General features: G+C 39.7%; 3 protein-coding genes across 7 annotated transcripts in view; 2 read left to right on the top strand and 1 right to left on the bottom strand.

Annotated features, from left to right (window-relative positions):
* The window catches only part of LOC133655292 (natural resistance-associated macrophage protein 2-like), a 48,446-nt gene extending 35,650 nt beyond the window's left edge, over positions 1-12,796 (top strand). For all 5 annotated transcript variants that reach the window (XM_062055313.1, XM_062055330.1, XM_062055322.1 and 2 more), the window contains 3 exons: positions 4,456-4,609; positions 5,343-5,396; positions 11,727-12,796. In XM_062055313.1, the coding sequence (XP_061911297.1) occupies positions 4,456-4,609; positions 5,343-5,396; positions 11,727-11,798 (280 nt within the window). In that variant the 3' untranslated portion in view covers positions 11,799-12,796. The remainder of the gene's footprint in view (positions 1-4,455; positions 4,610-5,342; positions 5,397-11,726) is intronic.
* A 6,822-nt stretch (positions 12,797-19,618) lies between these two features.
* On the top strand, positions 19,619-51,602 carry cnpy2 (canopy FGF signaling regulator 2). Its single transcript, XM_062055292.1, has 6 exons — positions 19,619-19,753; positions 19,925-20,031; positions 31,428-31,543; positions 39,469-39,666; positions 40,098-40,194; positions 51,030-51,602. The coding sequence occupies exons 2-6, from the start codon at positions 19,932-19,934 to the stop codon at positions 51,071-51,073; spliced, it is 555 nt and encodes a 184-aa protein (XP_061911276.1). The 5' UTR covers positions 19,619-19,753; positions 19,925-19,931; the 3' UTR covers positions 51,074-51,602.
* A 199-nt stretch (positions 51,603-51,801) lies between these two features.
* LOC133655279 (uncharacterized) lies at positions 51,802-57,269 on the bottom strand. The gene is made up of 2 exons (XM_062055279.1): positions 57,071-57,269; positions 51,802-55,436 (listed from the first exon to the last, which is right to left on the bottom strand). Exons 1-2 carry the CDS (start codon positions 57,151-57,153, stop codon positions 52,358-52,360), a joined length of 3,162 nt encoding a protein of 1,053 aa, XP_061911263.1. The 5' UTR covers positions 57,154-57,269; the 3' UTR covers positions 51,802-52,357.
* Between the last annotated feature and the right edge of the window lie 7,731 nt (positions 57,270-65,000).

The following is a 65,000-nucleotide window of genomic DNA, read 5'->3' as shown; positions in this document are numbered from 1 at the left end:
GTAAAAGTAAAAAGTATGTTGTGAAAAAACTACTCAAGTACTGAGTAACTGATGAGTAACCTGTTCGTTTAATGATGACAACAAATAATGCACAAAAACATAAAAATAGCAATGAGCAAATTCAGAGCCAGGAATATCTCTTAAGCAACTAAAACTTAGACTTAGACTTAGACTTCCTTTTTATTGTCATTCAAATTTGAACTTTACAGTCAATAAGAACGACATTTCGTTGCATTAGCTCATGGTAGTGCAGGATAAAAAAGCAATAAGGTGCAGATATAAATAAATAAATAGGTTACTGTACAGATAAATATATTGCAATTTTTCATATGCATCCACGTTTATGGATGTATGTTATATTGTCTTTTTTATTCCAGCGAGTTAATCCATTTTGGGGGGAGTTGAGGGGATAATTATGATGCGTTCAAGAGCAAACAATAATATATATTAAATAATAATACATTAACATACAAAAATATAAGGCAAATCGAGCCACAATAATTTAACAGCACCATAGGCTCAGTAGGCAGAGATTACAAAGGAAAATAAAAAGTTAGCCTTTACGCAAACCATAAACTGATAGGTCTGTCTGACAAACCAAAACAAACAAAGCGTGCATTAAAGGCCTACTGAAACCCACTACTACCGACCTAGCAGTCTGATAGTTTATATATCAATGATGAAATCTTAACATTGCAACACATGCCAATACGGCCGGGTTAACTTATAAAGTGCAATTTTAAATTTCCCGGGAAACTTCCACTTGAAAACGTCTAGGTATGATGACGTTTGCGCGTGATGTCAATGGTTGAACCGGAAGTATTGGGACACATTGTATCTCAATACAAACAGCTCGGTTTTCATCGCAAAATTCCACAGTATTCTGGACATGTGTGTTGGTGAATCTTTTGCAATTTTTTTAATGAACAATGAAGACTGCAAAGAAGAAAGCTGTAGGTGGGATCGGTGTATTAGCGGCTGGCTGCAGCAACACAACCAGGAGGACTTTGAGTTGGATAGCAGACGCGCTATCCGACGCTAGCTGCCGACCGCATCGATGATCGGGTGAAGTCCTTCGTCGCGCCGTCGATCGCTGGAACGCAGGTGAGCACGGGTGTTGATGAGCAGATGAGGGCTGGCGTAGGTGGAGCGCTAATTTTTTTATCATAGCTCTGACGAGGTCCCGTAGCTAAGTTAGCTTCAATGGCGTCGTTAGCAACAGCATTGCTAGGCTTCGACAGGCGGCACAACATTAACCGTGTGGATACAGGTCCAGTGTTTGGTTCGGTGTCTCCTGATAGTAGTATTGTTGATCTTCTGTCTATCCTTCCAGTCAGGGGCTTATTTCTTTTGTTTCTATCTGCATTTAAGCACGATGCTGTCACGTTAGCTCCGTAGCGAAAGTGCTTCACCGATGTATTGTCGTGGAGATAAAAGTCACTGTGAATGTCCATTTCGCGTTCTCGACTCTCATTTTCAAGAGGATATAGTATCCGAGGTGGTTTAAAATACAAATCCGTGATCCACAATAGAAAAAGGGAGAAAGTGTGGAATCCAATGAACCCTTGTACCTAAGTTAGGGTCAGAGCGAAAAAAGATACGTCCTGCACTGCACTCTAGTCCTTCACTCTCACGTACCTCATCCACGAATCTTTCATCCTCGCTCAAATTAATGGGGTAATTGTCGCTTTCTTTGTCCGAATCGCTCTCGCTGCTGGTGTAAACAATGGGGAAATGTGAGGAGCCCTTTAACCTGCGACGTCACGCTACTTCCGGTACAGGCAAGGCTTTTTTTTATCAGCGACCAAAAGTTGCAAACTTTATCGTCGATGTTCTCTACTAAATCCTTTCAGCAAAAATATGGCAATATCGCGAAATGATCACGTATGACACACAGAATGGATCTGCTATCCCCGTTTAAATAAAAACAATTCATAGCGAGCTGAATGTAGATAAATGGAGCGGAGTAAAAGTAGCGTTTCTTCCCTATAAATATACTCAAGTAAAAGTATGTTGCATTAAAACTACTCTTAGAAGTACAATTTATCCCAAAAGTTACTCAAGTAGATGTAATGGAGTAAATGTAGCGCGTTACTACCCACCTCTGCAAATGACCCTGATCAAAAGTTTACATACCCCAGTGACTTTGATCTGATAACATGCACAAAAGTTGACACAAACACGTTTGAATGGCTAATCAAGGTTGCAGCCCATTTTTCTTCAAGTGCCTCCTTATTGTGTATCTTGAAACAGCCACACCACAATTTTTCAGAGAGTCCTGTATTTCAGCTGAAGTTATTTGTGGATTTTTCTTAGCACCTCGAACAATTTTCCTGGCAGTTGTGGCTGAAATCTTTGCTGGTCTACCTGAATCCCTCATTTTCTACTTCTTAATCAGCGTTTGAACACTGCTGATTGGCATTATCAATTCCTTGGATATCTTTTTATACTCCTTTCCTGTTTTATGCAGTTCAATTACGTTTTCTCGCAGATCCTTTGACAATTATTTTGCCTTCCCCATGACTCAGAATCCAGAAACATCCGTGCAGCACTGGATGAAAGATGCAATGGTCTGTCAGGAGCCCAGAAACTCACTGACCTTTTATACACACACATTAATTACAAACAAACATGTCACAGGTGAGGATTGGAACCTTGATTAGCCATTCAAACCTGTTTGTGTCAACTTTTGTGCATGTTATCAGATCAAAGTCACTGGGGTATGTAAACTTTTGATCAGGGTCATTTGGGTACTTTCTTTTGTCATTTGGATTTAAAAAGAGTAAACACAGTTGTTTGCCAATAAATAGCTTCACACAGCCATTAAGCATGCGTGGAAGAAAGGTTTTTGTGTTCTCATTCATATTCTCTGAAGAATGGCCAAGAAATCATAAATTCTCCCAGGGTATGTAAACTTATGAGCACAACTGTATATATATATATATATATATATATATGTATATATATATATATATATATATATATATATATATATATATATATATATATATATATATATATATATATATATATATATATGTATATATATATATATATATATATATATATATGTATATATATATGTATATATATATGTATATATATATGTATATATATATATGTATATATATATATATATATATATATGTATATATATATATCGCGACCCCGGAGGGAATAAGCGGTAGAAAATGGATGGATGGATATATATATATATATATATATATATATATATATATATATGTATATATATATATATATATATATATATGTATATATATATATATATGTATATATATATGTATATATATATATATATATATATATATATATATATGTGTATATATACACATATATATATATATATATATATATATATATATATATATATATATATATATATATATATATATATATATATATATATATATATATATATATATATATATATATATATATATATATATATATATATATATATATATATATATATATATATATATATATATATATATATATATATATATATATATGTATATATGCATGCATGCACATCACATCTTGGAGGTGTGCAGAGCGACTGCTTTAGTGATTGTTTGCCACTGAGCTTCTTTCTGGTCATACGTGGTATCGTCATACGTGGTATCGTCATACATACCTTGTGTAAATGAATCCGCCACAGCTGCTTTTTAGCCGGAGTTTGTTTGTTGTTTGCATCTTGTTGGCCTGGTAAAGAGTTGTATTTCAACACCGGACTGGAGACTTTAGTTTCAGACGCTGGAATAAGTTTGTTGTGCTGTTAACTTTTTGAAACAAACTTTGCAGAGTGCACTCATTTGTTCCATGCCTGTTGCTGCAAAACTAAACCACTGACAACACTTTTCTTTTCTTTGGAACAAACATCTCACTCTCCTGAGCGTTCGCATTAGCCATATTTTACTAAGTGTGGCGATAAGGGAAGGGTGTTAGCTATGGAAGCTCCTGGGGGCAAAAAGTATGCCCAGGCCTATTGTGAATTACAATTACGTCATTTTTTATTTTATTATGTAATTGAGAAAAGCAATACATGCTTCCACGTTAGTTTCCTAGAATCTCCAGTAAGACTCGATTTGTTGCTAGTCGTTTTTCTGAAATGGAGAATCTAGAAGGGTCGACACCGATTCTTCCTGCTGCATCTTCTTATTCTTTGGCAGACCAGGGGCATACCAGATGATTTAAGAGGCAATGTTACTCTGCTGTACAGAGTCGTAAAGACAAGCTGCATTCACAGAGTTCATTATGTGTTTATGCTGTGGCCGTGGTCCAAATATATTTGTGCTGTGAAATGATTACATGGAATCAATGAATTACAAATGATTATTGATTTTGTTGGACACATTTACAGAAGACCCTTTCTCCTCCATACAGTTTGTCAATATTTGGTACTAACTGATAGTGTCCTCCTGTTTCCTCCAGGGTGTGGAAGATCTGTGGTGGTGTCCTGGTCTTGGTGGTGTGTGCCATCAACATGTACTTTGTGGGGGTTTACGTCACCTCCCTACACAGTGTGGCGCTCTACGTGCTGGTGGCGCTTCTCTCCGTGGCCTATCTGTGCTTTGTTTGCTACCTGGTGAGTCTGCGTAATCAAATATATCAGTGGTCCCCAACCTTTTTGTAGCTGCGGACCGGTCAACGCTTGAAAATTTGTCCCACGGACCGGGGGGGTGCTTACGGACTGTATCCCTGCAGACTGTATTGATCTATATTGATATATAATGTATATATTGTGTTTTTTATGTTGATTTAATAAAAAAATAAAAAAAATATTTATTTATATATTTTTTTATTTCTTGTGCGGCCCGGTACCAATCAAAAACTTTAAATTGCCGGATACATCTGAAGTGGATTTAGAGACTTAAGCGTAGAACGTAAAAATAATAATTATATCTATGAGTGGGAACCTTTTGGATCCTTAAGAAACCAAACTTGAGGGGAGCCCTAAAATTTAGAAAAATATATATTTTGCATTAGATTTGAAAATGAAAAATATCAAAATTGCCCCTGCATGCTTTGGTTTTTCAGTGTGCGGGCCTAGGTGGAAGAAGTTTGGACACCCCTGCCTTAGGGTGTCGTGTTGGTACAGAATTAATTTTTTTCACATTTTTATTGTTCTCCTATTAATAAACAATCTTCAAATCAGTAAGTTCTGGTTTATATTAGGATTATGTAAGATGTTATATGTCATTCACTCATGAAAGTCCAAGAAACATGTCTTTTAAAAAAAAAAAAAAGACAGTGACCATCTCCCAGGGTCAAAGTGTGGTCTTTGTCTTGACTTTTGCTTTGTCTTGTCTTGTCTGCAGGTGTGGCACTGTTTGGTCGCCCTGGGGGTCTCCTGTCTGGACTTTGGCAGCAGGGTAAGCAATCGACCTGCTGTGTTGATAGAGGAACAGTCTGAGTTCGACTCCTAGGGATGAGCAGCACAGTAACCTGCAGCATTCCTCTTTCCTCGGAAGACTCTGACCCCTGTACTGTACACTACCAGGACTCCGCAAGTTCACCTCGAAACCTATTCCTCCTTCAATGTTTTTTTTCTTGCGCTCATGAACAGATTTGACATTTCCACAACGCGATGCTTGAAAAAACAAATCTCCAGTGCATCCTCCAAGGTCCTTTGTTGCATTTCAGGGCAAATGTTCTGTTGGCACAGAAGGGAAGAGCCAAACAAGTTAGTCCTTTGACTCCTTGAAACGTTTGTGCAAATTCGAGGCCTATTTTATTCTCTCTGACAATGATTTTACTAATAAAACACCTTCAGTGTGTATTTGAAATCCATAAACAGACTTTTGCTGCAGTCACAATAACACCTCACCGTGAAAACTCTACTAGCATTAAATTAGCTTAGTTTACTACAAAAAATAATTTTAGATAAGTTCCTCACCAAATCCAAATGACTTTAAATACAGACTTTGTTTGGGTATCTTTTAAAATCTGCAGCAAAGTTCTTGGTCATCCTATCTGGGCCTGCTACAGTTTTGTTGCTGGATTTCTGCATCCATTGTTATTTAGTCGAGCATGATAAGTTTCTTGTGCCGTGTAACCCTTGACCCCTGCTAGGCTCCACACACGTTCCATGTTCTTAAAGAGATCATTCGACAATTTTGCTTGTACATCGTTGACATTGCTTTACTTTCAACCTCAAATCTAAATCCGTTCCAGAAATATAAACGTGTGGAAATAAGGAAAAGTGGACTGTGCCTTTTTGGAAGGGGAAATAATATTCAGTGTATGTATGATTAAATAATGCTGCGCTCTGCTGACTTTTCTCAGTAAACCGTAAAGACTGTCAACAAAACATTTCATCACAATAGAGTCCTAAACTACCGGTAAAAGCATAAATGATGATCAATCGCGTGGGTAGATGGAGACCTCAAATGCATCATAATGTGAATATATCTTTTGTTTGATTTCATTTGTTCATGAAAACGCTGCTTTCATGAGATAAGTTGTTTCTTGGGAATGCCCCATAATAGAACAATAAGAAGACATTTCACTTCAATTATTGCTGCTGTCAGGGAAACATTTGGAATATGTTCTCTTTTTGTTCCCCACACACGCAATCTACTTTAAAACGGCTTATTTTATATGAATATGTGACTATTAATATTTATTTTTGAGTATGTAGTTGATAGAAAAGCGCTATATAAATTTAATCCAATATTATTTTTATTATTATTATTATTAATTATTTGAATAACGTTGCACAGAGGCTGATGTCACATCCTTCTTGAGAGAGCCAACTAGTTGACTGAAACAACAGCGCCTCTAGTGGCTTCAACCAGGAAGTGCACCCAATTTGGTCTTACTTGCTTCAAGACCTAAACAATAAGTCAGATTTGTTCATTAATCTGTTAGCTTGATATGAATAAAGGCCAAATTCCTCCAAATCAGAAGTCTTCCTAAGTAAAGGTACCATTTTTTTATGGCTGAAACCTTGTTTTAAAGTTGGTCCTATAGAGAATCACTTTTTTTTTTTTTTTTTAAAGGAACTTTCCAAGAAGTAAACACATGCTTTTGGTTTGTTATTCAGTTACCGCCTGTGCTGTGGACACTGGTCCTGTCAAAACTATTTTCACTTCCACTCCTGGCCGCACATGATTTTCTACCGCCAGTGCTCTAATTCAGACCTAGGCAATGTAAGGCCCTTGTTAAGCTTTTCAATCTGGCCCGCCGGACATTCCCAAATAATTTTTTTAGATCTTTAAGATGGAAAGTGTAGCTGCCTTTATGATGTGCAGTGATGTTTTCTAATGACCGTAAGTCTTGAACTATACAAAGTATTTTCATGGTTGGAATCTGAGCTTTTGCATGATTTACTAGTTACTATGGTAATCTAATTAGTTACTATGGTAATCTAATTAGTTAGTATGGTAATCTACGTCACAGCAGCTCAGACGAGGCACCAAGCAGTGTGGGCGTGGTTTGTTTCCACGGAGTTTCCAGAGCGGGTAGCCTGAAATGCGGGTGTCAGGGACAGACGCGGAAGGAGATTTTTACAACAAAGTTTTGATATCAGATGTATCAGTTTCTAGTTTTTTTTTGTTTTTTTTACCCTTCGCGTTCATATTTCGCTGTTTTTGTTGCATTTTTGTTGCGTTTCGCTTGATTGTAGAATATGTCGATCGAGAGGGGGTGTGACGATCATTGGAATTGGGGGTTAAATCACCAAAAATGATTCCCGGGCGCGGCCACCGCTGCTGCTCACTGCTCCCCCATTGGTACTTTAACTTTAACTTAATATGTTGTCAATATTCAGTGTTTTATCCTTCATAGTTAATATTGTAAATCCCACATTCTTTATTTTCATGTACATTCTGGGTGTCTCATTCAGTAAAAAAATTTAAAATTCCATTCCGTTTTTTCAAGCAGTCTGTCATAACGTTTTTAGCATTCAATCAAACATTACTGTGAGGTTTTGTATTAGTGTTACTAAAAATAGATATACCGGCCGCCAGACACATTTTTTTTCTCTAAATTTGGCCCCCCGAGTCAAAATAATTGCGCAGGCCTGCTCTAATTGATTGGAGAGCGGCAGTTATTTGTCAAATGTAGAAAAGCTTGTTTAGATATAACGCCGCATCTTTTCATCTATAATAATGCTTTGAAGGCCAGGAGAAAGTGGAAAGCTGTCGTTGGTCAGCGTGTATTGCGCAACACGGCGGCAACAGGACCAATGTTGTAATACCAGCAAACAACCAACATCACACCAACATTTTAAAGCGCATGCAGAGTTGCATGTTGGATGCGGAACACTTGTGATACAAAACATTCATCAGGAGGTTGCCTACAGCCATAGCAGGAAATGTTAGTTATTATATAGGAAAGTTACTGGTGAATCAAATTCAAGCTTTAATGGAGTTTTTAGGGTAAATGGCCTTTAAGAGCAGACCAAGTAAAGACCTGGTAAAAGCAAATATTCACTTCTCCCTCTACTCCTGCTGGAACACAGATGTCAAACTCAAGTTCCGGGTGCCAGATCTGGCCAGCCACTTCATTTTATATGGCCCACAAATGATATGTGTCAATAAACAACCTTATATTTTTTTTTTACGTTTTGACAGAAAAATAATGTATGCACTACATGAAATTACATACATTTTCAACTTTGATAGTATCCAATATTGCAACACATTTTTTGTGTAAATAAAAATAAATATTTCTATATCTGCTTGACTTCTGAGTACAAAGCAAGTTATCCATGGAATTGTACACTGTAACAATCAAAATAGATTCTACAGTATAATTTACGGTGGTCTTTACAGCATATTACTGGAAATTGGAAAGAAAAACAACATTTTTTACGGACAAAAGTCTGTCGTTTGAGCTGTAAGTTTTTGTTGTTGTTTTTAAGGTGTATTACAGCAAATGAAAAACAAAAAATTACGGTAAAAATCTGGCAGCTCAAATAGCAGAATTTGAAAAGTGTTACTGTATTTCCATTGACCGTAATACATTGTTAAAACATCTGTATATTTCACAGTAACATTCTGGTGAATGAGTTGCCTTTTTTTCCGCCTGTGAAATCTACAGATGTTTATTTTTTTATAGTGTACATAAAAAATATTTTCAATAATCAAATGCATAATTCATAATATTTGCTGTTTCAAGCGACCTCTTTGATGGAAGCCATCACTGCGATATGGCCCTCAATGAAAACCAGTTTGACACGGCTGTGCTAGAGGGTTAAATATGAAAGGCTTAGACTTCTTTTGCTTATTAAAAGTGTTTATTTTTTTAACATACTTGACAGTTTGACTCGTGTTTTTCTGTAGAAAAGTTTTTATGCTCTGATTTAAAGCCGCTCTTTGTGCACTGAATGTGTTTTGTTTTTGTATTTAATGTGAAAATATGACATTATTCCATCCTAATCGCTTTTAACTCATCAAGGTAAAGTGTGTTGACACGCAATCACCATATTGTAACCCTTTTTCTGTTTTGTTGACATCATTTGGGATGTGAACATTGTACATTTATTGTCTTATTCCTGCTGTCTTTTGCTCGCGGCAGAGACGCATCATTTGTCCAAAAATAAATAGGAAATGATGCATACATGGACATTTGTTGGTGTCTTATGTTTTGAATGCTGAAAGAAGAAAATCATTTGAAATAAAAACGGAAAATTAGCCTAATTTGAAGCAATTTTGTCCTTCATTACTCAAATGCAGATCCGGGCAAAATACGGCCCATTACGATGTTCAATCTACATCATTTTTTAGACCTTTAACATCAAAACTGTCGCCGCCATTATGATGTGCAGTGGTGTTTTTAAATGACCGTAAGTCTTGAACTATAGAACATTTTTAAATGGTTGAAATCTGCGCTTTTGAGTGTTATAGGAGATTTTACGGTAATCTACGTCACAGCAGCTCAGACCAGGAACAAAGAAGAGTGGGCGGGGTTTGTTTTGAGAGCAGCCAGCCCGAAACAAGTGTCAGGAACAGATGCAGAAGCAAATTTCTGCATAAAAGTGATAATATATCATGTTGAAGGTGTTTATTACACTTGTTTGTGTGTTACATTTTTGTTGCTTGATTACAAAAGATGTCTATCGAGGAGCTGGTCTGAGAATTAAAAGAGGAGCGACTTTCATAGGTTGTTAATATTCACTGTTTTATTGTTCATTGTTAATATTGTAAATCCCACTTTCTTTATTTTCATGTACATTTTTGGTGTCCCATTCAGTAAAAAAAAAACTTAAAATTCCATTCCTTTTTTTTGAGGTGGTCTGTCATAACATTGTGACTTTTGGTATTAGTGTTCCTGAAAAAAAGGGACCCAAATACACTTACTGTACAGCATAATTTTACAGCTAAATGTGTATATATCATTTATACACACATACACATTGACCCTCCCAGATACATTTTCTCTCTCAATGTGGCCCCCGAGTCAAAATATTTGCCCAGCTCTGGTTTAATGGGTGAAGCATACAGTTTGATAACACTTTAACAGGCTATCTATACATCTGTGAGGTAATACAGTGCATCCGGAAAGTGTTTTTACAATAACAAAACAAAAAAGCCTTTTTGTCCCCAAAATTCTCCACACAATACCCCATAATGACAATGTGATTTTTTTTTTTTAGAAATGTTGCAAATTTATTGTAAAAAAAAAAACTGAGAAATGACATGTACATAAGTAAAACTGAAAATTAGTCTAATTTGAAGCAATTCTGTCCATTAGTCTAATGGGTGAAGCGTCCAGTTTGATAACACTCTAACGGGCTATTTATAAGTCTGTGAGGTATTACGGTGCATCCGGAAAGTGTTTTTACAGCCACATTTTATGCAAAAAATAAAAATAAAGCCTTGTCCCCAAAATTCTCCACACAATACCCCATAATGACAATGTGAATTTTTTTTTAGAAATGTTTCAAATTTATTGTAAAAAAAACAACTAAGAAATGACATGTACAGAAGTAAAACTGAAAATTAGTCTAATTTGAAGCAATTATGTCCATTAGTCTAATGGGTGAAGCGTCCAGTTTGATAAACACTCTTAACAGGCTATTCATAAGTCTGTGAGGTAATACAGTGCATCCGGAAAGTGTTTTTACAGCCACATTTTATGCAAAAAAATAAATAAATAAATGCCTTTTTGTTATCAAAATTCTCCACACAATACCCCTTAATGACAATGTAAAAGTGTTTTTTTTTTTTTTTTAGAAATGTTGCACATTTATTGTAAATAAAAAAAAAAACAACCTAAGAATTGACATGTACATAAGTATTCAGAGTCTTTGCCATGAAGCTCCAAAGTGAGCTCAGATGCATGATCCTTGAGATGTTCCCTCAGCTTCATTGGAGCGCTGTGAACACTTTGAGGATGCACTGCATGTCCACACAACACCAGACTTCAGGAGAAGCCGGTCTCACACGGCGGTCGGCGACACCTTCTGTTCACAGTGAGAGTAGTGGTGTGTGCCGTGCAAAATGCCCTTTTGCAGGACTTTCCGTGGTTTAATAAGAAACATTTGATCCGAGGTGAGAGATTTCCACTCCCTAATTCAAATGGTTCAAATTGACGGGGACTCGATCAAAGTCACCTGACCTACTTTTCCAAAAACTCCTAATAAGTGTGTGTGTGTTTGCCTGCTCGCATGTTGTGTGTTCCATCTCACGAGTGCCTCTTTTCTTTGTTAATGGTGAACCATGTTCTCCTCACTCTGTCCTTCCTGTCCTCTGCAGATGGGGCTGAGCCGCCACACGGACATTTACTTACTGACCGACATGAACGTGGACAGTTTTTACGAGAGATAGAAGAACGCTGACGGGCACCACTGGAGAATGGCCAGTATATGTTTGCATCTTCACCTCCGGGTGCTTTCTGTTTCCAAGTGTCCTTAAAGGGTCTCGTGCTCTTGTTGTTTTTCCAACAAAGTGCCTCTGCAGGACCGTCTCTTGTCTTTCAAACGACACAAAAACCCAGCTCAGAGATTAGTATCAAGTCGTACCGAGAAGCGCGTGCAACAAGTTCATTAAAGACATACACGGATGAAAAGCAAAAACTTGTTTTATTACGTAGTTAATGTTTGAAAAACATGAAAAATATATGGAAAATGATAAACATCTCAATTTATTTATGTATGTAACGTTTTTTGGGTACTTTCTAACGCCAGTTTACGTATAATTCCAGTTCATGCTTGTGAGAATTTACTGTGGAAAGCAGCTCTACATAATTTTTGAGCATTGCACCTTGGTAATATATTCATTAATTTATGCTCTTAGTGCACTTATTTATGACTGTATGTCCATATTTTTTGTAGTGCCGTGCTGAAAAACGTGTGTGATGACTATGAGAAAACTAAGTTTGGCATTATTACATTAATTAATATGCTGCTGTACACCCATCAATTATATTCCTTGCCTTACGTTGCACCGTGAAGGACCAGGTCTTGACTTTACAATGTCATAATATGGATGTGACATGGCAATAAACACAATCACATCCATGCATATATTATGAAGCTATATTTAGCGGCTAATAATCAGCTGCATGTACATTACATCATGTTTTCTACTTCTAGTGCCGCTGGTGTTCACCTATTTGCCTCTAATATTGATAAAGCATAAAAACAGAAAAAAACATTGTGCTGCTTTCACTTCTGAACCAAATTGTTGACATTTGTCTTGTTGATTTTTTTTTAATGTGTTTTTGTTTCTTCCCTGTTTGCTGGAAAAGTTTTTTTCATTGTATGTCTTTATATATATACACACACATATATATGTGTGTATGTGTATATATTGAATACTATATATATTTATGTGTATATATTGAATATTATATATGTGTGTATATGTATGTATGTATGTGTGTATATATATATATATATATGTATATATATATATATATATATTTATGTGTATATATTGAATATTATATATGTGTGTATATGTATGTATGTATGTGTATATATATATATATATATATGTATATATATATATATATATATATATATATATATGTATATATATATATGTATATGTATGTATATATGTATGTATATATGTGTGTATATACATATACATATACATACAGTATATGTATATATATATACATTATGTTATGTGTATATATACGTTGTGTATGTATGTGTGTGTGTGTATGTATAAATACACATATACTGTACATATATATATATATATATATACATATATATACAGTATATACATACAAACATACATATAACATAATGTGTATGTATATATACTGTGTGTGTGTGTATATATATATATATATATATATATATATATACACATATACATACAGACATACATACATATAACATAACGTGTGTGTATATATATATATATACACAGTATGTGTGTATAAATATGTATATATATATATATGTATGTGTGTATATATATATATATGTATGTATATAGTGTATATGTATGTATGTATATAGTGTATATATATATATATATATATATATATATATACACATACATTTATATACATAAATATATACACATATATATATATATATATATATATATATATATATATATATATATATATATATATATATATATATATAATTTTTTTATTTTTTTTTTTCAGACCAAAAAAATTGTTTAAGAATCATTTTTTGAGCACTTGCATGCCAAAATGTGTGGCTGTGACCATAGGATGATGACGATCACGTTGTACGAGTCATATGCTGTATATACGGAGAAGTAACTGACATTTTCAAATGTTATAGTTTTATATGACCATATTCAGACATTACTGTGATTAGCATGTTTTTTAAAATGTTCTACCATGTGTTTTTGACAGTTTTGTAATTTAATAAACAATTGTGCAAGAAAAGTGACCAAAGATGTGGCTATACTCTGATTCACATTCACAATGGAGGCATGTAAACAGATTGCTGTAAAATACTGTTTTAAAAAAAATTAAGGAAAATAAAATAATCAATGAGTATATACAGGATATGTCAAGAAAAAAACTACTCAGGTCAATAATGCATTGAATGTAAAAAAACTGTTTTTTAATGTTTTTGTAATTTAATGACCAACAATTGGGCACGAAAATAACAAAAATGTGAATTATGTCATTCAACCGTGGTGCGAATAATTAAATAGATACAGTAAAATAGTGAATCCAAAAATTATTTACCGTATTTTTCGGACTATAAGTCGCAGTTTTTTTTCATAGTTTGGCCGGGGGTGCGACTTATACTCAGGAGCGACTTATGTGTGAAATTATTAACACATTACCGTAAAATATCAAATAATATTATTTAGCTCATTCACGTAAGAGACTAGACGTATAAGATTTTATCGGATTTAGCGATTAGGAGTGACAAATTGTTTGGTAAACGTATATCATGTTCTATATGTTATACTTATTTGAATGACTCTTACCATAATATGTTACGTTTACATACCAGGCACGTTCTCAGTTGGTTATTTATGCGTCATATAACGTACACTTATTCAGCCTGGTAACCTCGTAACCTCGCGGATACAAGCGGCCAAAATGAGTTTCCTCAGAAGGGTGGCTGGCATCTCCCTTAGAGTGAAAAGTTCAGTCACCCGAGAGAGACTCGGAGTAGAGCCGCTGCTCCTTCCTTGGAAAGGAGCCAGCTTAGGTGGTTCGGGCATCTCGTGCGGATGCCTCACGAGCGTCTCCCTAGGGAGGTCCTCGTTGCACGTCCCACTGGGAGGAGACCCCGCGGCAGGCCAAGGACCAGATGGGGGGATTACATCTGCTCTCTGGCCTGGGAACGCTTCGGGATTCCCCAGGAGGAAGTCGATAATGTTGCTCTGGAGAGGGAAGTCTGGGGGTCTCTGCTGGAGCTGTTGTCCCCGCGACCCGATTCCGGATAAGCGGTTTAGATGGATGGATGGATGGATGGATGGATTATTCAGCCTGTTGTTTACTATTCTTTATTTATTTTAAATTGCCTTTCAAATGTCTATTCTTGGTGTTGGATTTTATCAAATAAATTTCCCCCAAAAATGTGACTTGTACTACAGTGCGACTTATATGTTTTTTTCCTTCTTTATTATGCATTTTCGGCCGATGCAACTTATACCCCGGAGCGATTTATACTCCGAAAAATACGGTAAGTCATTTTTGATTTAAGTTTATGTCAAGATTAGCAGCCGGCCTCCGTAACTCCCACTCCTCATTTGCAAGTTTTGTTGATTCTATGTAACATGTTTATGTGTGCTATGGCTATGAGGTTGTTTTTCCTTGGCCTCAGTCTGGACCCCATATTTTTTTACTCTCCCCCCCAATATTCACCTGTTTCACACCTTTTTAAGGGGCGTCGTAAGTGGCTGACCCGTCAGCGGTCCTGTCTTGTCTCCCTGTAATGCAGGGGTCCCCAAACTTGCACTTTGCCGATGATTTCACGTTATCGATGGGAAAATTCATTTTTAGACAATAAGATTTGCCTGAGCGGCTAGGAGACACCGAGAGTAACAAGCGGTAAAAAATTAATTAGAAAGGACAGATTTGAAAAAATTATAATTAGAAAAAAACATTTAAAAACTTTTTTTTTTTTAAACTTGGGACTTCCCGCGGGCTGGATTGTGGACGCCGGCGGGCTGTATCGGCCCGCGGGCCATAGTTTGGGGACCCCTGCTGTAATGTATGTCTGCTCTTAGTGGGACTGTGCTGAAAATGTAATTTCAGTTCTTATGTCTTGCACATATGAAGAATGGACAATAATAAAGCAACTTGAACTTGAATAATGTCTATTTTCTGCTGGATTTACTCTCTATTTTATGCTGCAGCTGCAGCTGTTACATATACTGTAATATTGTACATGGTAATTGTTATATATTGTATATATGATATAAACAATTGTTATATATTGTATATATGATATAAACACTCCTCTCTGAGCTGCCACCTTACCGTGGTAGAGGAGTTTGCGTGTCCCAATGATCCTAGGAGCTATGTTGTCCGGGGCCTTTCATGCCCCCTGGTAGGGTCTCCCAAGACAAACAGGTCCTAGGTGAGGGATCAGACAAAGAGCAGCTCGAAGACTTCTATGGGAATGAAACAACAAAGACTCAGATTTCCCTCGCCCGGACGCGGGTCACCGGGGACCCCTCTGGAGCCAGGCCCGGAGTTGGGGCACGATGGCGAGCGCCTGGTGGCCGGGCCTGTCCCCATGCCCGAAGAGGCAACGTGGGTCACCCCTCCAATGGGTTCACCACTCATGGGAGGGGCCGTAGAGGTCGGGTGCATTGTGAGCTGGGCGGCAGCCGAAGGCAGGGCACTTGGCGGTCCGATCCTCGGCTACAGAAGCTAGCTCTTGGGACGTGGAACGTCACCTCGCTGGGGGGGAAAGGAGCCTGAGCTAGTGCGCGAGGTAGAGAAGTTCCGGCTAGATATAGTCGGACTCACCTCAACGCACAGCAAGGGCTCTGGAACCAGTTCTCTCGAGAGGGGCTGGACTCTCTTCTACACTGGCGTTGCACGCAGTGAGAGGCGACGAGCTGGGGTGGCAATTCTTGTTTCCCCCCGGCTCAAAGCCTGCACGTTGGAGTTCAACCCGGTGGACGAGAGGGTAGCCTCCCTCCGCCTTCGGGTGGGGGGACGGGTCCTGACTGTTGTTTGTGCTTATGCACCAAACGGCAGTTCAGAGTACCCACCCTTTTTGGATGCGCTCGAGGGAGTACTGGAAAGTGCTCCCCCGGGTGATTCCCTTGTCCTACTGGGTGACTTCAATGCTCATGTTGGCAACGACAGTGAAACCTGGAGAGGCGTGATTGGGAAGAATGGCCGCCCGGATCTGAACCCGAGTGGTGTTTTGTTATTGGACTTTTGTGCTCGTCACAGATTGTCCATAACGAACACCATGTTCAAACTTAAGGGTGTCCATATGTGCACTTGGCACCAGGACACCCTAGGCCGCAGTTCCATGATCGACTTTGTAGTTGTGTCATCGGATTTGCGGCCTGGGTGAAGAGAGGGGCGGAGCTTTCTACCGATCACCACCTGGTGGTGAGTTGGCTGCGATGGTGGGGGAGGATGCCGGACAGACCCGGCAAGCCCAAACGCATTGTGAGGGTCTGCTGGGAACGTCTGGCAGAGTCTCCTGTCAGAGAGAGTTTCAATTCCCACCTCCGGAAGAACTTTGAACATGTCACGAGGGAGGTGCTGGACATTGAGTCCGAGTGGACCATGTTCCGCGCCTCTAATGTCGAGGCGGCTGATTGGAGCTGTGGCCGCAAGGTAGTTGGTGCCTGTCGTGGCGGTAATCCTAGAACCCGTTGGTGGACACCGGCGGTGAGGGATGCCGTCAAGCTGAAGGAGTCCTATCGGGTTCTTTTGGCTCATAGGACTCAGCGGCAGCGGACAGGTACCGACAGGCCAAGCCTTGTGCGGCTTCGGCGGTCGCGGAGGCAAAAACTCGGACATGGGAGGAGTTTGGAGAAGCCATGGAAAACGACTTCCGGACGGCTTCGAAGCGATTCTGGACCACCATCCGCCGCCTCAGGAGGGTGAAGCAGTGCACTGTCAACACCGTGTATGGTGCGGATGGTGTTCTGCTGACCTCGACTGCGGATGTTGTGGATCGGTGGAGGGAATACTTCGAAGACCTCCTCAATCCCACCAACACGTCTTCCTATGAGGAAGCAGTGCCTGGGGAATCTGTGGTGGGCTCTCCTATTTCTGGGGCTGAGGTTGCTGAGGTAGTTAAAAAGCTCCTCGGTGGCAAGGCCCCGGGGGTGTATGAGATCCGCCCGGAGTTCCTTAAGGCTCTGGATGCTGTGGGGCTGTCTTGGTTGACAAGACTCTGCAGCATCGCGTGGACATCGGGGGCGGTACCTCTGGATTGGCAGACCGGGGTGGTGGTTCCTCTCTTTAAGAAGGGGAACCGGAGGGTGTGTTCCAACTATCGTGGGATCACACTCCTCAGCCTTCCCGGTAAGGTTTATCCGGGTGTACTGGAGAGGAGGCTACGCCGGATAGTCGAACCTCGGATTCAGGAGGAACAGTGTGGTTTTAGTCCTGGTCGTGGAACTGTGGACCAGCTCTATACTCTCAGCAGGATCCTTGAGGGTGCATGGGAGTTTGCCCAACCAGTCTACATGTGCTTTGTGGACTTGGAGAAGGCATTCGACCGTGTCCTTCGGGAGGTCCTGTGGGGAGTGCTCAGAGAGTATGGGGTATCGGACTGTCTGATTGTGGCGGTCCGCTCCCTGTACGATCAGTGTCAGAGCTTGGTCCGCATTGCCGGCAGTAAGTCGGACACGTTTCCAGTGAGGGTTGGACTCCGCCAAGGCTGCCCTTTGTCACCGATTCTGTTCATAACTTTTATGGACAGAATTTCTAGGCGCAGTCAAGGCGTTGAGGGGATCCGGTTTGGTGGCTGCAGGATTAGGTCTCTGCTTTTTGCGGATGATGTGGTCCTGATGGCTTCATCCGGCCAGGATCTTCAGCTCTCGCTGGATCGGTTCGCAGCCGAGTGTGAAGCGACTGGGATGAGAATCAGCACCTCCAAGTCAGAGTCCATGGTTCTCGCCCGGAAAAGGGTGGAGTGCCATCTCCGAGTTGGGGAGGAGACTCTGCCCCAAGTGGAGGAGTTCAAGTACCTAGGAGTCTTGTTCACGAGTGGGGGAAGAGTGGATCGTGAGATCGACAGGCGGATTGGTGCGGCGTCTTCGGTAATGCGGACGCTGTATCGATCCGTTGTGGTGAAGAAGGAGCTGAGCCGGAAGGCAAAGCTCTCAATTTACCGGTCGATCTACGTTCCCATCCTCACCTATGGTCATGAGCTTTGAGTTATGACCGAAAGGACAAGATCACGGGTACAGGCGGCCGAAATGAGTTTCCTCCGCCGGGTGGCGGGGCTCTCCCTTAGAGACAGGGTGAGAAGCTCTGCCATCCGGGGGGAGCTCAAAGTAAAGCCACTGCTCCTCCACATCGAGAGGAGCCAGATGAGGTGGTTCGGGCATCCGGTCAGGATGCCACCCGAACGCCTCCCTAGGGAGGTGTTTAGGGCACGTCCAACCGGTAGGAGGCCACGGGGAAGACCCAGGACACGTTGGGAAGACTATGTCTCCCGGCTGGCCTGGGAACGCCTCGGGATCCCCTGGGAGGAGCTGGACGAAGTGGCTGGGGAGAGGAAAGTCTGGGCTTCCCTGCTTAGGCTGCTGCCCCCGTGACCCGACCTCGGATAAGCGGAAGAAGATGGATGGATGGATGATATAAACATATAATATTAATATATCTTATACTGTACATATATTATGTAAATATAACATATATGTTATATTTTATATTGCTACTATGGTACATTTTTAGTCTATTTTATACCTGCATTTTCCTTTCCATCCTTACACTTTCCATCCTTTGTAACTGCGCTACTGTGTGGAACAATTTCCCTTGTGTATCATTAAAGTTTGTCTAAGTCTAAGAACTTGATTAGAACCATTATGAATATTGGATGACATCATAGCTTATGTGTACACACACATCAAATAAGACTTTATTAAACTCTTTCAAATGTTATCTCATCAACTAATATAGTGTGGGTTTTAGAATATATTTTTATTACGTCATTAATATTTGGCATCAACCAATTTTTCCATTTTTTTTTACACAGCTTGGTCGGGGTCCTCCCGGCCATACGGGGGGGCTGTCGCCGTCTTGAGTCGCTCCTCTGCAGGCGCTACGTCACCACTTTTCGCCGAACGAGATGACCGTCTGGCTCTTGAAGATCCCGGCTATTGACTGACTGGTGAGTTCAATGAAAACTTCTTCCTTCTATTTAGCTCAAACTGGTGTCTTTTTTCCCTGCCCTTTGGGTGAACGTTCATCTCAAGACTAACTGTTGCCTAAACGAAGGGGGTTTAAAGCCCCACGACCGCGTCACAGTAGTCCCCTTGTCTCCCAATTTTTCCCCCCCCAGACGCAACATGAAGGAAGTGGTTCTCCTGCTTACAGCTTGTGTGCTTTTCCTCCTCCTGCCGAGCTCCTGTCAGGCGGCGAGACAAGGACAGGATATCCGATGTGGAGGTTGGTATTCTGCGCCTTAGGCTTCGAGGTCTTCTCCCTTCACTATTATTTTATTTTGAAAATCCCCATCCTCTGTTGTGGATAGGGATGGGTACCGGTCACATTTGAACCAATACGGTACCGATTCGATACCAATACGCAACGGTACCATTTTTCGCTGTTTTTGTGTGTTTTGATAAATATTAACAGTTTTCGATAATAAAAATCATTTTTTAATTGCAACATTTAAACATGAGCTGATTATGATGACTGCTGTCCAGTTATTATACAGTGAAACCTTTCTATAGTGGCCGCTGTAGACAGGTGGCTATTGTTTATTATGGGCCTGCTGCAATGCAGCAGTAAATGGGCGCTGGCAGTGCAAGCAGCCCATATTAATACACAATTAATGCACAATATAACATACATCCATAAACGTGGATGCATATGCAAAAGTGCAATATATTTATCTGTACATTAGTCTATTTTTTTATATCAGCACCTTATTGCTATTTTATCCCGCACTACCATGAGCTAATGCAACAAAATTTTGTTCTTATCTGTACTGTAAAGTTCAAATTTGAATGACAATAAAAAGGAAATCTAAGTCTATTATTTTTGCTCATACTTCAAACTTTATTATTCTTGTTTCGCACGTTTCTCTTACACTCAATACGAGATGAACCGGCCCACGAACCCCCACATATACTATACTGTCGAAAAGGGGCTGTCCGCGCCGATGGCGGTACTATAAATTGGGACCATTTCGTGTTACCGTGGAAATGCTATTCACAAATAAACGAAAAAAATGGGCCACTAGAATGGGTAAGCACCTTTTATAATGGAGGATATTTCCAGCCGAACGCTCCAAAAAGGCACGATTACCTCCTTTTGTAGCTCAGCCATACTTTCACGAAGCACTCTGTGTGACACTTGTTAACTGTTAGCATGTTAACGTTAGCATGATAGCATGTTACATTAGCTTGCTACATTTTTGAGCTACTTTCGCTACTGTTTAGCCCAGAGTCATATAACTTGGTATGTGACACTTGTTAACTGTTAGCATGCAAATGATAACATGCTAGCAAGCTAACTTAGGCTTGCTAACTTTTTCATCTATTTTTGCACTTTTTTTTTCTATTTCCGCAGCCATACACCTTTGAGTCGTATAACTTTTAAAGTTAGACTTAGATAAACTTTAAACTTTTAAAGTTTAACGTTTGTCTAAGTTAGGCTGACCATACGTCCTCTTTTCCCCGGACATGTCCTCTTTTGCGGGGTTTCTTAAATGCCTCAAATGTCCGGCATTTTGAATTAGGGTTGCGTGTATTTTCAATGTACGTCCAGGGTTAAGTTAAGAAGGGGTTAAAAAAAAACTGAAGGTGTGCGCACTAGCAACATTCGTGAGGGAGGGGCAGAGACACAGAGCGAGAGAGCTAGTGAGTGGAGAGAGACATGAGAACAAGAAATGCCGAAACGTAAATGCAACTTCACGGATGATTTGCGGGAAAAGTATTCGTGTTTTGGTCCTGGCCGTGACACATGGGAAGCAGAATGCACTGTGTGCAAAGCAGCAACGTATGTATCTGTGGTAAATAAAGGGGCCAAAGATCTACAAGCCCATATCGACACTACAAAGCACAAAACAGCTGTGCATGGCGAGAGCTCGTCTGCTGTTTTTTGTTTAAATTTCATTAACTTGTTTTGAGGCATTATTTATGTTTAGATTATATACAAGAGGTTATTTTGAATATTTCTACCTGTGCACTTTTTATTCCAAAACTGTGAATGTTACAGAATATAAGTGTGACTTATTTTGTTATACTGTCAACCAGTGTTGGCGTTAACGCACTTTTTGTGTTTTTTAAAACATTTTTTTACCATTTGTTGCCCACAGCTAATGTTTTAAAGGCCCACGGCACATTCTAAAAATACTATTAAAATAAACAAAAACATAACAAAAGTGAAATAAAAAAGCTTAAAGGTGAAATGTAATTTAGAAAAAGTTGCAATGTTGACTAATAAAACAAAGCTGTTTTTTTTCTTCTTTCAAACGGTCATTGCTCAAAACATAATATTGAATCAAAAGCAATGTTATTATGAATTATTGACCTATCAAAGGTTCCCATTACTTCACATCAAATATTCCACTTTGAAAAATATTTTTGGTGGAAGATTTTGCATATTTTGTGTGTTTGCCATAAAAAACATAGTTTTGTTTGACAAAAAAGGGCGGAAAACAAACAAACAAAAAAAACAACATAAAAAAAACTAAAACATTTTGAAATGAGGAATTGATCTGAAGTTGATGTAGACTCCAGAGATTTAAGCATTAAATATAAAATGTATGTATGCCCTGGCACACCAATATCATCATTTCATGACCCAAGCAAAACACTTTTTACACTTTTATACTGAAATAAATACACCTACAACTTATTAAATAAAAACATAGAAAAAACTACCAGCAGCGGTAAAGTTTAGATCCATGAAGGAAAGAAGAAAGTGAATGAATGTTTATAACTGAATACATTTAAATGTGTATACACATTTGTTTTCTTTTGTATTATCTTTTTTAATGAATTAAGTAAAGTTTATGACAACCTTTTTCCAAAACACAATATAGAATGTGAGATATAACAGGATAATGCATACATTTGTCATTTGTTTTCAAAACGCTTACAAAAAAGTGGGACCCCAAAAATTTGCTGTGGGACCCCATTTTTATGACTTGATGGGGTCCCTGGGACCCCATTTTGAAAATTCCCAGCGCCAACATTGCTGTCAACAGAGGAGAAAAATGCTTTATTTAAATAAATATATTATTTATAAAGCAAGTTTGAGTATCATTGGCAAATGTTTACCTAGTCCCGGCCTTGGCGTGCTGCCCGCCTTGGCACGCATATATGTGTCCTCTTTTTGGGATTTCATAATATGGTCAGCCTATCTAAGTCTAACTTGGTATATGAAACATGCAGACTGTTATCATGCTATCTGTGCGGTATAGCTCGGTTGGTAGAGTGGCCGTGCCAGCAACTTGAGGGTTACAGGTTCGATCCCCGCTTCCGCCATCCTAATCACTGCAGTTGTGTCCAACATCTAATAAGTACGGCGACCCCCGGCCAGAGGTCCAGGGCACAGATAGCAGGCCCATCAACATTTCCGCAATTTTATAGTTGTTTATTGTTTATTGAGGATCCCCATCAGCCGAGGCACAAACGCCAGGCTAGTCTTCTTGGGGTCCTTTTCAAAAGTTCAAAGTAAAATAATAATACACAGATCCAGTTACAAATAAAAGAAAGGAAAAAGGAAAAGAAAAAGAAAATTCTCAAAATAATAAAATAAAATAACAGTACACAGATACAGTTACAGAACATACACAGATCCAGTTACAATAAAAGAAAGGAAAATAAAAATAAAATTCTCAAAATAATAATTAAAAAAAAGTACACATACAATACAGAACATACGCAAATCCAATTACAGTAAAAGAAAGGAAAAAGGGAAAGAGAAAAAAAAGTTCTCAAACAGATAACATGAAAGATGAACTCTTAAGTCTAAAAAGTGACTTTATATGTTTCTTAAATGCTTTTTTACTAGTTATAGTCCTAATATTTAAATGAAGAGTATTCCATAATGATACTATGATGCTATTACACGCCGGTTGGCCGCCATTTAGAATTTCCATACATGTGGATCGTTAAACAATTACGTATACATGTATCTGGAATTGTAAAGCGTTGCTAAGCTTATTGAATTTGAGCCGGTTCACGTGAATAGGATGCAGTTTTCCTTTCATGCCAGACTTTTGGGGATTAACCAACTGCGCAAAGCTTAGGGGAGCTTCGATAAGACTTGCAGAGTCCCGGCGCGGCTGCATGTTCTGGCTGCTTGCAACCCCCCGCTTGACTTAAGAAATTATATTTCACGGACAGTGGTATGGCCAATTTTGATATCGGTGGCCAGTATATGGAGTCAAAAAAGAATGAGTGGCCGCTATGGACAAGGTATATAACGCTTGATGTTAGATGGCAGTAGGGTTGTCTCGATACCAATATTTTGGTACCGATACCAAAATGTATTTTTATACTTTTCGATACTTTTCTAAATAAAGGGGACCACAAAAAATGGCATTGTTGGCTTTATTTTAACAAAAAATCTTTACGGTGCGTTAGACATATATTTATTTTTGCAATTGAAAATAGTGAACATACTAGACAACTTGTCTTTTAGTAGTAAGTAAACAAACAAAGACTCCTAATTAGTCTGCTGACGTATGCAGTAACATATTGTGTCATTTATATTCTATTATTTTGTCAATATTATAAAGGACAAGCTGTAAAAATGGATTATTAATCTACTTGTTTATTTACTGTTAAAATCTGCTTATTTTCGGTTTTAACATTTTCTATTTACACTTCTGGTTAAATGTAATAATAACTTATTCTTCTGTTTGATACTTTACATTAGTTTTGGATGATACCACAAATTTAGGTATCAATCTGATACCAAGTAGTTACAAGATCATACATTGGTCATATTCAAAGTCCTCATGTGGCCAGGGACGTATTTACTGAGTTTATGAATATAATATGAATTTTAAAGAAAAAAAGATTTTGTGACTATAAAAAATATTGATGTAATCATACAAGTATCGACTCGATACGCTCTTGTACTTGGTATCATTACAGTGGATGTCAGGTGTAGATCCACCCATGGCATTTGTTTACATTGTGACGCCGGTGAGCTATTGTATCCTCCTACGGTGTGTAGTGAAGCCTGTTTAGCTATTCCTCGTCCTGCAGTGATAATGATACGTGTAAAAAACATACTTTATTTGTCGCCATGGAGGTGAGGATTAATGATTTAGAAGTAGCTAAAACGCTGCCGATTGCGGATGGACATTAGCCGCTAACTAGCTAGCCATGTTTTAAAGCAACTCTTACTGAGGGTGTTTCAGTGTTATAACTTCACCTTTATCTTTAGTACTTAACTTAAAATGCATCCATTCTCCCTTTTCTGTCTACACACTGTGTCTGCTTGTAAGTACTCCGTGTGTGTGCGCTGCCGAACATGCTCCCCTGCTCGTAAAACCAGCAATGTCATGACGTGACGACGATGCGCTGTCATGCCTGTAAAAAATAAATAAATGGCGAACCGGTACTTTTCAAACAGAGTATAGTACTGTTTTTGATTCATTAGTACCACTATACTAGTACTGGTATACCGTACAACCCTAGATGGCAGTAGTGTATAGTTAATGGCAGAGTGTTGTGATTGGTCAAAAGGCAGTCACGTGACTACAGGGCGCCGTGTTTGTTACCAACTTTGAGCTGATGTGTTTGTGGCGCTTCCTCATTAGTTTTTCCAGGTGTAAAATGTCCTGTTGTGCAACGTGGGGCTGTGCCACCCGCGAGAATTGTGGAAATCTTTGACATGGCTTTCCCACAACCCGGAAAGAAGACGCGTATGGAAGTGAAGGTTTGCCGTCAACACCGTTGACATTACAGCGTCTTGTGCCAGATAAACACTCGACACAACGTCTGCGTATTGGTCAGGAGAGAACACACAGAAGATCATAAAAATAATAACAATAAATGAACACATTAAAGAAAAACTGACTATCTTCAATCTCAGTGAAACTAAAATAATGATATTTTTGCAGAAGAGAAAGTCAAACACAAATACAAATAGACAGACATTAAAAGAGTATAAAAGAAAACACATTTTGGATGTAATTATAGATCAATCAATCAATCAATCAAAGTTTACTTATATAGCCCTAAATCACGAGTGTCTCAAAGGGCTGCACAAGCCACAACGACATCCTCGGCTCAGATCCCACATCACGGCAAGAAAAAACTCAACCCGATGGGATGACAATGAGAAACGTTGGAGGGGACCGCAGATATGGAACCCCCATATCTGCGGTCCCCCGTCGAGTGGATCTAGCATAATAGTGTGAGAGTCCAGTCCATAGTGGATCTAACATAATAGTGAGAATCCAGTCCATAGTGGGGCCAGCAGGAGATCATCTTGAGTTTAGACAGGTCAGCAGCGCAGACACGTCCCCAACTGATGTACAGATGAGTGGTGCACCCTGGGTCCCGACTTTGGACAACTAGCGCCTCATCTGTGGTCACCGAATCTGTGCAGAGCAGAAAAGAAACGGCAGATCAACTGGTCTAAAAGGGGGGTCTATTTAAAGGCTAGAGTATACAAATGAATTTTAAGATGGGACTTATATGCTTCTACTGAGGTAGTATCTCTAATTGTTACTGGGAGGGCATTCCAGAGTACTGGAACCCAAATAGAAAACACTCTATAGCCCGCAGACTTTTTTTGGGCTCTGGGAATCACTAATAAGCCGGAGTTCTTTAAATGCAGATTTCTTGCCGGGACATATGGTACAATACAATCAGCAAGATGGGATGGACCTAGACCGTGTAGTATTTCATACCTAAGTAGTACAACCTTAAAGTCGCATCTTAAGTGCACAGGAAGCCAGTGCAGGTGAGCCAGTATAGATAGATATATATGTATATAAAGGTATATACAGTATAGGTGTAATATGATCAAACTTTCTTGTTCTTGTCAAAAGTCTAGCAGACGCATTTTGTACCAACTGTAATCTTTTAATGCTAGACATAGGGAGACCCGAAAATAATACGTTACACTACTCGAAACGAGACGTAATGAACGGATGAATAATGATCTCAGCGTCGCTAGTGGACAAAATGGAACGAATTTTAGCGATATTACGGAGATGAAAGAAGGCCGTTTTAGTAACAGTCTTAATGTGTGACTAAAAACGAGAGAGTTGGGTTGAAGACTATACCCAAATTCTTTACCGAGTCGCCTTGTATAATTTTTTGGTTGTCAAATATTAAGGTGGTTGTGGAGGTTGCCCTCCAGGGGGTTCTTCAGATCACCGACATGAGAGCCCGGATCAGGGTTACAATACAGTTTTATTTTAAGAGTTCAGCGGGTTGCTTTCCAGCAATTGTCTTTTGTGTCCGTGTCCGTCACGCTCTTGCTCTCACTCCAGCTCCAACATCTTCTCTCCTCCCTGATGTTGCTAATAAAGGGCAACAGGTGATTAGATAACAAGGTCCACCTGGGCCATCTACGCACCTGTCGCTGTCTTCGAGGCCGGTCCTGGCACACCCTGTTCCGCGGCAAGCCCACATGCCACGCCCCCTCCACATACCTTCACCGCCAGACGCAGACCGGGAAGTGTCCGGCCGCGCCTACTCACCCCCACCGGGTTGGCAGTGAGCCCCGCCTGCCTTAGGGACTCGAGCACCGCCCCCACCCGCTGCATGTGTTCTTCCCAGCCGCCACTCTGAAATGATGACGTCATCCAGATAGGCGGCCACGTATGCAGCGTGAGGGCGCAGCACCCGGTCCAAGAGGCGCTGGAACGTGGCGGGCGCACCGAACAAGCCGAACGGAAGTGTCACAAATTGGTATAAACCTTCCGGGGTGGAAAATGCCGTTTTTTCCTTGGACTCTGGCGACAAGGGAATCTGCCAGTAGCCCTTGGTCAAATCCAGTGTTGGAAAAAACGAGCAGTGCCCAGCCGATCCAGCAGCTCGTCGACTCGGGGCATTGGGTAGGCGTCAAAACGTGACACCTCATTTACCTTGCGGTAATCCACACAGAACCGCACAGACCCATCCTTCTTCCCTACCAGAACGATGGGGCTGCACCACGCAATGTGGGATTCTTCTATTCCCCTAACTCCAGCATGGATTTTAATTCCTCCCGAACCACTTTGCGTTTGTGTTCGGGGAGCCTGTTGGGCCGAGACTGCACCGTAACACCCGGGCTGGTCTCAATGTGATGTTAGATGAGGTTCGTGCGGCCTGGCCAAGGGGAGAACACCAGAAAAGCGCTGCTGCAGCTTGGCAACATCTTCTTTCTGCGCTAACGTGAGCTGATTATCACAGGGGAGGGGGGAGGGCAAGGCAGAGCGCGGAATCTATGACCCGAACTCCTCCTCCTCCTCGACCACCATCACCATGGAAACAGGCTCCGCCTCCTTCCATGCCTTCAGCAGGTTGATCTGGTAAATTTGAGTGTCTCCGCCCGGTCCGAGCGCCGGACCTTATAATCCACATCGCTCACTTGCTGTGTGACCACAAAGGGTCCTTGCCACTTGGCGAGTAATTTCGAGCTGGACGTCAGAAATAATACAAGCACTTTTTCTCCCGGTGAAAATGTCCTTAGCTGCGTCCCCGTTATACAAGCGCTGTTGACGTTCCTGGGCCCGGAGCAAATTCTCACGTGACAAGTGCCCCACCGTGTGGAGTTTTACTCACAGGTCCATCATGTATTGAATTGAATTTTTGCTAGGGCTTGGACCTTCTTCCCAGCATTCTTTAATGAGGTCCAGAACCCCGCGCGGCTTCCTGCCGTATAATAATTCAAAGGGGGAAAACCTCGTGGAGGCCTGGGGTACCTCCCGCATTGCAAACAGCAGGGGATCCAGCCACGCCCCCCTCCACAGTGGTATTGTTAAATAGGTGTCGGTGTTTAGCAGGACCGATAATCAGCATTTCCATTTTCTTAGCGTTGAGCCTCCAGCTGACTACAATCCAGCGTGTTGGTCAGCTTTAGGGGCATGTAGATGAAAACATGAACTGGAAATCTCATTAAAATATTCAAAATAGTGTTCAATAATGGTTAAAGCAAAATATGTTGTGGACCAAATATCCCTCCATATTCTAGACTGCTTGCCAGTGTTACCATATCTGAGTTGTTGTGCAGAAATATGGGAAATAATGACAAAAGTTGACTTACTCACTTAGCATGTTAGAAAGAAGAAATATGAGTTATAATAACACATAATGAGTGATACGTGCAGTGATTGCAAATTCATTATGTAGAAATATGATAATTACACTTATTGACTTAGCGCAGGGGTGTCAAACTCATTTTAGATCAGGGGCCGCATGAAGGATAATCTCCGGACTATTAAAATCATGGTATTAAAATAAAGACAACTTCAGATTGTTTTCTTTGTCTGACTTTGGCCAAAAATAGAACAAACACATTCTGAAAATATTACAATAAAAATATAGAAAAAAATACTGGCAGCGGTAAAGTTTAGACCCATGAAGGAAAGCAGAAAGTGAGTGAATATTTATAACTGAATACATTTACATATGCATAAAAATGTGTTTTCTTTTGTGTTATTTAAAAAAAAATGAATTAACGTTTATGACAACCTTTTCCAAAACACAATATAGAATGTGAGATATAACAGGATAATGCATACATTTATCATTTGTTTTCAAAATGCTTACAAAAAAGTGGGACCCCAAAAATGTACTGTGGGACTCCATTTTTATGACTTGATGGGGTCCCAGGGACCCCATTTTGAAAATTCCTAGCGCCAACACTAATGGAGTATTGGTGCGTGCAAAACTGCAGCACGTGGCTCGGGCCTGCGCACCAGTTGTAATACTAATCAAATATCATCCTGGGGGCCGTAGATAATTAATTAATTAATTCATTCATTCAAGGCCCTGCCTGCAGGCCTTGACTTTGACACCACTGACTTAGCATGTTAGAAGAAAGATGAGATGTAATAATACATAATGAGCGATACATGTAGTGATTACAAATAAATTATGTAGAAATATGATAAATAATTAGACCTATTGACTTAGCGTGTTAGAAAGATAAGTTCTAATACTACATAATGAGTGAGAAGATGGCAGAGGGATTCCCTTCCTTAGAAACCCACAATGCCTCTACTTGGCCACATTTGGACAAATGTATGCGTCTGGATAAAACAACACATTCATGTGAGTTGTTTACCATGTAAGTCCAAATCCAAAATGCTCTCCACATGGAAGAGGTGGAATACACATTTAAGAACACACATGATTGTGGCAGACATGTTTGCCACAGTATAGCCCAGGGGTCGGCAACCTTTACCTCTCAAAGAGCCATTTTGACCCGTTTCACAAATTAAGGAAAACAATGGGAGCCACAAAACTCTTTTGAAATTTAAAATGAAATAACACTGCATACAAAGTTTTTTTTTGCTTTGTGCTATGTATAAACCAGTCGTCTCAGACACGCGGCCCGTACCTTAATATGAAAATGTAATGTTAGGGCGGCCCGCGAGTTTTATATGAATGGCGCTTGACAGCGTCATACTTGCCAACCCTCCCGATTTTTCCAGGAGATCGCCGTATTTCAGGGGAACTATTCTCTCGAATGTCTGCTGGTTTTCGCCCAAACAACAATATTAAGGGCATGCTGTAATGGCACTGCCTTTAGCGCCCTCTACAACCTGTACATACAGCATGCCAGCCCAGTTACATGTTATATGAGGCTTCTGCAGACACACATGAGTGACAGCAAGGCATACTTGGTCAACAGCCATACAGGTCACACTGAGGTTGGTCGTATAAACAACTTTAACACTCTTATTAATATGCGCCACACTGTGAACCCACATCAAACAAGAATGACAAACACATTTCCGGAGAACATCCGCACCGTAACACAACATAAACAGAACAGAACAAATACCCAGAATCCCATGCATCCCTAACTCTTCCGGGCTACATTATACACCCCTGCTACCACCAAACCCCCCCAACCCCCCCAACCCTGCAACACATTAACGCCCCCCCCCCCTCTCCGTGCGTCGGTTGAGGTGGGTGGGGTTTGGCGGTAGCGGGGGTGTATAATGTAGCCCGGAAGAGTTAGGGATTCTGGGTATTTGTTCTGTTGTGTTTATGTTGTGTTACAGTGCGGATGTTCTCCCGAAATGTGTTTATCATTCTTGTTTGGTGTGGGTTCACAGTGTGGCGCTTATTAGTAAGAGTGTTAAAGTTGTTTATACGGCCACCCTCAGTGTGACCTGTATGGCTGTTGACCAAGTATACCTTGCAGTCACTTACGTGTGTGAGCAGAGACTGCATACAACATGTGACTGGGCCGACACGCAGATAGTATGATGGAAAAGCGGACGTGACGACAGTTTGTAGAGGACGCTAATAAAGACAGTGCCACCACGGCATGCCCTCAATATTGTTGTCCGGTTGAAAATCGGAGAATATTTGCCCCGGGAGATTTCCGACAGAGGCACTGGAATCCGGAAGTCTCCCGGAAAAATCAGGAGGGTCGACAAGTATGCAGCTGAGCCGCATCAGAGTGGTCAAAGAGCCGCATGCGGCTCCGGAGCAGTCTAAATGCTAACTTTCATTTTCATTGGTGTTTTACAACAAGACAGTAGCTGACATTTTGTTCATTTTTTCTACTGTTTATATTTTGACATTGAATAGTTGATTCCCCCACCTGGCTGCACCTTATGTTCAGTCTTTTTCATTAATTTCAAATCCCATGCCTGTAATATTGAACCTGCCATGCAAGTAGTATCTGTGACCCCCCAGCCTGCAGGGCTCTAGTGGATGAGATGGAGTGGGCCGTCTCCCAAGTGGACCCCAAGAAGATGATTCAGACCGGCTCCTATAGAATCAAGCCAGATGGGACTCAGTCCATCAAGGAGGTCAGTGTGCACCTTCTCTTCCATGCAGGACTCCCTTGCTTTTACTTTCTTATCCCTTCCAAAACTTTAGGCCAGTGCTGCCCCAGGGCTATTCTCTTTTATTGGCCCTCAACATGTTCTGAAAATTACATTAATTCCTTATTAACAAGGAATATTAAATATAACAACTATTTGCTTTGTCACCTAAAGTACAAAAGCTAAGATAACAAAGACTACCTTTACACTGCAGGCCAAATCTGAGTTTTTCCAGTGCAAGTGAAATGTGATTTTTGTCAGACTCCAGTGTAAACGCGCATGTGGCCTCAATGACTACGTTTACACTGCAGGCCAAAGTGGCCCAGATTGGATTTTTTTTTAATCAGATTTTTTCCATCTGACTGTTTGCACTGCAAGTAAAATGTGATCTTTATCAGACTCCAGTGTGAACGTGCACAGGCCCCAAGGTGGCCCCAATGTGCCCTCGACGTCGCTTGCATGCGCAGTGCGATAAAGTGAAAACAAAGGAAGTTGACCAGGAGGAAGTCGCTACTACTACAAAATAAACTACAAGTCGCCACACCTTAAAAATTAGTGTTTTTTTCACATGAAATTAATATAAAGTATGAATTAATGTATATAGTGTAATATGTTTGGGAGGGTTTTAATATTTTTATGACAAGTAGAGGAGACAAGGTCATCAGCGTGGATCTTTGTTAGCTTTATTTAATTTTTATCTAAGCAAATACACCACAGCGTCAATTCCCTTCAACAATCGCTATTTCTTCAGAATCTAAATATATATTCATATATTACATGTAGACTATTATTTGACAAGTGATGCACCGAAAATTTGGTCATCTTAAATGGACTTTGCTTGTCGAAACCAGATGTTGTCACTTGAGGGCAAAAACAATCAGATTAGGTAAACGGGGCCAATGTGGCCAAAACATCACTTGCATGCGCAGTTCGATAAAGTGAAAAAAAAAAAAAAAAGGAAGTTGACCGGATTCTGTAAACGAAGAAGGAAGCCACTACTACTACAAAATACAATAGTTCGCCACACCTTAAAAATTAGTGTTTTTTTTGACAAGAAGATATCTATCTAATCTAATTAAAGTTGCATTTCCAATCTGATTTTAATCGGATTCTGACGACCTCCTGATGTGGCTTGAATCTGATGCCAAAAGATCAGGGGCCGTACTTATCAAGCTTCTTAGAGTGCCATTTTACACTTAAGTCCTGAGACTTTGCGAAATTTAGTCCTACTCTCAAACTTAAGAATAAAAGCTTTTTATCAACGTTCTTAAGTCTAAGAATCACTCCTACTCTCCACGATATTTAAGAGACCTTCAGAGGTGTCTTAAGTGGTTAGGAGTTGCCAGCAGGGGATGGCACTGAGGTGAAAGAGACGTGCGCGAACGTTCAGGGAACGGAACAATGTTGTTGTTTTTTTTGATGACGAGCAGCTGATCAAACGGTATCGTTTAGACAGAGCGGATATTATTTTTGTCACAGATTTAATACTTTTCGATTCCCTGTTGATTTCTGCATGTGTCTGCAGTGGGCTAGTATATATAGAGCCACCCACACCAGTTTCAAATTAGTTGCCTAATTAATGAATTGGAAAGAAAATGTTATGACAGTAGCGTATGTGTGTGGCCGTGAGGAGTAATTCTAAGAAGCTTGATAAGTACGGCCCCAGATTTGTTGCCAGTCTAAACGCTACAAAGTGCTTAAAATCTGGGGCCGTACTTATCAAGCTTCTTAGAATTACTCCTAAGAAGTCTGCTAAGAGTTGACTTAAGAGTAAATAAATTATTCGCTGAAAGCTGCACTTAAAAGTTAGTTATCAAGCGTCTTACTCACACTTTCAGCGAAGTGTAGGACTGAATCTTAAGTGTCACACTCAGAGCTGAATTACGACATTACTATGTGCCGTAAACGGAATTTTAGGTGACGTAATTTCTGTGTCCATAGAAATGACCAATCACGGAAGGGAATCCGTTGTCTAAGAATAAAGAAATATCTTGGAAATATTTAAGTGGACAATGGGAGTGTATATTTTGACAATAAACTACAAAATAATACAAAACAAACTAGTCCCCGCCGGCACTCACGCTACCGCTCCCTCTCTTCTATCGCCCACACACTCACTGACGTCACTCACCTCACGGCCACACACATACGCTACTGTCATAACATTTTCTTTCCAATTCATTAATTAGGCAACTAATTTGAAACTGGTGTGGGTGGCTCTAAATATACTAGCCCACTGCAGACACATGCAGAAATCAACAAGGAATCGAAAAGTATTAAATCAGTGACAAAAATAATATCTGCTCTGTCTAAACGATACCGTTTGATCAGCTGCTCGTCATCAAAAAAACCCAACATTGTTCCGTTCCCTGAACGCTCGCGCACGTCTCTCTCGCCTCAGTGCCATCCCCTGCTGACAACTCCTAACCACTTAAGACACCTCTGAAGGTTTTTTAAATATCGTGGAGAGTAGGAGTGATTCTTAGACTTAAGAACGTTGATAAAAAGCTTTTATTCTTAAGTTTGAGAGTAGGACTAAATTTCGCAAATTCTCAGGACTTAAGTGTAAAATGGCACTCTAAGAAGCTTGATAAGTACGGCCCCTGATCTTTTGGCATCAGATTCAGACCACATCAAGAGGTCGTCAGAATCCGATTAAAATCTGATTGGCAATGCAACTTTAATTTAATTTTTTTTGTCAAAAAAACACTAATTTTTAAGGTGTGGCGAACTATTTTATTTTGTAGTAGTAGCAACTTCCTTGTTCATTTACAGAATCCGGTCAACTTCCTTTTTTTATCACTTTATCGAACTGCGCATGCAAGTGATGTTGTGGCCACATTGGCCCCGTTTACACTGCACATCTAATCTGATTGTTTTTGCCCTCAAGTGACACAGATCTGGGGCCGTACTTATCAAGCTTCTTAGAATTACTCCTAAGAAGTCTGCTAAGAGTTGACTTAAGAGTAAATAAATTCTTCGCTGAAAGCTGCACTTAAAAGTTAGTTATCAAGCGTCTTACTCACACTTTCAGCGAAGTGTAGGACTGAATCTTAAGTGTCACACTCAGAGCTGAATTACGACATTACTATGTGCCGTAAACGGAATTTTAGGTGACGTAATTTCTGTGTCCATAGAAATGACCAATCACGGAAGGGAATCCCTTGTCTAAGAATAAAGAAATATCTTAGAAATATTTAAGTGGCAATGGGAGTGTATATTTTGACAATAAACTACAAAATAATACAAAACAAACAAACAATATTGGCAATGAATCAAAAATAAATGTTTCCTTTTTGTTGCACCTTTCCTGCTTCCTGCTCCCAGACCGTAACAAAGAGGCATGGGAGACACTTCTCCAGGATGTATGCTCGGGGCAACACCCTTCACTTTACCCGGCAGTGGGTCTCCACAGCGGACGACTTTAGAGTGAATGATGAGTCCGGCGATTAGTTGCAAATCTTGCTTTATTGATTGCTTGCACACAGCCAATCCAACACAAAACAAACTAGTCCCCGCTCGCACTCACAATACCGCTCCCTCTCTTCTCTCGCCCACACACTCACTGACGTCACTCACCTCACATGCTGTAACCTAGCGTATGTGTGTGCCACACACATACGCTACTCTCATAACATTTTCTTTCCAATTCATTAATTAGGCAACTAATTTGAAACTGGTGTTGGTGGCTCTATATATACTAGCCCACTGCAGCCACATGCAGAAATCAACAAGGAATGGAAAATTATTAAATCTGTGACAAAAATAATACCTGCTCTGTCTAAACGATACCGTTTGATCAGCTGCTCGTCATCAAACAAAGATGAACGTTCGCGCACGTCTCTCGCCTCAGTGCCATCCCCTGCTGGCAACTCCTAACCACTTAAGACACCTCTGAAGGTCTCTTAAATATCGTGGAGAGTAGGAGTGATTCTTAGACTTAAGAACGTTGATAAAAAGCTTTTATTCTTAAGTTTGAGAGTAGGACTAAATTTCGCAAATTTTCAGGACTTAAGTGTAAAATGGCACTCTAAGAAGCTTGATAAGTACGGCCCCTGATCTGTGTCACTTGAGGGCAAAAACAATCAGATTCGGTGTGCAGTGTAAACGGGGCCAATGTTTCTTCCAAATAGTTTAGCATATACTTAAGTGCATTTATTTGGTTTCAGCATCTTTAATGTACAAAAAGTATCAACGTTTTTACATTTTTTTAGTTTTAACTCAAATCATACAAAATCCAAATGAGTTTTGAAATAATTCCAATCCGATTAATCCATTTTAAATACCTACAAATATTAACATATAATACATTTTACAGGTAATGGTTATAGTTTTCTACATAAAATAATGTGAAATGGAAAAATTAACATTTAACATCAATTGTACTTTTTATTGAAGACTTGTTGGCGAAGGCGGGGAGGAAAGAAGTCCACTTTGCTACGTTCAGTGTGTTCTCGTTTTCGTTAAATTACTCCTATTCACAACCAGGGCTACAAAAATTATCAATAATAAATGAATAAAATGCTTTGATTCTGTTCTAATCATTAAATGAGTCATTCAATCAATACAAAATGTAAATTGATCCAATCTGGATCGTATGGAGTGCCCAGAACTTTGAAGGGGAATTGCACTTTTTGAATATATTTTTTTAGCTATAATTTACAATCCTTATGCGAGACAAGAACACATGTTTTTTCTTTTTTTATGCTTTCTAACTTGTAAATAAAAGTCAGCTGACAATGGAGTCAATGATAGCTTCTCTATTCCGCCTATAAATCCCTCTAAAAAACATCCAAAAAGTGCCACAACAATACCAAGTATTAGCAATATTGTTATTATAAACCCTAATGCTGAGGAACTACTTTTAGTGGTGCATTGATCACAGAGAGCTAACTAGCTTATGTTGCTATATTGACATCATCAACTGGTGAAAATTACTTTTAGATGATATAATAATGTAATCCATAATAAACCATGCCTCTCACCGGGATAGTAGAAGGTTGTGGCCAGGAACCGACAAGTTGGTCAACTTTGACATCTAACTCGAACCCGGAGATTGCAAGACACAAAAAGACGTTGGTCTTGCACTTGCCTTTTTTTAACCTCTTTGCGAGGACTATGAAGAAAAATCTGTCTGTAAGCGAACGCTCTGATGCGTATCTGAAAGTAATGTCCCTGCGTATGCTTAAAATGAGCATAATATGTCAATAATACATGTTATTATGGATGTTACTACATTACATATATACTTACAGTATGATGAAAATATGTAAATATGACATGTTATTATAAATGTTGCTACATTACATATATACTTACATCATGTATATATTACATGTTATTATGAATGTTACTACGTTACATATATACTTACATCATGTATATATAACATATTATTATGGATGTTACTTCATTACATGTATACTTACAGTATGATGAGAATGTGTAAATATTACATGTTATTGTGAATGTTACTACATTACATATTTACTTACATCATGATGAAAATATGTAAATATTACATGTTAGGAATGTTACTACATTACATGTATACTTACAGTATGATGAAATTGTAAATATTACATGTTATTATGAATGTTACTACATTACATATATACTCACATCATGTATACAGTATATAACATGTTATTATGAATGTTACTACATTACATACAGTATGATGAGAATGTGTAAATATTACATGTTATTATGAATGTTACTACATTACATATTTACTTACATCATGATGAAAATATGTAAATATTACATGTTAGGAATGTTACTACATTACATATATACTTACAGTATGATGACAATATGTAAATATTCCATGTTATTATGAATGTTACCACATTACATATATACTTACATCATGTATATATAACATGTTATTATGAATGTTACTACATTACATATATACTTACAGTATGATGAAAATATGTAAATATTACATGTAATGACAGTTACTACATTACATATATACTTACAGTATGATGAGAATGTGTAAATATTACATGTTATTATGAATGTTACTACATTACATATATACTTACAGTATGATGAGAGTGTGTAAATATTACATATTATGAATGTTACTACATTACATATTTACTCACATCATGATGAAAATATGTAAATATTACATGTTATTATGAATACATTACATATATACTTACAGTGTGTATATAAAACAATGTGTTTGGATGTTTTTAGAGCGCTTTTATAGGCGAAATAGACTCCATTGTTAGCTGACTTTTGCTAACGTTTATTTACGTGTTAGAATGCATAAAAAAAGAGAGGCATGTGTTCTTGTCTTACATAAGGATTGTGAACGATAGGCAACATTTAAAAAATAATGGCAGTTCCTCTCTAAAGATGCGGACATTTTCTGCACTGCCGTTGCAATCGAGCACTCATGAGAGCGGTGGTGTCTGGGTGCTGTGATGTGTGGCGGTAAACACCAGAGAGTTTAGTTTCTTTATTAATGCACCAATGTTGATGATGTGCATTTATCAAATTAATTTATTACTAAAATAATCCATAGCTGCAGCCCTACTCACAGCTGTTTTTGGTTCCATGATGGCTTGTTGTGCATTCTTACTCTAACAAAAAATGACAGACCGAGTCACCAACGCATGGGATTCTTTGTTTGGGCACTTGATTGCTCTGATAGACCGGTAAACACTCTCGTTTGTTAGGCGCAATGTTTGGCCGTACGTACGTTAAGTTACCGAGACATGGTACTAAAAGGAGAAGGAATTTGGCGAATATTTTCATCAAAGCCCAAATCATAGGAAAAGTGGTACAAAAACTGAGGTACTTTTATGATATATTCATAGTGTAGAGCAGGAGTTACCAATGAGGGCGTGCGGGGGCCAGACTGATATTTTTAATTTTTAAAACCAATATGATATTCAGATGACTTGTCCAGGGTGCACCCCGCCTTCCGCCCGATTGTAGCTGAGATAGTTGCGCCCCCCGCGACCCCGAAGGGAATAAGCGGTAGAAAACGGATGGATGGATGATATTCAGATTTTTTTTTAACATTTAAGGCTCCCTTCAAATTTGGTCCTGGGTACCCAAAAGCATAAAAATTTAAAAAATAAGTCATACATTGGTATTAAATTATTTTTTTTATTCAACGCTAAATCTCTAGGTCAACTTCAGATTTTCTGTCAATATAAAGTTTTTTTGTTTTGTTTTTAATGTTTATTGGCTTTTTTGTGAAAACCCTGTTTTAATGGTAAAAACACAAATATTCACTATTTTCCCTGAAAGGATTTTCAAAGTGGAATATTTGATGTAAAGCAGGTTAATTATTCATGACATTATTTTTAATTCATTATTAATTTTTGAGCGATGACTGTTTAAAAAAAATCCTAACGTTTTTGGGATCCAAAAGGCCCCCACTCATAAAAAATAAAATAAGTCATAATTTTTAATTTTTTTAACTTCAGATCCGTACATCCATCATAAGTTTGTATTGTCATTTTAATGTTTTTATTTAAATTGTTTTGTTTTATGCCCTTTTTGTCAAAAAATCCCCACAATATACACAATATTTTTTCCCAAAAAATATTTCAAATTTTAAGTGAAGTAATTGAAGCCTTGAATAGGTCAATCATTTGTAACATTGATTTTGATTCATTATTGTCTGTTGTGCAATGACAGCCTGCATGGCAGCTTTGAGTTATTAGTCAAAATTGCAACTTTTTCTCTTGACATTTGACCTTTTTGCTCTTGTATTCCACTTTTTAATGTTTTTTAAAACGCTTTTTTTTATATTTGTATAATGTGGTTAAAAATGAGGTGCGGGTCGCAAATGGCCCCCGGGCCGCACTTTGGATAGCTATGGTGTGGAGCATGACAGATGTACTGGATGTAATGCCAGTGATGTTCCACACCACCAGGTTCCTCTGGCACGCTCCGAGGGAAACCTCCTAGAGCTGATGGAGAGCGTGTGCGACAGGATGCAGGACTACGGCGAGCGCATGGACGCCGTCACCAACAGGAAGTCCTACATGAGGATCAGATCTCGCAATGGCGAGGCCATGGACCTCTCTGAGGCCACGTTGGACACCAGAATCACTGGCAGTTTAAAATTTGCTGTGAGTACAGAAAGTTGACTATTTGTAACATTAATTTGCTTATTTAGTTATTTTTTCTGCTGTTTATTTATTTTTAATGTTCATTTTATGGTTAGGATATTATTTAGTTTTTATAGTTAACATTTTATATCTCTATGTATTTGAATGTTTTATATTTATTAATGTATTTCATTTTATTTAACATTTTTAATAATTTATTTTGTGACTGAGTAAAGAAAGGAAATGTTTTATTGTCTCATCTATTTTACTGATTGAGTTATCAAAACATCTGATGATCATTACTTGTTTGCCATAATGCATTTTTACAAGCATTATGGCATGTTTATTTATTTTTTAATATATTTGTTCTATACACAGTATGTCGTTACTTTTCATGTACATAATTTTTACTTTAGTGGTTTTTGAAAGCGTTGATCTTGTCCTGTTGTCAGTGCGAGACAATTGTTGAGCAGAATGAAGACGAACTCATCGAATTCTTCTCTCACGAGACAGAAAATGTCAAAGACAAACTCTGCAGCAAGAGGACAGGTGTGTGTGTGTGTGTGTGTGTGTGTGTGTGTGTGTGTGTGTGTGCAGTCTTTTACATATCAAGTGTGTTACAAATGAAACATTTACACACATTTCACAATCTGACCAAAAATAATGTAGAGAGTTGTTTACTGCAAACAGCGCTTAGCTTCTTTTTACACTTGTATGCCATTTAAGAATACTAAATGTTACTAAAACATCGCTTGTGCACTTTGACATCCTACTATTATTTACACCTTGATTGTCTCTTGCTACTTCCTATTATTATTTACACCTTTATTGTCTCTTGCTACTTCCTGTTATTATTTACACCTTGATTGTCTCTTGCTACTTCCTGTTATTATTTGCACTTTGATTGTCTCTTGCTACTTCCTGTTATTATTTACACCTTGATTGTCTCTTGCTACGTCCTGTTATTATTTACACCTTGATTGTCTCTTGCTACATCCTGTTATTATTTACACCTTGATTGTCTCTTGCTACTTCCTATTGTTTACACCTTGATCGTCTCTTGCTACATCCTATTGTTTACACCTTGATTGTCTCTTTCTATATCCTGTTATTTACACCTTGATTGTCTTTTGCTACATCCTGTTATTTACACCTTGATTGTTTTTGCTACATCCTGTAATTTACACCTTAATTGTATTTTGCTACATCCTGTTATTTACACCTTGATTGTCTTTTGCTACATCCTGTTATTTACACCTTGATTGTCTTTTGCTACATCCTGTTATTTACACCTTGATTGTCTCTTGCTACTTCCTGTTATTTACACCTTGATTGTCTTTTGCTACATCCTTATATTTACACCTTGATTGTCTCTTGCTACATCCTGTTATTTACACCTTGATTGTCTCTTGCTACATCCTGTTATTTACACCTTGATTGTCTTTTGCTACATCCTGTTATTTACACCTTGATTGTCTCTTGCTACATCCTGTTATTTACACCATGATTGTCTCTTGCTACTTCCTGTTATTATTTACACCTTGATTGTCTCTTGCTACTTCCTGTTATTATTTACACCTTGATTGTCTCTTGCTACATCCTATTGTATACACCTTGATCGTTTCTTGCTACATCCTGTTATTTACACCTTGATCGTTTCTTGCTACATCCTGTTATTTACACCTTGATTGTCTCTTGCTACATCCTGTTATTTACACCTTCATTGTCTTTTGCTACATCCTGTTATTTACACCTTGATTGTCTCTTGCTACATCCTGTTATTTACACCTTGATTGTCTTTTGCTACATCCTGTTATTTACACCTTGATTGTCTCTTGCTACATCCTGTTATTTACACCTTGATTGTCTTTTGCTACATCCTGTTATTTACACCTTGATTGTCTTTTGCTACATCTTGTTATTTACACCTTGATTGTCTCTTGCTACATCCTGTTATTTACACCATGATTGTCTCTTGCTACTTCCTGTTATTATTTACACCTTGATTGTCTCTTGCTACTTCCTGTTATTATTTACACTTTGATTGTCTCTTGCTACTTCCTGTTATTTACAGCCTAGGTTGTCTCTTGCTACTTCCTGTTATTATTTACACCTTGATTGTCTCTGGCTACTTCCTGTTATTTACACCTTGATTGTCTCTTGCTACATCCTGTTATTTACACCTTGATTGTCTCTTGCTACATCCTGTTGTTATTTACACCTTGATTGTGTCTTGCTACTTCCTGTTATTATTTACATCTTGATTGTCTCTTGCTACTTCCTGTTATTATTTACACCTTGATTGTCTCTAGCTACTTCCTGTTATTATTTACATCTTGATTGTCTTTAGCTACTTCCTGTTATTATTTACACCTTGATTGTCTCTTGCTACATCCTATTGTTTACACCTTAATCGTCTCTTGCTATATCCTGTTATTTACACCTTGATTGTCTTTTGCTACATCCTGTTATTTACACCTTTATTGTCTTTTGCTACATCCTGTTATTTACACCTTGATTGTCTCTTGCTACATCCTGTTATTTACACCTTGATTGTCTCTTGCTACATCCTGTTATTTACACCTTGATTGTCTTTTGCTACATCCTGTTATTTACACCTTGATTGTCTCTTGCTACATCCTGTTATTTACACCTTGATTGTCTTTTGCTACATCTTGTTATTTACACCATGATTGTTTCTTGCTACTTCCTGTTATTATTTACACCTTGATTGTCTCTTGCTACATCCTGTTATTTACACCTTGATTGTCTCTTGCTACATCCTGTTATTTACACCTTGATTGTCTCTTGCTACATCCTATTGTTTACACCTTGATTGTCTCTTGCTACATCCTATTGTTTACACCTTGATTGTCTCTTGCTACATCCTGTTATTTACACCTTGATTGTCCCTTGCTACTTCCTGTTATTATTTACACCTTTATTGTCTCTTGCTACATCCTATTGTTTACACCTTGATCGTTTCTTGCTACATCCTGTTATTTACACCTTGATTGTCTCTTGCTACATCCTGTTATTTACACCTTGATTGTCTTTTGCTACATCCTGTTATTTACACCTTGATTGTCTCTTGCTACATCCTGTTATTTACACCTTGATTGTCTCTTGCTACATCCTGTTATTTACACCTTGATTGTCTTTTGCTACATCCTGTTGTTATTTACACCTTGATTGTCTCTTGCTACATCCTGTTGTTATTTACACCTTGATTGTCTCTTGCTACTTCCTGTTGTTATTTACACCTTGATTGTCTCTTGCTACATCCTGTTGTTATTTACACCTTGATTGTGTCTTGCTACTTCCTGTTATTTACATCTTGATTGTCTCTTGGTACTTCCTGTTATTATTTACACCTTGATTGTCTCTTGCTACTTCCTGTTATTATTTACACCTTGATTGTCTCTTGCTACTTCCTGTTATTATTTACACCTTGATTGTCTCTTGCTACTTCCTGTTATTTTTTACACCTTGATTGTCTCTTGGTACTTCCTGTTACTATTTACACCTTGATTGTCTCTTGCTACATCCTGTTATTTACACCTTGATTGTCTTTTGCTACATCCTGTTATTTACACCTTGATTGTCTTTTGCTACATACTGTTATTTACAACTTGATTGTCTCTTGCTACATCCTGTTATTTACACCTTGATTGTCTTTAGCTACTTCCTGTTATTATTTACACCTTGATTGTCTCTTGCAACATCCTATTGTTTACACCTTAATCGTCTCTTGCTATATCCTGTTATTTACACCTTGATTGTCTTTTGCTACATCCTGTTATTTACACCTTGATTGTCTTTTGCTACATCCTGTTATTTACACCTTGATTGTCTCTTGCTACATCCTGTTATTTACACCTTGATTGTCTTTTGCTACATCCTGTTATTTACACCTTGATTGTCTCTTGCTACATCCTGTTATTTACACCTTGATTGTCTTTTGCTACATCCTGTTATTTACACCTTGATTGTCTCTTGCTACATCCTGTTATTTACACCCTGATTGTCTCTTGCTACATCCTGTTATTTACACCTTGATTGTCTTTTGCTACATCTTGTTATTTACACCTTGATTGTCTCTTGCTACATCCTGTTGTTATTTACACCTTGATTGTCTCTTGCTACTCCCTGTTATTATTTACACCTTGATTGTCTCTTGCTACTTCCTGTTATTATTTACACCTTGATTGTCTCTTGCTACATCCTATTGTTTACACCTTGATCGTCTCTTGCTACATCCTGTTATCTACACCTTGATTGTCTCTTGCTACATCCTGTTATTTACACCTTGATTGTCTCTTGCTACATCCTGTTATTTACACCTTGATTGTCCCTTGCTACTTCCTGTTATTATTTACACCTTGATTGTCTCTTGCTACATCCTATTGTTTACACCTTGATCGTTTCTTGCTACATCCTGTTATTTACACCTTGATTGTCTCTTGCTACATCCTGTTATTTACACCTTGATTGTCTTTTGCTACTTCCTGTTATTTACACCTTGATTGTGTTTTGCTACATCCTGTTATTTACACCTTGATTGTCTTTTGCTACATCCTGTTATTTACACCTTGATTGTCTCTTGCTACATCCTGTTATTTACACCTTGATTGTCTTTTGCTACATCCTGTTATTTACACCTTGATTGTCTTTTGCTACATCTTGTTATTTACACCTTGATTGTCTTTTGCTACATCTTGTTATTTACACCTTGATTGTCTCTTGCTACATCCTGTTATTTACACCATGATTGTCTCTTGCTACTTCCTGTTATTATTTACACCTTGATTGTCTCTTGCTACTTCCTGTTATTATTTACACCTTGATTGTCTCTTGCTACATCCTGTTATTTACACATTGATTGTCTTTTGCTACATCCTGTTATTTACACCTTGATTGTCTTTTGCTACATACTGTTATTTACAACTTGATTGTCTCTTGCTACATCCTGTTGTTATTTACACCTTGATTGTCTCTTGCTACTTCCTGTTGTTATTTACACCTTGATTGTCTCTTGCTACTTCCTGTTATTATTTACACCTTGATTGTCTCTTGCTACTTCCTGTTATTATTTACACTTTGATTGTCACTTGCTACTTCCTGTTATTTACAGCCTAGATTGTGTCTTGCTACTTCCTGTTATTATTTACACCTTGATTGTCTCTGGCTACTTCCTGTTGTTATTTACACCTTGATTGTCTCTGGCTACTTCCTGTTGTTATTTACACCTTGATTGTCTCTTGCTACATCCTGTTATTTACACCTTGATTGTCTCTTGCTACATCCTGTTGTTATTTACACCTTGATTGTCTCTTGCTACATCCTGTTGTTATTTACACCTTGATTGTGTCTTGCTACTTCCTGTTATTTACATCTTGATTGTCTCTTGCTACTTCCTGTTATTATTTACACATTGATTGTCTCTTGCTACTTCCTGTTAATATTTACACCTTGATTGTCTCTTGCTACTTCCTGTTATTATTTACACCTTGATTGTCTCTTGCTACTTCCTGTTATTATTTACACCTTGATTGTCTTTAGCTACTTCCTGTTATTATTTACACCTTGATTGTCTCTTGCTACTTTCTGTTATTTACACCTTGATTGTCTTTTGCTACATCCTGTTGTTATTTACACCTTGATTGTCTCTTGCTACATCCTGTTGTTATTTACACCTTGATTGTCTCTTGCTACTTCCTGTTGTTATTTACACCTTGATTGTCCCTTGCTATTTCCTGTTGTTATTTACACCTTGATTGTCTCTTGCTACATCCTGTTATTTACACCTTGATTGTCTCTTGCTACATCCTGTTGTTATTTACACCTTGATTGTCTCTTGCTACTTCCTGTTGTTATTTACACCTTGATTGTCTCTTGCTATTTCCTGTTGTTATTTACACCTTGATTGTCTCTTGCTACATCCTGTTATTTACACCTTGATTGTCTCTTGCTACATCCTGTTATTTACACCTTGATTGTGTCTTGCTACTTCCTGTTATTTACATCTTGATTGTCTCTTGGTACTTCCTGTTATTATTTACACCTTCATTGTCTCTAGCTACTTCCTGTTATTATTTACACCTTGATTGTCTTTAGCTACTTCCTGTTATTATTTACACCTTGATTGTCTCTTGCTACATCCTATTGTTTACACCTTAATCGTCTCTTGCTATATCCTGTTATTTACACCTTGATTGTCTTTTGCTACATCCTGTTATTTACACCTTTATTGTCTCTTGCTACATCCTGTTATTTACACCTTGATTGTCTCTTGCTACATCCTGTTATTTACACCTTGATTGTCTCTTGCTACATCCTGTTATTTACACCTTGATTGTCTCTTGCTACATCCTGTTATTTACACCTTGATTGTCTCTTGCTACATCCTGTTATTTACACCTTGATTGTCTCTTGCTACATCCTGTTATTTACACCTTGATTGTCTTTTGCTACATCTTGTTATTTACACCATGATTGTTTCTTGCTACTTCCTGTTATTATTTACACCTTGATTGTCACTTGCTACTTCCTGTTATTATTTACACCTTGATTGTCTCTTGCTGCATCCTGTTATTTACACCTTGATTGTCTCTTGCTACATCCTGTTATTTACACCTTGATTGTCTCTTGCTACATCCTATTGTTTACACCTTGATTGTCTCTTGCTACATCCTATTGTTTACACCTTGATTGTCTCTTGCTACATCCTGTTATTTACACCTTGATTGTCCCTTGCTACTTTCTGTTATTATTTACACCTTTATTGTCTCTTGCTACATCCTATTGTTTACACCTTGATCGTTTCTTGCTACATCCTGTTATTTACACCTTGATTGTCTCTTGCTACATCCTGTTATTTACACCTTGATTGTCTTTTGCTACATCCTGTTATTTACACCTTGATTGTCTCTTGCTACATCCTGTTATTTACACCTTGATTGTCTCTTGCTACATCCTGTTATTTACACCTTGATTGTCTTTTGCTACATCCTGTTATTTACACCTTGATTGTCTTTTGCTACATCCTGTTATTTACACCTTGATTGTCTTTTGCTACATCTTGTTATTTACACCTTGATTGTCTTTTGCTACATCTTGTTATTTACACCTTGATTGTCTCTTGCTACATCCTGTTATTTACACCATGATTGTCTCTTGCTACTTCCTGTTATTATTTACACCTTGATTGTCTCTTGCTACTTCCTGTTATTATTTACACCTTGATTGTCTCTTGCTACATCCTGTTATTTACACATTGATTGTCTTTTGCTACATCCTGTTATTTACACCTTGATTGTCTTTTGCTACATACTGTTATTTACAACTTGATTGTCTCTTGCTACATCCTGTTGTTATTTACACCTTGATTGTCTCTTGCTACTTCCTGTTGTTATTTACACCTTGATTGTCTCTTGCTACTTCCTGTTATTATTTACACCTTGATTGTCTCTTGCTACTTCCTGTTATTATTTACACTTTGATTGTCACTTGCTACTTCCTGTTATTTACAGCCTAGATTGTGTCTTGCTACTTCCTGTTATTATTTACACCTTGATTGTCTCTGGCTACTTCCTGTTGTTATTTACACCTTGATTGTCTCTTGCTACATCCTGTTATTTACACCTTGATTGTCTCTTGCTACATCCTGTTGTTATTTACACCTTGATTGTCTCTTGCTACATCCTGTTGTTATTTACACCTTGATTGTGTCTTGCTACTTCCTGTTATTTACATCTTGATTGTCTCTTGCTACTTCCTGTTATTATTTACACATTGATTGTCTCTTGCTACTTCCTGTTAATATTTACACCTTGATTGTCTCTTGCTACTTCCTGTTATTATTTACACCTTGATTGTCTCTTGCTACTTCCTGTTATTATTTACACCTTGATTGTCTTTAGCTACTTCCTGTTATTATTTACACCTTGATTGTCTCTTGCTACTTTCTGTTATTTACACCTTGATTGTCTTTTGCTACATCCTGTTGTTATTTACACCTTGATTGTCTCTTGCTACATCCTGTTGTTATTTACACCTTGATTGTCTCTTGCTACTTCCTGTTGTTATTTACACCTTGATTGTCCCTTGCTATTTCCTGTTGTTATTTACACCTTGATTGTCTCTTGCTACATCCTGTTATTTACACCTTGATTGTCTCTTGCTACATCCTGTTGTTATTTACACCTTGATTGTCTCTTGCTACTTCCTGTTGTTATTTACACCTTGATTGTCTCTTGCTATTTCCTGTTGTTATTTACACCTTGATTGTCTCTTGCTACATCCTGTTATTTACACCTTGATTGTGTCTTGCTACTTCCTGTTATTTACATCTTGATTGTCTCTTGGTACTTCCTGTTATTATTTACACCTTCATTGTCTCTAGCTACTTCCTGTTATTATTTACACCTTGATTGTCTTTAGCTACTTCCTGTTATTATTTACACCTTGATTGTCTCTTGCTACATCCTATTGTTTACACCTTAATCGTCTCTTGCTATATCCTGTTATTTACACCTTGATTGTCTTTTGCTACATCCTGTTATTTACACCTTTATTGTCTCTTGCTACATCCTGTTATTTACACCTTGATTGTCTCTTGCTACATCCTGTTATTTACACCTTGATTGTCTCTTGCTACATCCTGTTATTTACACCTTGATTGTCTCTTGCTACATCCTGTTATTTACACCTTGATTGTCTCTTGCTACATCCTGTTATTTACACCTTGATTGTCTCTTGCTACATCCTGTTATTTACACCATGATTGTTTCTTGCTACTTCCTGTTATTATTTACACCTTGATTGTCACTTGCTACTTCCTGTTATTATTTACACCTTGATTGTCTCTTGCTGCATCCTGTTATTTACACCTTGATTGTCTCTTGCTACATCCTGTTATTTACACCTTGATTGTCTCTTGCTACATCCTATTGTTTACACCTTGATTGTCTCTTGCTACATCCTATTGTTTACACCTTGATTGTCTCTTGCTACATCCTGTTATTTACACCTTGATTGTCCCTTGCTACTTTCTGTTATTATTTACACCTTTATTGTCTCTTGCTACATCCTATTGTTTACACCTTGATCGTTTCTTGCTACATCCTGTTATTTACACCTTGATTGTCTCTTGCTACATCCTGTTATTTACACCTTGATTGTCTTTTGCTACATCCTGTTATTTACACCTTGATTGTCTCTTGCTACATCCTGTTATTTACACCTTGATTGTCTCTTGCTACATCCTGTTATTTACACCTTGATTGTCTTTTGCTACATCCTGTTGTTATTTACACCTTGATTGTCTCTTGCTACATCCTGTTGTTATTTACACCTTGATTGTCTCTTGCTACATCCTGTTGTTATTTACACCTTCATTGTCTCTTGCTACTTCCTGTTATTTACACCTTGATTGTCTCTTGCTACTTCCTGTTATTTACACCTTGATTGTCTCTTGCTACATCCTGTTATTTACACCTTGATTGTCTCTTGCTACATCCTGTTGTTATTTACACCTTGATTGTCTCTTGCTACATCCTGTTGTTATTTACACCTTGATTGTGTCTTGCTACTTCCTGTTATTATTTACATCTTGATTGTCTCTTGCTACTTCCTGTTATTATTTACACCTTGATTGTCTCTTGCTACTTCCTGTTATTATTTACACCTTGATTGTCTCTTGCTACTTCCTGGTATTATTTACACCTTGATTGTCTCTTGCTACATCCTGTTATTTACACCTTGATTGTCCCTTGCTACTTCCTGTTATTATTTACACCTTGATTGCCTCTTGCTACAACCTATTGTTTACACCTTGATCGTTTCTTGCTACTTCCTGTTATTTACACCTTGATTGTCTCTTGCTACATCCTGTTATTTACACCTTGATTGTCTTTTGCTACATCCTGTTATTTACACCTTGATTGTCCCTTGCTACTTCCTGTTATTATTTACACCTTGATTGTCTCTTGCTACATTCTGTTATTTACACCTTGATTGTCTTTTGCTACATCCTGTTATTTACACCTTGATTGTCTCTTGCTACATCCTGTTGTTATTTACACCTTGATAGTCTCTTGCTACTTCCTGTTATGTACACCTTGATTGTCTCTTGCTACTTCCTGTTGTTATTTACACCTTGATTGTCTCTTGCTACATCCTGTTATTTACACCTTGATTGTCTCTTGCTACATCCTGTTGTTATTTACACCTTGATTGTGTCTTGCTACTTCCTGTTATTATTTACACTTTGATTGTCTCTTGCTACTTCCTGTTATTATTTACACTTTGATTGTCTCTTGCTACTTCCTGTTATTATTTACACCTTGATTGTCTCTTGCTACTTCCTGTTATTATTTACACCTTGATTGTCTCTTGCTACTTCCTGTTATTATTTACACTTTGATTGTCTCTTGCTACTTCCTGTTATTTTTTTACACCTTGATTGTCTCTTGGTACTTCCTGTTATTATTTACACCTTGATTGTCTTTAGCTACTTCCTGTTATTATTTACACCTTGATTGTCTCTTGCTACATCCTATTGTTTACACCTTAATCGTCTCTTGCTATATCCTGTTATTTACACCTTGATTGTCTTTTGCTACATCCTGTTATTTACACCTTGATTGTCTTTTGCTACATCCTGTTATTTACACCTTGATTGTCTCTTGCTACTTCCTGTTATTATTTACACCTTGATTGTCTCTTGCTACTTCCTGTTATTATTTACACCTTGATTGTCTCTTGCTACATCCTGTTATTTACACCTTGATTGTCTCTTGCTACTTCCTGTTATTTACAGCCTAGATTGTCTCTTGCTACTTCCTGTTATTTACAACTTGATTGTCTCTTGCTACTTCCTGTTATTATTTACACTTTGATTGTCTCTTGCTACTTCCTGTTATTTACAGCCTAGATTGTCTCTTGTTACTTCCTGTTATTATTTACACCTTGATTGTCTCTTGCTACTTCCTGTTGTTTTTTACACCTTGATTGTCTCTTGCTACATCCTGTTATTTACATCTTGATTGTCTCTTGCTACATCCTGTTATTTACACCTTGATTGTGTCTTGCTACTTCCTGTTGTTATTTACACCTTGATTGTGTCTTGCTACTTCCTGTTATTATTTACACCTTGATTGTCTCTTGCTACTTCCTGTTATTATTTACACCTTGATTGTCTTTAGCTACTTCCTGTTATTATTTACACCTTGATTGTCTACTTGCTACATCCTGTTATTTACACCTTGAATGTCTCTTGCTACATCCCATTGTTGTTATTTACACTGTGATGGTCTCTTGCTACATCCTATTGTTGTTTGTGAGACCAGTGGCAACATGGCTGTCCATTTTGTGTCCCTCAGACCTCTGCGACCATGCTCTGAAAATCCCCCATGATGAACTTTGACATCCTTTCGCCATGGCGACCCTCAGCGGACAACAGCGGGGCACGCCATGGCAGTGGGGTGGAAGATAACGTCAGTTAAGAAAATCATTTCAAAATCCTCAGTTTCTCCTCCTGTTTGTCCCTCTTTGGCATCTTCACCACGCAGTAAGTGTCCCACTTGACAGACCAAACTGAAACTGTGAAACTCATATCAGTCTTGGTCCAAGGCTTACCTGATCTTTTTGACTGGTGCAGAGTCATTTAGACGACCTATTATTTTGTAATAAATTATCTTCTCAGCTGCTGGATATCTTCAATCAATGACATAGCTGTACGCAGAAGGTAAATCGCACATCTTTCAGATCAGATCTAAAACCCCAACTTGTAGGCGTGATGATCAATAACTTAGTACTTGTTGTGTCGGAAGACATCTTTTGAATGCATATTCCACAACTTTACACACTTGCCAAATATTTTGGTATCATCTGTTTTCTGTGTTTGAATTCTGTGAACAAGCCTGTTTTTATATAAACTTTGTCAGTTTTCTGCATCTGCTTTGTCTTCTTTTGAGGGAAATAGTAACCTTCCGGGAGTTATTACTGAGGAAAGTTACTAATTTCTAATAATGCAACCCTTAAACAGTTTATTATTGCGATACATGCTAGAAGATTATTTCAGGTAAAATTTGTCCTTTTAGATTCAAACCAATGTATCAATGTTAGATTAGAAGGTTGACTCAGTACAGTATATGATTTTATATATTTTATTTCCATTTTGCTTTCATGCAGTGGATAGCATCACACTGCAACCGCTGATTTCAAACATGTTTTCATTTTGTGTTGACAACAATACTTTGGATCTAACATGATTTGTACGGTATACTCTCTTTCATCCACTTGTGTATTGGAATGCATGAGAAAGATGGTGGATTATTTGTGTGTATGAACACGTATCACTAGTTATATCTGTGAATGTAGAATTTCAGATGCAGATTGTGTATTTTATTGCAAAAGAGCAGACCAGGGGTGTTCAAAGTGTGGACCTGGAACAATTCCTGGCCCACAATATGTTCGAAGAACAAATAAATACATTATGGAATAAATGATTATATATTACACTAATTAGCTTTGTCACCTTTAACATGAAGCTGAGATGTTTCTGTGTGAGACCCTCGGAGGAACAAGTTTGGACACTCCGTTTAATATCCATTTTCCTTCATACTGGAATTACATAATTTCCTCATCTTGGGTTGTCTTCTCCTCGTCCACAGTTTGGTACTCGCCACCTTTTCCCTTCTCCTCACCTTCAAAGATGGCTTTTAACTTCATCCAGACAGCCCCTCCAACATTCCTCTGTCTGCTCCACCTCTTCCTCATCTGCTACAATAACAGTGTCCCCAGAATCATGACTGCCAGTGCTACAGGAGGAAAGTGTGTCCTCCTCACGCCATGGGTGCCGCAGCATTTGTCCAACCCCAGTGCCCTCTGACACTTCCAGTCCCTCAAAGATGTCCAGCTCTCCTTCTGCACTCTCTGGGTCCCAAAACTCGGCCACCTCCTCCTCTTCATTCTCCGAGTCAGGAGCTGTGTGTTTCCTGATTCGGTTCACTGCATCCCACAAGGAGTTGGGATAGTGAAGCTCCTCTCCCTGGGGTTGGTCAGCAGACGCACAGTCCGAAGACTGAGAGGGTGACAACAAGGGAAAACTTTCAGAAGAAGGGAGGAAGTCTGGAAGAAGAAGAGGAGCGAAGATAATCTCTGGAGGGTTTTCAGTTGATCCAGTTTCTGCAGGGGGGGAAAGTCCTTCTCTTGAGCCCAGTAGTGGAGGTCGAGCTCCGGATTGAGCCTCGCTGTTTGAGGCTGAAGGTGATGGAGGAGACTGAAGTTTGAACAAGGCTTCGGTGTCTTGTTTGTCACTGGGATACTCTACCGTCTGTTCATCAAGATCTGTCATGTCTTTGTTGTTCTCAGGCAATTCTTTGTTAGTCTCTTTTACATTCAGGTTTTCCTCTGCTTTGACCTCAAAAGATTTGATTACTCTTTCACTAAGACTATTTTCTGGGGATATCCTCTCTAAATCTTCATCTTCTGCCTTGTTCTTGTCTTCTGCTTGAGCACAAAGATGTTCCTGCTGCTGGATGTTGAGGTCTGTTGGTGCCTCCATGGATATTTCAGGCATCTGGCCGATAAAGTCCATAGAAAATTCACTTACCACCTGTACACGGTCAGCTTCAAATGGCTGCTCACCTGTTCCATCAGTGGGAGATTCCTGAAGGGCTTCTTCATGATGTGATGTTTGTCTCTCTTCAACTTCCTCAGAAGCATCCCTATTGGACTTTGACGCTACTACAGATGGGTCTGCAAGGGGAATCCGAGATGGTTGCAATGAACCGGTTTCATGTTGAAGTATGTCATCTACAACTAGGTCCAGAGTTCCACACTCAGCATCTTGACCCTCCTCAGTCTCTGACTCTGAGATACTTGGAAGTGAATCAAGAGAGTATATTAAATTAGGATTTGACTCTCCGTCATCTGGAGACAGTGGTGGTAAGGAAGGATTTATTGGGACAGGAAGTGGAGTGACAATCTGACATGAACCATTTTCATCAAACTGATATTCTTCCCATCTCTGCTCAGAGTTGTCCCCCTCTTGAGTGTATCCAACTGGAGCATCCTGGGATGTTTCAACCTGATCTGTTTCATGTTGGCTGTCAGTATCTGCTTCCATGTTCGGCTGGGATCCTAAAAGGTTGCCACAAGAAACCTCTTGAATCCAATCATCAGACATCGGTTGATTTTGTGACTGCTCCTCCTTTACAGTGGTCTCTATGGGCAGCTTCCCTTTCATTACATTGTTGGTGACTTGGGAAGAGTTGAGCCCGTCCTTCCTGCATCCGTCAGGACATGAGCTTGCATCGAGACGAAGCCCAAGGATTCTTTCGGCTCGTTTCTCCAAGGATTCCCTTGCAGTGTTTTCACTGTCCATTTCAAGGGTTCCTTCCTTTTCAAGATCTTGGCACAGCTTTTCCTTAAGGCTTCCATTCTTTGGCAAGTGGTTTAATTCTGTGTTTGGATCAGGGTGCAAGAGAGGGTCAGTGGAACCTAAGAGGTGAACATGTTCTTTCTTGGGTGACTGAATCATCTCCATTTTGACAACAACACATGTTGTGTCGATCACTAAGAGATCTTGACCTTCCTCCGATTCAGGGCCTTTCTTGATGTCCAGTCTTCTTACTTCCATGCCAAGTGGATTCTCCGTATCCTTCAGAGTTCTTTTTGTGAAACTGGGCTCCCTCCATAAAGGATATCTGACTGGCACAGACTGACAACTTTGCTTTTTAAATGTGGAATCATCCATTTTGTCCTTCTTTGGCAGTTTTTCTTCCGGTGTTAGGCTTTTTCTGCAGTTTGGTGTCATCTGTTTTGGTTTGGTCAGGGCAGACATTATTGTTCGTGCCTTGTCTACTTCGTCTGCCACTTTTTGGTTATTGTCACTACTGAGTCTCAAACAGTTTTCAAGCTCTATGTTTGCTTGAGGTGTCAAAGACGGGGGTTCTGTTGGGCCTGCTGTCCGTGACACTAGACAGAATATTGTCATCCCGCCTGTCTTCTTTCTTAATCTGAACTTCCGTCCTTCGATCACCTTGTGGACTGCGCTCCTTTGGTCCGGGATTCTTTCAAGGTCGTTTTTTCTATCCCTGTCTGGTTTCTCGTGAGTTCTCTCGAAATCACAATGGGGCAACATAGATGAACCTTTATGTGGACTGTTATAGGGAGGAGGTGCAATATAACCAGGGGGTTGGCTAAACCTTCTTCTTTGGAGTTCTATCTGTCCTTCAACGTCCACCAAATGGCTAATATTAGGATCTTCTGGTGCAGCACTCTCCCATTGTCCTGGAACATTGTTTATGTTTGCACATTGTCCAGCCACACAAGGATCTATCCCAGTTCTTCTGCTCTCCAACAGACCTTGGAAGGTGCCCCTCAGCTCCACCTCTAGACGCCTCCTCCTTGGAAGGGAATGGCTGTAACGAGCAGCCCAGGCTTCCAGCTCTCCGTGGCTGCCGCTGTCTCTCTTGAAAGCCTCCCATCTCCTCTGCCATCCCTCTTTTGTATAGCCTCTCTCATAATCTCCCATTGCACATTTCCTGACTCCAGAGGGTTCATAGTTGCCCAGGTCCTGCTGAGAATGACAATCCAAGATATAAGGTAGCTGAGCAGCAGTAGAGGAAGGCAACTGAGGCTCAGTCCAGTTGGTGTAGTCCAGGACAGCTGCAGCTGTTCCTGATCTAGGTAAAGTCCAGTAGCTGGACCCTCTGACATGAACCCTGTGGTCCTCGTGGTTAGTTGGAGGATAGTGGATTGCTTGGTGTCTGTAAGGATAGCTGTGTGGGTAGAAGGAATCAAATGTGAGGTTCACAACACACAAGTATGCTCTCTTCTCACAGTGACTGTCTACAGGTTTCAATGTGTCGCTTTTTCATTCATCCACCATGTGCTCAAACGTGGTTTAGTGAGGAGATTTTACTGGGGGACTCCTGAAAATGTCTATTATAACTTGGACAACTCTCAAGGCTTCAGCTCTGTGAGCATTTGAACAATTTTCAGGGCTAACTCCACAAATGTGTTTTGTTTTTTCTTTGGCTTTCTTGATATTTTTCATTGATGATACCACAGAAAGAGGGACCGTTGATGGATAGAGAACCACAACGGACTTATGACGTAGTTTTAATGTAGCAAGAAAGGTGGTGGAAGGTGGAAGCAACAATAAACTGACATTTGTAATCAAAGAATATGTACAATTGCCCCATTATTTGATTGTCATATTTACCAACAAACTGATGGATAACTTTTTTTGGAATCAGAAGTTAAAATGACAAGTAGATTTTAAAGTTCAACTTCTGTAGAACTTACTCAAGAGGTACTTGAGTACTCAATCCATCGCAACAAGACATTTGGCCTCTCATCCAAGTAGACTTCATCAGTTCATGCTCATAGACTTACATTGGTCAGATCTGGTCTTAGACTTAGATTGGTCAGATCTGGTCTTAGATATGGATCGGTCAGATCTGGTCTTGGACGTGGATCGGTCACATCTGGACTTGGATTGGTCAGATCTGGTCTTAGATATGGATCGGTCAGATCTGGTCTTGGACGTGGATCGGTTAAATCTGGTCTTGGACGTGGATCGTTCAGATCTGGTCTTGGACTTGGATTGGTCAGATCTGGTCTTGGACGTGGATTGGTCAGATCTGGTCTTGGACTTGGATTGGTCAGATCTGGTCTTGGACTTGGATTGGTCAGATCTGGTCTTGGACGTGGATTGGTCACATCTGGTCTTAGACTTAGATTGGTCAGATCCGGTCTTGGACTTAGATTGGTCAGATCCAATCTTAGACTTAGATCGGTCAGGTCTGGTCTAAGACTTACATTGTTCACATTTGGTCTTAGATTAAGATCTAGATTGGTCAGATCTCCTCCAATCTTAAGTCTATGAGCAAAAACTGATGAAGCCTACTTGGATGAGGAGTCTTGAGTTTCACACCAAAAACAAATTCTATACAACAATATATCTATATTATAGACTTGTGGTGTCTGGTTAAAAAAACAAAGTTATTATTATCTTCCATTGAAGTTTTGTCTTTCAAATGATCTTCCCGCATCAAGCAAAGATAACAACTTAAGAACGAGCCAACGCATTGATGAACGTAGTAGGTAACCTTTGTCTAATCCGTCCAACTGTGGTACACAGGCTCCATGTAGTGGTACGCCAAAGAATCACTTAAAAATTCAAACACAGTGTTACTGTTCAAACTGTGTGTAATGTTACAGTGGCCACAAATATTAAATATACTTGTTTAATGAAACATCTGCCTTGTTTTTAATGAATACGTGGGCCTACTAGGTGACTGTATTCTTTTGTCTGAGGTGGTACTTTGTGAGAAAAGTTGAAGAACTTCTGCAGTATGTCCATTTGTCTTCCAGAATGCTGAGAATGTAAAAAGTGTGAGATACTTACTTGTGTGTTAGACTTCTGCCAGGAACTGTACCATATCTACTGTAGGCTGGCAGCAGCCCTCGGTCTTTAGGCCATAAGTCCATCTTGTGCTGTGAATCCTGCGCACTAAACACAAAGACATGTCCTATTGTCTTTTAACTTGTCAGAAGAAGACTTTCCTTCACTTGCTGCCTCATTTTCTCTTGCTGCTGCCAGAGATGAGATCTGACCAGCATCAGACAGACACTTCCTTTTAAAGAGGAGGCGGTGCTCCGTATCTCACACACACACACACACACACACACACACACACACACACATGCGCACGCACACACACACACACACACACACACACACTCGCACACAGACACATGCGCACGCACACACGCACACACACACACACACACACACATGCGCACGCACACACACACACACACACACATGCGCACGCACACACACACAGAAATGCGCACAAACACACACTAACACGCTCACACAAACTTGCACGCTCACTCACTCACACACTCACTCACTCACACACTCTCACTCACTCATTCACACACTCTCACTCACTCACACACACACTGCTGTCACCTCTTACCTGTGCAGTCAAAAGCCGTCACTTATTTTCACAAAGTGGCTCCACAACAATATTTAGTAGGGCTGTGAATCTTTGGGTGTCCCACGATTCGATTCAATATCGATTCTTGGGATCACGATTCGATTCAAAATCGATTTTTTTCGATTCAATGCGATTCTCGATTCAAAAACGATATTTTCCCGATTCAAAACGATTCTCTCCTCCTGCTATGGCCCGGCTGCACCAAATGATAATATAAATACATTTAATAAAGTCAAATACAAATAAGGCAATAAGAGAAGTATCCTACACTTCTCTTTTGTAAAGTAAATCTGAACAGCCGATATGGACATCTACATCAACTATATGATTTGCCTGAGAAGCTGGACAGGACAAAAAAAACAACAAAAAACAAAAAAAACAACGATTCTCTATTCATTCAATACATAGGATTTCAGCAGGATCTACCCCAGTCTGCTGACATGCAAGCAGAGTAGTAGATTTTTGTAAAAAGCTCTTATAATTGTAAAGGACAATGTTTTATCAACTAATTGCAATAATGTAAATTTGTTTTAACTATTAAATGAACCAAAAATATGACTTATTTTATCTTTGTGAAAATGTTGGACACAGTGTGTTGTCAAGCTTATGAGATGCGATGCAAGTGTAAGCCACTGTGACACTATTGTTCTTTTTTTTTAAATTTTTATAAATGTCTAATGATAATGTCAATGAGGGATTTTTAATCACTGCTATGTTGAAATCGTAACTAATATTGATACTGTTGATAATATTCATTTTTGTTTCACTACTTTTGGTTTGTTCTGTGTCGTGTTTGTGTCTCCTCTCAATTGCTCTGTTTATTGCAGTTCTGAGTGTTGCTGTGTCGGGTTTGGTTTTGGAATTGGATTGCATTGTTATGGTATTGCTGTGTATTGTTTTGTTGGATTGATTAATTTAAAAAAAATAAAATGAAATAACGAATAAATAATCGATTTAAAAAAAATGAGAATCGATTCTGAATCGCACAACGTGAGAATCGCAATTTGAATTCGAATCAATTTTTTTCCCACACCCCTAATATTTAGGACCTTGCTTTATTCCACATAGTTATTGACACATTTAGAAAAAAAGTGCTGATGAAAACCTGCATGGAAAAGGAGGGATCAGTTGTTTTGTCTCCCGGGATGAGACAGGCAGCATCTCTTTTCTTCCAAACTCTCCAGCGTGACAAACAGGCTTTTCTTTGCTGAACAGAAAGTCCGTACATCAGCAGAGTGCAGCAGTCTGTTGTTGACACCATCGCTGCTGCCAACCTCCAATGTCCATTAAAAATGTTGCCTTTTATTCCAGGTTAAGTATCTTCAAAGCCAAACTGGACATCAAAGTCCTTACGTTTTTGAACACATTTTAGGTTAAATAAATGATAAATGGGTTATACTTGTATAGCGCTTTTCTACCTTCAAGGTACTCAAAGCGCTTTGACACTATTTCCACATTCACCCATTCACACACACATTCACACACTGATGGCGGGAGCTGCCATGCAAGGCGCTAACCAGCACCCATCAGGAGCAAGGGTGAAGTGTCTTGCCCAAGGACACAACGAACGTGACTAGGATGGTAGAAGGTGGGGATTGAACCCCAGTAACCAGCAACCCTCCGATTGCTGGCACGGCCACTCTACCAACTTCGCCACATTTTAGGTTCAATTATTTAGTTTTTTTTGCTCCAATTTCTCAATTACATTCAGTCCTAAACAAAAAAATCAAACATTCTACCATATTTTACAGGCCTTAGAGCGCATATTTTAGCCACACCCCCTAAATTTTAGAAGAACATTTTTCCTCCCCCATATATTAGCTGCTATAAGTCATAGATATATACGTTGTTAAATGAAATATTTAGTAAATGTTTATTCACGTATGTACGAAAGCCTATTGTGTGCCTTTAACCAGTTTTGTGATGTTCCTATGCCTTTAAGTTGATAGGTCAATCTGTGACGTCATTTCCCCTTTAAAGCACGTCTTTGTCAGAATAGCCGGTTTCAATCAGTGGTGGCAGCCAGCCTTGTGTGCGTTGACGACTAAATGTAAGTTTGTCACATACTGTTACAGCATTTGAACTGAATGTCGTGCCTTGCTACTTCTGCAAATGTTTGGTGCATTGTATGCTAAGATCAGTTGTTTTTGGGTCGATTGAGAGCTAATTAGTCTCGTTGACGGCGTTTACATTTACGTGTAGTTTATTTAACGTCATTGCAACTGCGATGGCGGAGTTTGGCCTTTAGATGGCGACATAGACCACATAATCGCCATGTATGGCTCTGAAGCTTAGAAACTTGTTGGAAGTTCATACATAGTTAAATGCAGTATATATGTTGTTGTTATGCACACTTTTATATTATATTATATTATGTTATATTATGTATGCATATCCATGTATATTGCTGCATATTAATGAGTATATAATTGGATTGTAATATTTCCTCTTTTCTCTATTTGTTTAGACCACACACACACACACACACACACACACAACCATACACATTTAAATCAACAATAAAGATGATTAAAGGATTCTCTGGCCGGAATCTGTCCATTGTGTCCCAACTCTAAAAGAACTACTATCCCTTCCTTACATTGGTCCTTCGAGCCGGAGAGAGTTCCACCATCAGACACTATGGAGTCATCACCTGCTGATCACCAGCCCTCTGTCAGGCCAAAGAGAGACATTCGACTACCACAGCATTTGGCCCCTTACGATGTCACCCTCCTTCCCTCTCAACTGCCTGCTGCCCAAATCTCCTCACTACCAGTAGGACAACACGGTGAAGCAAGGCCAACCAGAGCTAGGAGTGCGTCAGAGTACCAGTCATCTGCTTCTTCACGTCGATCCTCTCGGCGATCGCATGGGCTTCAACTGCTCCAAAATATTCCGGATGTTCAAACAGCTGCCCTAGAGGAGCGAATTAAAGGTTTGGAGCTTGCTGACCTACAGCAAGAAATAGAGGAGGAAAGGAAAGCTGACTTGGAGGCTAAGAGATTGGATGCACAAGCTAAAGAAGGACAACGACTACAAGAGGATGCTCACCTTGCCAAGGAGAATATGGCAAGGGAAATGGAACGGCGCAGACGCTTAAAGAAACTGGAGAAAGACTTACACATTGCCCGTATTGTCAAGTCTTTCCTGTCGGAGTCTGAAGATGATGCAATGTCAACAATGTCAGCTCTGCCCGCTGCTGACATGCTTCAGCTCCCATCAATAACTCCAATGAAATCCGCTGCCGCTATCCCGATTACACAGCCATTGACAACGATTCCCATTCCTGTGCAAGGTGCACAAACTTGTGTCCCGACTTTAGTAGCCCCCACTACAACTCCTGCATCTGTGTCTTTCACAAGTCAACATATGCCAGTCATTCCCACATCTAGTTATGCATCAACAATGACACATGCAGCCGCAGTGCCACAAACCATGCAAACTTCTGTACCACAACCACCAGTTCCAGCTGGTGCACCTCCTCCTGCTGCTGGGCAGTATGTTCAATACACATTACCATCTGCTACTCCAGCCCCGGCAGCACCACCCTGGTCCTACCCGGGCATCGAGACGCTGATCGCTACATCCTATGGCATTCCCAAACCAGTACTTCCAAGGTTTGAGAGTGGCCGGGAAAGTGATTTCGCCCTACTCAAGATGGCGTTAGAGAACTTGATGAATAGTCATCCTCACCTGAGCGAGCAATATAAATATCAAGTTCTACTGAATCAGCTCAAACTCCCTAACGCTCTGCAGTTAGCCAAGTCATTCATGTATGACCCAAACCCGTACACGGCTGCGCTAGGGGCTCTACAAGACAAATATGGCCAGCCTAGACAACTAGTACAGAGTGAACTAGGAGCTATCCTGAACTCACCAGCCATCAGAGTGGGGGATGCAGAAGCTTTCGACACCTTTGCTCTCTCAGTTCAGACCTTAGTTGGTATGCTGCGGACTTTAGAGGGACCCCTTGGATGCGAGCTCAAATGTGGTTCTCACGTTGACCGCCTCATAAGTAAAATGCCTCCTGCTCACCGAGACGGATTTATGGAATACTGTCTTTGTCGAGGCATTCTACAGCCAGGTACCAACCAAACTTACACCCTGCCCGACCTGGCATCCTGGCTTCAAGTTAAAGCTCAAGCTAAGCGCCTCGCCAGCCGAGTCACTCACCTCTACAACCCGGGGCCTCCTCCTGCCAAGAGGGATTATAATAGTCCATGGCCCAAACAAAGGACAGCATCAATTCTCTTATGTTCTGGTGAAACCGGTAGCAGCCAGAGCACCAATCTGACAAAGTCACAACCCTTTAAACCTAGTCCTTATTGTCCATTTTGCAACAGTAAGGAGCATTATCTCAACTCATGCCTGGACTTCAAGAAACTGAATACCAGTGAGATCAATAAGTGGATCCAAGAAGGTAACAGATGTTGGAAGTGCGGTCGTGGCCACAAAGCTGCAGCATGTACGCTTAAACGCCCTTGTAAATTATGCAAAGAGACGCACCTCACAGTACTGCATGACACGATCCAAGAGTCATCTCAACAAGTCCTGATGATGAGTAACCAAAAACCCACAGTCTACCTGGAACAGCCTCAAAGCCCTCAAAGAGTTTTGCTGAAAGTTGTTAAAGTGCTCCTACAAAATGGAGACCGCACTCTAGAGACATTTGCTGTGCTCGATGATGGTTCTGAGAGAACACTCATCCTCCCCTATGCAGTAGAGCAACTACAACTTGCTAAGCATCCTGAAACCCTTCACCTGAGAACTGTTCAACAAGAAGTGAAAGTGCTCAATGGTTCGTCAGTCAGCCTTCACGTCTCCCCCATCTTCAAGCCAAGCAAGAAGTATTGGATTAAAAATGCCTTCACAGCTGAGAATCTGAGCCTATCTCAGCACACATATCCAGTAGCGGCCCTCCAAAAACGCTACGAGCACCTCAAAGACCTTCCTTTGCTGCCTATCCATCGAGCGCAACCGCTACTCCTCATAGGTTCTGATATGTCCCAGCTTCTTGCTCCTACAGAGCCGGTGCGAGCAGGCCCATCTGGCGGCCCCATAGCAGTCTGTACCAACCTAGGCTGGTCCCTACAAGGTCCGTCTGTGATTTATGCATCTTCCCATCAGCCTTCCTGTCTGCACGTTACCACTGAATCCCCATATACCGAACTTTTCAAGAATGTGGAACGTCTCTGGCAGATCGATACTCTCCCTTACGTCAGCGAGAAGATTGCATCTCGTTCCAAGCAAGACCAACAAGGTCTCTCTCTTTTACAGACTGACTCTAAGCGTGTACCTGTTGATGGTATCCAGCGCTACGCGACACCCCTGTTACGTCGCCAGCCAAGCACTATGCTATGTGCACCTTCAGATGCTGTAATGCCAAACTTGCGCAGCATTGAACGCAGGTTGGCCAAAGACCCTCACCTTGCAACCTCTTATCGTAGAGAGATGGACAAACTTATCAAAACAGGATACGTTGCTGAGATTCCTTCAGAGGAGGCAGCAAAGAGTACTGAGTCGTGGTACGTACCACATCATATTGTGCACCACAATGGGAAAGACAGAGGGGTCTTCAACTGTTCTTTCTCCTACAATGGCCAGTCTTTGAATGATCATCTCCTCCCTGGACCAACGTTGGGCCCTACTATGATTGGAGTCCTCTTGCGGTTCCGATGTCATGCAATAGCCATAAGCGGGGATATCAAGTCAATGTTTCACCAGATCCGCTTACTTGACCATGATAAACCACTCCTTCGATTCCTGTGGCAGAACATGGAAAGGGAATCTAGAGCGCAGATCCTTGAATGGCAGGTCCTACCTTTCGGAACAACCTGCAGCCCCTGTTGTGCAGTGTACGCCTTACAGCAGCACGTCAGGGACTATGAGCCACCAGACTCTCTGCTCATGCAAGTGGTTGAGCACTCCTATGTGGATAATTGCCTCCACAGTCTGAGTAAGGTTGAAGAAGCCAAAGCTCTCATTGACACTCTGCGTGAACTTCTTAGCAAGGGAGGTTTCGAGATCCGACAGTGGGCTAGCAACATGCCAGAAGTTGTGGCCCATCTTCCACCTGATGCACGATCAGCAACTAGTGAGCTGTGGTTATCCAAAGCAAGTGATAACCTCCACGAACCCACTCTTGGACTATGCTGGGATTGTTTGAATGACACTCTGAGTTTCAAGCGTCACACAACAGAATCATCAGCTGCCACTCTTCGAAATGTCTACAGTGTCCTGGCCAAGCTTTATGACCCCCTAGGATTCATTGTACCATTTACCACTCGGTGTAAGGTGCTCATCCAAGATATGTGGAAGTCCAACCTTGGCTGGGACGACCAGATCCAGCCTGCAGATCTCCTTGACAAGTGGTCAACCTGGGAAATGATCCAAGAGCACCGCTGGAATAAGGGCCCGCACTTCCTTTACCTGCCAGAAAATGAGTGGCCCAATTTGCCTACATCCGACCTGGAACCGGATGCCACAGAGCTGAGGAAATCCGCCTTCGTTGGAACTATTTCCTGTGCTTCATCCACTCAGCTTACTGATTTCAGTAAGTTCTCCACATGGAAACAGCTTCTACAAGAGACAGCTAGCTCCCTTCATGGGGCGGCTGTTGCTGGTGCTTCATCCCCACCTTCCGCCGTGGATTTTCTGCAAGAACGTAACAAGTGGAGGAACGATGGCAAGACCCTTTTGGCTGGTCAAGTTGTCTTGATAGTGGATCCTCAACTCCCCCGAGGATCGTGGCCTGTAGGACGGATCACTCAGACACATCCAGGAGCAGATGGACGGGTCCGGACTGCCAGAGTACAAGTGAAGAATCGCACCTACCTTCGCCCAGTCGCCCGACTGATCATGCCCGACTGATCACCACCTCTTGATGACGAGGACACTACCTCATAGACTTTCTTCTAGTTCCAACTGCCATACGGACAGTTGGGGGCGGCTGTGTACGAAAGCCTATTGTGTGCCTTTAACCAGTTTTGTGATGTTCCTATGCCTTTAAGTTGATAGGTCAATCTGTGACGTCATTTCCCCTTTAAAGCACGTCTTTGTCAGAATAGCCGGTTTCAATCAGTGGTGGCAGCCAGCCTTGTGTGCGTTGACGACTAAATGTAAGTTTGTCACATACTGTTACAGCATTTGAACTGAATGTCGTGCCTTGCTACTTCTGCAAATGTTTGGTGCATTGTATGCTAAGATCAGTTGTTTTTGGGTCGATTGAGAGCTAATTAGTCTCGTTGACGGCGTTTACATTTACGTGTAGTTTATTTAACGTCATTGCAACTGCGATGGCGGAGTTTGGCCTTTAGATGGCGACATAGA

Source organism: Entelurus aequoreus, linkage group LG01 (genome assembly GCF_033978785.1).
Source record: "Entelurus aequoreus isolate RoL-2023_Sb linkage group LG01, RoL_Eaeq_v1.1, whole genome shotgun sequence".
Lineage (NCBI taxonomy): Eukaryota > Metazoa > Chordata > Actinopteri > Syngnathiformes > Syngnathidae > Entelurus > Entelurus aequoreus.
Note: the sequence above shows the minus strand (reverse complement) of the source record. Positions and strands in the feature narration are given on the sequence as shown.

What these genes read in the sequence shown, in the direction of transcription:
- LOC133655279 (XM_062055279.1), bottom strand. Translation starts at nt 57,153, where the DNA reads ATGGACTTATGGCCTAAAGACCGAGGGCTGCTGCCAGCCTACAGTAGA. An exon ending in GGCAGAAGTCTAACACACAA is followed by an intron (nt 55,437 to 57,070) that starts GTAAGTATCTCA and finishes CTACCCACACAG; the next exon opens with CTATCCTTACAGACACCAAG.
- cnpy2 (XM_062055292.1), top strand. Translation starts at nt 19,932, where the DNA reads ATGAAGGAAGTGGTTCTCCTGCTTACAGCTTGTGTGCTTTTCCTCCTC. An exon ending in GGACTCAGTCCATCAAGGAG is followed by an intron (nt 31,544 to 39,468) that starts GTCAGTGTGCAC and finishes CCACACCACCAG; the next exon opens with GTTCCTCTGGCACGCTCCGA. An exon ending in ACTCTGCAGCAAGAGGACAG is followed by an intron (nt 40,195 to 51,029) that starts GTGTGTGTGTGT and finishes TGTGTCCCTCAG; the next exon opens with ACCTCTGCGACCATGCTCTG.